The sequence below is a fragment of the Amblyomma maculatum genome, chromosome 10 (genome assembly GCF_055883805.1).
Source record: "Amblyomma maculatum isolate TAMU_Amacu chromosome 10, ASM5588380v1, whole genome shotgun sequence".
NCBI classification, from domain to species: domain Eukaryota; kingdom Metazoa; phylum Arthropoda; class Arachnida; order Ixodida; family Ixodidae; genus Amblyomma; species Amblyomma maculatum.
Genome location: NC_139353.1, coordinates 163343365 through 163415453, shown reverse-complemented (window position 1 = coordinate 163415453; position 72089 = coordinate 163343365). Strand labels below are relative to the sequence as shown.

General features: G+C 44.8%; 1 protein-coding gene across 1 annotated transcript; it reads left to right on the top strand.

Annotated features, from left to right (window-relative positions):
- Nucleotides 1-21730: 21730 nt before the first annotated feature.
- LOC146177828 (uncharacterized) lies at nucleotides 21731-63808 on the top strand. The gene is made up of 8 exons (XM_084581644.1): nucleotides 21731-21931; nucleotides 40446-40520; nucleotides 46375-46420; nucleotides 48114-48199; nucleotides 52217-52534; nucleotides 57049-57262; nucleotides 58786-58941; nucleotides 63642-63808. Exons 1-8 carry the CDS (start codon nucleotides 21731-21733, stop codon nucleotides 63806-63808), a joined length of 1263 nt encoding a protein of 420 aa, XP_084437770.1.
- The last annotated feature ends 8281 nt before the right edge of the window (nucleotides 63809-72089 follow it).

Sequence of the window (72089 nt, the reverse complement as noted above, 5' to 3'; positions counted from 1 at the left end):
GTACATGCCCATCCTTCAGTACAGTATATGCCTCATTCGGCCTCCTAATCTCACTAAGCCCTATGACATCCTATTTCATACCCTCTAGTTCCTGTAACAGCACTGCTAAACTAGCTTCACTAGCTAGAGTTCTAGCGTTACACGCTGCCAGGGTCAGTTTCCAATGGCGGCCTGTCCAGCGGAGCCAGAAGTTCTTAGCACCCCCTGCTACGTCACAGGTCTGACCGCCGCCGTGGTCAGTTGTTCCGCAGCCGCTGGTGACTGAGGACCGGGGTTTTATGGAACTAGGAAGTCCATTAGGAAGTCCATGCCTAAAATCACGCCTCGGGAGCTCCTGAGCAGAGAGGCTAACGGTCCACTGATGACTGAATAATCAGCTCCGGTGTCTACTAGGGCAGTGATTCTGCGGCCATCGACGTCAACTTCAAGGTCACTTATTCGCGTCCTCGCATTGCACGTGGTCCTTGGTGTCCGATCTCGGCTCCGTCGTTTCTTCAGGTCATGGCCGGGGCATACCGTTGTTATTTCGCTGGGCGGTGGTGTTGGCATGAACTCTGGTCGTGTTGTTCTCGATGTCGTGGGGAGTGGCAGTGAAATGGCTGCATCGTCGTTAGTAGTCGTCGGCGGCGGAGGATCTTCGTCTTTTCGCTGTTGAGCAACCTCACCTCCAAAGGTTGCTGCCTTTAGTTTCCCCTACGGGGGCTAGGAGACCGTCCTTGCAAGTAACCGCGGCCCGGGGACGCAAATCGGGCATTGTACGGCGATGGGGAGCGTGACAGACGCCTTGGCTACGAGTGCTCTCCACTGCGCAGGAAGTCGTTGATTTCCTGTGGTCGCTCGCCAGGACGGGGTCGTGGGGCGTCGACAGCGAAACCGCGGAGGCCGATCCGCCTGTACGGGCAGTGACGGAGGATGTGTCCTGCCTGACCACAATGGAAGCAGAGCGGTCGGTTGTTAGATGTCCTCTAGGCGTCGCATTTCCTGGGGTTTGGAGAACGTGGGTAGACTTGGCGGGCGGGGGCCAAGGGGCGCCTTTCGGGGGCAACATGGTAGCGACGAGGGCTTGGGAGGTCGCGTCGGGGTGCAGGACGACGTAATGCAGCAGCAAAGGTCATCGCTTCTGATTCATGCACTGGAGCCGTTGGAGTAGTCGCTTGAGGAACGCCCAGTGCCTGCTGGACTTCTTTCTTGACGTACGATGTCCGCGTGCGTCGCCACCTGGGGTTGTTGTGATGATGGCAGCAATCGGCGGAGCTCCTCTCGCACGATTTCCAGGATGAGGTCCCAAAGATTCTCTCCGCTTGCAGAAGCGCTGGGGTCGTGGCTTGAGTAGTCCGGTTGAAGTAGTCGCTCTTAGTGGCGCATCCGTGTGTCCAACGTTTTCTCGATGGTAGACGCTTCCGTTTCAAATTCCGCCACTGTTTTCGGCGGATTTCGGACGAGACCTACAAAAAGCGGTTTTTTAACGCCTCGCATTAAAAATTTGATTCTCTCACCTTCGGTAATGTTAGTGTAGGCGCACCGAAAGAGGCGCTTCATCTCCTCAACGTACTCCAGGACAGGTTCGTTAGGGAGTTGAAGTCTTGACGGAAGGAGGGCCTGTGCTCTTTCCTTTCGGACGACGCTTGAAAAGGCAGTCAAAAACGATTCCTTGAAAATCTCCCAATCCTTCATAGCTGCCTCAAGTTTTTTGAACCAAGCTTGGGCATGTCCTTGAAGAACAAAGTAGACTTGCCTGAGTTTCGCGGCGTCGTTCCAGCCGTTGAATTCTGCCACACGGTCGAAAAGGTCCATCCAGTCTTCTGCATCTTCGTCCGGTCGTCCATTGAAGCAGGGGGGCTCACGGGGTTGGGCGAAAACAACCGGTGCTGTAGGCTGGGCCATTTTCAGCGTCGATGCCTTCCGAGATCAAACGGGGTCCGGCAGCAGACCGTGTTCAGGTTGGAGCGCTTGAAGCCGGTGACTGGTCCGATGGCGTGGCCTGTTGGCTGTTCCTCCAGGGTAACAGGAACAAGGCTGGAGTCTTCGCTTGAAGGATCAAAGGCAGCACCTCCACCAGATGTCACGTAGTGGTGACAAGGCCGTTAACACAAAAAGAAGACACAGATTTGATGGTACTAAAATTAACTATTTATTGGGCTTACATTGCGCCCCCAAAAAAACTAAGCAACTCGGCGGCGGCGATAGTAACAAGCGCGCTCGTCGATCGTCGAACAAGGAATGCCCGTCACACTCGTCAACACTCAATTTAAAGGCTGCTCAGAAGAATCTAGATAACGTCGCAAACTGGTACTAGCACAACTCGGAACATTGTAGGAACATACGCATGTGATCGGAATCTTCGAGACAGATCTCGGCGCATCGGTCGCGACAAATAAAATGATAACACGTCGTATCGCGACAACGAGCATGAACAAACATGGGATACAGAATTGATACGCGTGCCAGGATCACAGTGATAAGTCCGCATGCCGGCGGCTGCTTAAAAACAACAAATACAGTTTAGAAGGTTTCGCGGCAGTATTTATTAAATTTTAGTACATTGTATTTAAGACCGGATTCTTAAAACCTACATTGCCAGTATTAACAAAGAACTCGTCCATTGGTATTGTTAAATCCGAGCCGGTGGTTATCCCATTGGTGGTGCTCATTTGTAAATGATCAGAGTGTGTTTTTCTGTTAAGTAAATAATTTGTTTTAAACCATGCTTTCTTTGAGCCATTACTTATCTATCATAAGCGGGTGACGTAATAAATGAATTTGGTATTTTTCACCTTATTGCTCGATTTATTCCTAGGTTTCTAGTATGCACTGAAAATATCAGCACTTTGAGTTGAAATAACCATATGATACATCTTACTTGTTTTCTTAATTTTCTCATGCTGACACCATCCGTTCGTCATCGTTGTTCTCGTGGAATGTCTACAGCGCGGAGTTCTCGAGCTCTGACCTGAAGTAAGCTCTTGCCAGGGGAGCGGATCCTCTCGCTTTAGACTGCTACTGACATTCGCTGCCATCGCCGTGCGGCTATCCTTCTCAGACGTACTAAATTACGCCTGACGTACTCAACCACGTTTGGCAATAAAGCGTTCTAGTTATCCATGAGTTTCTAAAGTTCTTACTCTTCACCTTTTTTTTCTCGTAACATAAATGCTTCGTCATAACATGCAAGAAATTTGTGAATGAAGCCTGCGTACATCTCGTTTACATCGTGCATCTCATGTATAGTATCCGAAGAACACTCTCAATCAGCGCTACCAATTTAGTGACTCTTTATTAATGTATCTAGCCTTATAAGATAGCGCGGGAAACATCGGCATATACATTCTAACGGGGCAAAAAACAATCAAACCCGTATATGGCCACGTTAGTCAGCACATCAGACATGGTCTCTGAAACTAAAGCATTTTTAATTCAGCTATTCAGTTGGAGTTATTTCGGGAATGAATTGGGTATTTAGAACACGCATATGTATGAATGACGTCTGTTATGTTCTTGTGCAATGTTATCATCAGAATTTAGATTTATGTTAACATCACCCATAAGAAAAAAAAACGGAAGCTTGGTAGGGCTCAGGAATCCCGTTAAATGTAATATGCCGAGTGCAGTGGACCAGCATTAATCACACTGAAACATTCTACCTACAGAGATTACATGTTATTTCACCCATGACCGAAACACAGTGCGTAGGTTTGCGGGAATTTCTCCTTGTCACTTCTTTGGCCTTACCATCCCAAAAAGCTCTGTCAGCGGCCATTTTTAGTTACATTCAACGAGGTAATGTTTGAGTGTTTTACTTAGAATTCTTAAATAATGCGTTAATGGACTTATCGGCTATCGGGTATGTGTTGCACTTAACGACAGTTATCTGCATCCCTATCTTCCTTATTGCTGCACACACTGCATGAGTCGAGCGCCTCCGCCAAGCTTGATGTTGGCTGTACTTTTGAATAAAGCATGAGTTTTTTTACTGTTTTACCTCGTACTTACTCCTCTTATTAACTAATGCTTCCTTCGTTTGCCTATGGCATAAGTTTTGTCACATTTAACAAGGTCGCCGCTTTTCTGTCTTCTTTCACCATGATCTTTCTAAATACATCCGTCGTGGCGTGCGTAGTTGGGAGTCTCGTACAATGCATGACTGAACAACCTCTAGCGCCTATGTTTCGGAACTATTTATAGGTGACGCCCCCAAACCGGAGCGCGTCTGGCTGCTACCGTGGAAAGCAAAAAAAAAAAAACAAAAACAAGACACTTTGGCATTTACGTCGTCGTGCGTATTGACCCAGCGGAAAGATACAAGACTGTCACGGCTAGCGCTCAGTCATGTTCTTCGTAATCGTCTTAGCCGGCCGGAAAATCCTCAGCACCTCCTCTCAAGCACGACTCGTATTAGGTCCTCTGTTTGCCATGTAAACTGCTTACGAAAAGAAGTGCGACATCCGTCCAGAGTCTGAGAAATTATTGCAGTAGTTGTGTGACTAAGCGCAAAGGAAATATATAAGTGGAGTAACAACTTTTTTTAATCATAAACTTGAGAAAGGACACAACGCTTTATTAGCGCCAAAAGGAGTATTTCTTAGTTCAGTGCCTACAAAAATTGTCTAAAATCTGCGTGGGCGGAAGTAGCATCCTTTAAAACATACGGATTGTTTTATTTATTTTTATTTATTTATTTATTTATTTATTTATTTATTTATTTATTTATTTATTTATTTATTTATTTATTTATTTATTTATTTATTTATTTATTTATTTATTTATTTATACTTTTAGCCTGTTTTAGAGGCTGTTACAGGATAGGGCAAGGCTCAACACAAAGCAATACAGAGAACCAAGAAACAGGCAAAGGGACTTCACACAAAATTAAAGACACTTCGCAATCTAGACTTTTCCTTTTTATGAAGAAGGCATCTTTTAACTCACGAGCTACATTGTCTAACAAAATAGAGAAACAATTCTTTCAACACACACACACGCTCTCCGTTCCGGTCTTTACAACTTCGAATACACCACTTCAAGATTTGCAAACGGGTAAAGCTTGCATCAGAAGAAAAAAGGTATAAACATGCCGTGTCACTGTCTGAACATTCTAACTCCACTGCTCATTGTCTGAGGAAATATACGGGTTCGAAGAAGCTGCTGACCAAACACCATTCGCGTTAGAAACCAATAAATATGTCAAAAAAGGCCACACAACCTTCGCGACTCGCTGTACGAACGAACGTTTCAGCGTTCGCCACGATTTGGTCAGGAACGTCGGCAAAAAATAATAACCTACTACGTGACTGTCCTACCTTTGTTTGACTTAATTACGAAGTTGATGCAACTGGCGTCAGCATCCTTGCAGAAACACAGCACTTGCTGGCACATTCGTTATCATCACGTAGAGCACGCTATGGCAATAGACCACTCGCGCATCTCACGAGAGTGGTCTGAAATTGAGAGAAAGAGAGAGAGAGCAAACTTTATATACTCTAGAAAAGTAATGTAGAGCTCCCGTAGTTGGGTCCTCATTCCAAGACTCCGGCGGCATTTGCAACCACGCTGGCCCGTTCAACCAGCCAAAGCAGGTCCTTCGATTCTGAACTGGACAGCGCAGCCTCCCACTGTTCCGACGGGGCGTTGTGGATCTATTTTCTGGCAGGCCCACGTAATGTGATACAGTGTCGGTTCTGTCCACACCAGGGACATGTGTGAGGGACGGCGCTTCGCATCAGTTCTAATTACCAAAAACGTTCTGGCTGGATCCAACTGCTCCATTCCCTATACTTTGTTGCATCCTGAAAGATCTCTCTGAGCACGATACGTGGAGTCATGTCTGGTGTACTTGAGCGCCTTCTTTGGATGCCAGGAAATGTTGAACTACCAAGCAGGTATCGCAAAGCTAACCCTAGCACCGACTGACACTTCTCGTTTATGTGTACTTTCTAGGATTTATTATGAGCCTTACGCCTCTTAGTCGTAGCCACGATGACCAAGCGTCTGATGAAGGGGAGCGTGGAGGTCGGCGTCAGTCATGCTGTCGCATCAGACGTCATGCCATGCTTCTTGGCAAGCACCTAGCGGAAGCCACTGACGAGAAAGGACAGTCCACAAGGAAGAATAAGGGCCCATCCACTCAAGATCGCGGCGGCAGTGACGAGGCGGAAGGTTATCGTGGTAAGACATCGTCCACTGTCGCCAGCAGAATGCCATCGGAGGATGATGCGAGCACCTGGGGATGAAGCTCGGCACGGGCGGAGAACAACATCAAATGGAGAAGGATGCTTCGGACGTCGATGACTTCTTGACCCCTGACGGGGTATTCGCCACCGACGCCGAAGAGGCAAAGGCCAACAAGAAAGCCGTCCATCGACGCCCTCGGAGTCCGAAGGACCGGTTCGACCACGCAACAATGACAACTGAAAGCTGGCTCTTTTTAAATGCCAGCGGTAGATTCAAATGAGAGGATCGCGAGTGGAAAGGTTGGCGGAAATGCGAGTGCGACTCTACGTTGCGAAGACAAGACACCACTGACCGCCGTCCCCAGGACCGGTCCACTCGGAAACAAGAAAGGACCTCAGGGGGGGGGGGGGGGGGTGGACAGCGGAGCAAACGGCTGCCACTCCCCAAAAGAGATTTCAAGATCATTATGCAACTAAAGAAAGGCCTCGCAGTGCGAAAACTTACCACTCACCAGGTGTCGGGCGCTATTATAGAGGCATGAGGCGACCACCCACAGTGCCGGGTAGATTTCATCCTATGCCTCCGAACTGGCTCAAAAATAATTATCGTGAGCACGCCGCATGAACATACTGCATAGCTAATTCGACATATCACGCGCATGAGCCTACGAGGCCAGTCCTACGACTTCAACACTTACGTAGCAGCCCCAAAAGGTGTCCCACATTGTCATGCATGGCATAGACCCAGGCTAGTCATCCGAAGAACTGAAGAACAACCTGTGCGGACAAACCCAAGGGGTCACTATTCTGCAGTCTAGAATGCTGGGTAAATCTAAGACTGCTGCCATCCTCTTCGAGGGGCCCGTCGTTCTCAGATACGGTCTCTACTATGGCTGTGAGGTAGCCTGCTACCCCTACCAACCCACTTTTCTACGTCTGCCTAGAACTAGGACATCGATCGGATGTGTGCCCCATGCCGAATGCCTGGGTGTGCCGGCAGTGCGGAACTCTGGACCCACCCCAAAAACACACCTGCTGGCTTACGTACGTGCTCAGCGATGAGGCGCACCTAACCGGTGCAAAGGAGTACCAGAAACGCCTCAAGAAGTTTCGCAAAGAGCCAGCAAGAAGCAATGCCGGATCCTTTTCTGGAGGGCGAGAAAGGAGCAGAAGCGCCAACGCGAACGACACCAAGGCCAGCACAAGTGGCTCACTTCTGAGGGATAAGCATCGCGGAGCTTCTTGCGGTACCGGTCGTAGTCCTTCTTCGCCCTTCCAGCATCGGGTGATACGAAACACCTCCAGCTTCAGCTCCAGGGTGGTGGCATCAAGCCTTCTTTTTCCTCCAAGTCGATGCAGAAGACCCAGCACGCCCAACAGAACCAAGCGAACAACGAGGACAATAGCGTGGGAGGAGCTGGGAGACGGTGGTTAAGCTCCGAGGGGGCGACCTCGCTGAGCCGTAGCCTTTTCCGGTCGGTGTCGGCACCGAGGCGTCAGCCAAACGACAAGAACCCGAGCCCGGCGAAGACAAATAACAAAGGCCGGCAATCTGAGCGGGCCAGTATAGCACTCAAGGCTCCAGCAAACACACAAAACACGAAGACTGAGCAATATAAGTGTAATGAGTGTGCAGGTTTTAGGCGGGAGCTGGAAATTATGCGAGAGAAGTGTAACGAGCTCACTCACAAGGTCAAAGAATTAATGAAAGTTTTTACAGTTATGGGAGCTACTGCAGTGTGCCAGGAAATGATGTACACCGGGGATAAAAGGGCCAAGGAAAGGGTACACCTTCGCCATTGCCGAAAGTCCCAAGCGTTGAACAGCAGTCCGCCGACTTCATGAAGATAGTCACCATTCAGAGAAAGAAAGTCAAGGAAAAGGCGTACATTGGGCCTTCGCTCACGGTGAGAGACAGCAAATTGACCCAAGGTGATCAGGTCCAAGCATAATGACCAGAAACGCTGGAGGAGTCATAGAAATACTAGAAATCTGGCAATGAAACTGTCGCGGCTTCCAGTGCAATCTAAAATATTACATTCAAACGGTTCTCGTCAAGCCAGACATTATAGCGCTGCAGGAAACTGGCTGCTCTCCTAGAATTTTCGGTATGTTGCGTATTCGAGTCAGACAGAGGGGAAAGCGGGAATCCTGGTGCCCAAAACGGTGACGGCAATTCAACACCCGGCGTTCAACACAGATATCGAGTGTGTGCTAACCAAGATCATACCGCACAAGAGAGGTAAGGAGAGCATACTCGTCATGAATATTGCCAGGGGGCGCTCCAGGCATTGCGACGACGTCGTGGCTGCCGGAAGTCATAGCCGATGGGAAAAGCTCAGGTGGTAGGCCTCGTTGCGTGCGGCTGGTGCGGTGAACAGGCGTTTCCTCGAATATATGACCAGCACTCCTGCTTAGCGGAGGGGTACGGGACATCAGACCTGACCTCCACCAGATTTGTCACGATATTGGCGACTAGGGCTAGGTTATCAGAGCCGATGCAGGTGGAATTACACGGTCCAAGCTTTAGGTACGTCCTTCTAGTCCGGAGCCGATTCACTTCGTTCTTTTTCCCCGAGCGCCACTTCAACGTCTTTCGCTCCGAGCGCCCCCTGGCAGGACAAGGATTCACGCCGGCACAACCTCCGCCACAAACAAGCTTCCTACAACACCGGGGACCAGGTGTGGGTGTGGACTCCTGTTCGACGCCGTGGCCTATCAGAAAAGCTGATTTGCCGTTACTTCGGACCATATAAAGTCTTGCGGCGCCTCAGCGACGTTAACTATGAGGTCCTCCCAGATGGCCCAGAGAGAGGCCGTCGGCTACTTCGTCCAGAGACAGTTCATGTCCTACGCATGAAGCCGTATTTTACGCGGTAGCTGAAAGACGGCATCTGTATTTTTTTTCGTTTGCTTTTGTCCACCTGTGTGCACTTGTGCCGTGTGCGTCACGCTTAAGGAGGGAGGAATGCCAGGGGGCGCTCGGAGCGAAAGACGTTGAAGTGGCGCTCGGGGAAAAAGAACGAAGTGAATCGGCTCCGGACTAGAAGGACGTACCTAAAGCTTGGACTGTGTAATTCCACCTGCATCGGCTCTGATAACCTAGCCCTAGTCGCCAATATCGTGACAATATATACAGCCGGCCCATGCAAAGGAATGCTGAATTTGAGCTACTGATCACAGACGCTAGAAAGGTAGCCAAAGATAACGGTCTGGTCGTCTTACGAGACTTAAACGCGCAACAAAAAAGCTGCTATGTGTAGGATAAGCCACCAAGGGCAAGAACCTAGCGCAAGCGGCTACATAAACGGGCCTGGATCTGGTAACGAATTTTACAAAACCGACTAGACAGGGCAACATCGTCAGCAAGGATACATATCCAGACCTCGCTTTTGCGCACAACACTAAAGACGTTTCCTTAAGAAAACACGAACGAGAACCTTGGCAGTGATCACTTCATCCTTGTGACGTCGTTGGCCCCTGCGAGGGTCAGATGACATTTAGGAGAAGTGAAAATAACGGACTGGAAGGCCTTTAAACCACTTTGCGACAAGGAACCAATTCAAGCTATCGAGACGTGGAGCAAGGAACTACTAAGGTGTATGAAAGAGCCACAATGGCCGTGAAAAGGACGAACGCAGTCCGTGAAATTGATAACCATCTACTGCAGTTATGGGAAGCTCGTAGGAGTAGGACTAAGAGGTGGAGGAGACAGAAGGGCAACCTGAAGCTCAAACTAAAGATTGCCGAGGTCACCGCTGAGGAAGAGTAGTATGCGTAATAGCTCTCTATACAAAACTGGGAACAATTGGGCTATTCACTCAAAGGACCACTAGGGACGGTAAAGACTTGGGCACTGCGGAGGAATCTCACCGACCCGGCCGAGTCTAAGGCTGAAACCAACAAGACGCTTCACCGAATCGCCCAGAAGTACCTGGGAAATGATGAGTAGTTGCTAGACAAGATCCGAACACGGCATGTGGGGGAGGTGGATTTCCCCGGCTGCGCAGAAGTGTATCGAGGAATTGAAAATGAGAAACTCGACCGTCCCATCACGAAGGACGAGGGGTACGTGGAGGCCAGAATGGCTGCCAAGAAAACGGCGGCGAGAGCATGCAAGATCGGCAACGCCATTATAAGAAATCTAGGGGCGGAACCGATTGCGGCCATAACGAAATTTTTTAATCACCACTGGGAGGCGGAAACTGTGCGGGAGGAGTGGCGGCACGTAGAAGTAGTCATCATCCTCAAACCAGGCAAGCAGCCATGTTTGGACAATCTGCGGCCTATCTCACTAACCTCATGCATAGGGAACTAAACTATTTGGAAGATAAAGATCTCATGCCACACACAATGCCTGGTTTTCGGCATACGCTATCGAAGCAAGACGTCCTTCTTCTCCTCAAAGAAGACAAGGTCATGGCTCTCGACCTCAAGGGGGCATTCGACAATGTTAGTCATGACATACTATCGGGTCCGAGCAACCTACATTGAGGGCAAAAGATTCATCGTTACGTCAAGGCCTTCCTTACAGATAGGACCGCGACTATAGTGATCGGAGACTTGCGATCGGACAAGATCAGGATGGCTAACAAGTGTATGCCTCAAGGATCTGTAATCTCGCCCCTTCTCCTTCAACATCGCTATGGTTAGTTTGGCGGAAACATTAAACGCCATAGACGGTATTCGGCACGCAATGTACGCTGATGACATAACGATTTGCACATAACTGAAATTGAAGATCTCGCACGCCGACGTTGATTTCACCAGTTGCCCTTTCTTGTTTCTTGGGCGGCGACGTCATGAAGAACAGGTATTTTGTTCTTAGACCATGCACCAAAAAACTTCTCCACTAATCGATTCTGCGCAGTTGGCAACAGGATACAAATGGATCGATATCTAGTTTTTCATATGCAGGTGGTAAAAGTACGCGCGCGTATTCGTTTTTAAAAAGCAGGCGTAACGAGGATGAAACAAGTAGTGTTGTGTTTAAACGCAAAAATATGCTTTGACGGCAGACTTTACAACGTTCATTACTACATTCTGCTTGAATTGTCTCTTTCGTCAATTGTTATTCAATCCAGATAGAACTCGCAGTGCCATTACAGTCCCCACCATTTCAGGGCATTCACGAAACGTGCCTAGCTTTACGCTGTGGCTTGTATTTGACCTAAGTTTTCAACCTGCTTGGAAAGCTCTTTTGCTTCACTGAACTGAGTAATGTAGGACTCTTTGGAAAATGTTGGAAAGGTGCCACTTTAGAGAACCGGCTGCTTCTCCCGCGGATATCAATATTTCAGGAACTGCGCTCTGCTTAGGTTCTTCTTAATAGTACGGAAACTGCACCGCGTCCTTTGACGTGCAAACACCCCTTAGAGAGGCTTTCTTCACTCACGCACAAAACGAGGGTAGCTTCACGGCAGTGGGAGAAAAGTGAAAGCTTGTAAGCAGAGCGCACACATATTTTGCAAAAAAATGTTGGTCGTGTTATGTGAAATCGCAGCTCCAGCGTTCGCAGCCCAGACGGCATGTCACAACACACTCTGAACAATGATCTTTGCTACAAGTATTTCATTATCAAATTTTCTGACGCAATTTTTCAGCGTTAGAGCAGTGGTAGAGGAGATACCTACTTCTTGTCCACTTTGTGCTCTAAGCCTTGACATTATACTGCTGCTGCATTGAAGTAGTCATAATGGGATAGACTAAGCAACTCGTCGGGGCGTTCTCCCGGCTTTGTGCTTTATTGTATCGCGGTCACACTTGGTGAGTACTTCTTTTATTCCAACAAAATTATTGTCTCATGCTTAATGGGGTAATTTTGGGAATCTTTCCAAGCAGTCTTTCCCGTCAACTGAAAAACCTCCTGCATGAGGTGCGCATTTCTGCTGAAAGGAGTCCGAAGCAGCCTCGTGCTTCCTGATGGAGAAAGGGTCGTCCATTTTAAGGTAAGAAAGGCACTTGTGCAAAACACCACTTCGCGCTGCCACGTACTTTTTTCAGACACGACTGTGCGGAACGGGCACTGATGTTTGTGCGTATTGACAAGAAGACTGACAAGCTGGTTTCTTTTGATGTCTTCACGGACGAGGCTACCCCAAGAGGTCTGCTTATTTACAGAGCTCAACCGCATTGTGTTACAGTTTCGCAGGCTTTGAGGGTTTCACTTCTTTGAAGTTTGCATGGACTGCTTCTTGAGCCTTTACCTTTTACAGGTCACTAGGCACGATGAGAAAGCCACCTTCCTTATCGGACCGAAGCAGCTTGACGTTTGCATCTCTGAGGCCTGCAGTGGCGTTGGTGGGAGGGCGTGTGCGTCGTTTTTCGACATCTTGTAGAAGAGACTACACTCCTTCCATGATGCTCCCGTTGTCGTCAATCGTGATTGCCTTTTTCGCAGCTCTCCATACAAGAGAATGTAGCTCCGCTTTGGCAAGACGTGAAAGGACTTAAGATGGCTGTTCACTTTCGTGGGGACGTTGGCTTTGCCCAGCACAACGACTTCCTGATGGACTGCAGCTGTATGTAGGTCATCTTTTCCGTGGAAGCCAAGGGTATATCTGACGTCACAGGAAATTTGCTGCAATTGGACACCAAGCGTAGGTTTTGCCAAATATTTTGCTGCCTACTTGCGACGGCACATAGCTTTACAGGCGATGCTCAGACACTCAGGGTATAACCTGGCTTGCCTCCAGGTCTTGTATCGCAGAATGCGGCACACTCCCTTTGCGTGACCGTATGAAGGGACGAGCCCACCGAGTCAAAGGAGGGCATACAGATGTAGATAGTTCTTGATTAGAATGTTAGAACACGGGCCCGGCATGTGGCTGCGGCCAAAATGTTCACATATAGAACAGAGGCGCGGAGGCACGAATAGGACAGACTAGTGCCCGATGTAAAAAAACAATAAAGAAGACGGCAGATACGAGCTGGTTGGTAAATGTCGAAGAAGGGAATTAACAGCGCTAGGTAAGACGGGACAAATGAAGCACGCATGGTTTTCGAATGAAACCACCGTTTTGCATAATTGATTTGACATCCCCGATACTTGCACACATCTACAATATTTTGTTTTTAGTTTTTCAGGAATATTCCGTGCGCAAATTCAAATTGCAAAAGTCGTCACCTTGCACAAAAGTTGAGCAGCCTCACATATACTGTATTAGAGGCCAATTTTTGTTCTACCTATAGTCTCTAAAGGTCTTGTAAAATATTTACGCAAGGGTAGATATGTGTCTCACGAAAATTGCCAATCTCTCGGACTGCCTGCCTGCCAGCTTTTGGTTTCAGGAAAAACGAATAAAGAGATGTGGTCCTAGGAATTATGTATTGGTTTATGGGGTGTAACGTCCCAAAACGACTTAAGCTATGACAGGTGCCGTAATGAAAGGCTCCGGAAATGTATACAGCCTGTGGTTCTTTAGTGCATTGACATCGCACAACCCACAGGACGCTTGCACTTTGCCTACATCGAAATATTGTGGTGGTTTAAGCATGGCTTGAACCTAGTGGTAGAGTTATTTAAGCAAAAAGTTCGGCGACCTCATCAAATGCCTAAACTTCTCAGGCTCTTTGGCCGATTAGTTATCTCAGTGCGGTTTCTCAGCGCCACAGTTGCCTTGTCACGGACCCTGCCAGTCGTTATCTACACCAACACGTCTTACCATCTGAATGAGCTATCGATTGTATGATTTGGAAGAGACCTATAAAGTATATCGCAGTGTTAAGTGATGTACCAATAACCAGAGTAACCTCAAAGCCTATTTTTTGCTTTATATTTTGCATCATGACACAGATGTCTGCACACTTTCTTGAAAACACTTTCCTCTAATTTGCGTTAACTATTTGCGCTTATTTTCATGCAGTTGCCAAAAACGTTTTACCCAATTCAAAAGCCTTGCCGAAACAAAATGTTACAATCCAAACCTCATTAGGTGGACATCCAGCTTTACTTCCAAACCGCGGCTATTAATGTCTTTTAGGCTTCCAACAGGGCTTTGCCGTTAATCCCGTTCTTTCCACACTATATAAGAATCCCCCCTCCCCCCCCCCCCCCCCCCCCCCAATTCGTGCTTTACTATGAACTAATCAAAGATCGGTACATCATTTCAAATACATATAATTTAAATTACGGGCTGAAATGCGCAACAGAAGCGGCTTAAGAGTCCCGCAAGACATAGGTACCCTTTAAACAAAAGGTTTTGATCACGGTATAGATCGTTTTCTTTAAAGAGTTTTCATGTAAAACAGTTGTACATTTTTTAAAAAATATCATAGGTACGTTTCTATGGTAGCCTCGTCCTTACTTTTCCGGCAAATGACCTTTCAAGAACTTCAAATCGTGCTTTCACAGCTTTGTTTAGCTAGAGTTCGAAGACGCGCTCGCAATACTATCGCACATATGTGTCCACTTCTCGATAAATTCGTAATTGTGGGATTATTTTACTTCTTTCTGCTAACCCAAGATGTGGATCATGCAATTGGCTGCTAGAATAATGAAAATAAGACAAGAAATTCTTTTAGGGGCGCTGGGAAACGTTGGGGAAGTTCTGCACTCTAGCCCTGAACAATGATTGGATAGCCGAACGAGTCTTCCAGGCTTCGAGACAATCGAGAAACAAAAATGCAGGGAAAGCCCAGGCAAGGATGAAGAAAGGTTTTCTAAAAAAAGGGGGAAAGATGAAGGCAAATAATATAGCCCAGGTGTATGGTCATAAAAAAAAGCAAAAACAATTCGAACGCAATTTTTCGAGAACGCTGTTTTGGACTTATTATTATTAATAATTGTTTCCCAGGGAAGGAAAGGCGCAGTCTCTAGCCAGGCTCGCTCTGTGAACACCTGACTTCTCCGGAACATTTTCTCCATAAACCGTTATAAGAAATAAAATAAAAATCTCAGGACACCTGAATGTATGCCTGCTGCATCTACTGAACTAGAGGAATCAGGACGTGCCCAAACGTTTTTTTTAAATACAGATATTTATATCACTGAAGAACTAGTGAAGTTAAACAAGGTGGTTAAAAATGAAGACGTTGTGATAAACCAAATTTAAAGGCTCAAAATTTATTTCATGAAAGAACCATGATTGCATAATTATTCTAGTTAATCAATACTACACATTATAAAGAGCATTGAACTTTGCTGTGAACCCTCCGCCTCAGTTGTTTTGTAAATGTACCACGAATTCTTTTTTTTTTTGTCAACCGCTTCAGCATTAATTTCTTGTGGCGAACGCGTCGTTCATATGACAGATAGCGATTTTTCCTCCGACTTTTCTGGACGACATCATCCCCTCATTGCCGCAGCTGATACTGCTTTGCCTCATCAATGCGAAAAACTAGTTACCGTTATTTCCGACCGCATCACTGACGGGGACGTCCTCATCACCTTCCTGACAAGTTTTGTCCGTTTCCTCAACGGTTCAGCGATAGTAGTGGCAACTAACACTTCACGTGAATCCCTCGTGCTGCCAAAAGGACATTCTCTCACTTGCACAGTGAAAGTTCAACCTTTGTCCCTGATTGTGCTCACCGCCCCTTTGTCTCAGCAACGCGTTTCGCCCGACGTCTCTCTTCTATTCTGTCGAAGCTGACGCCGAACCAAAGCTAAAAATTGCTGACATTGCTTCAACACCACCGAGCCATTTTTGATGCCCCATCACAACCACTGGGGCGGAATAGTGTTGCGCACCATCGCATCATTACTGAAGGTAACTTTATCGTCCGCCGTCGGCCTTATCGGGTTTCTCTCCCTGAACGAAAAGTAATTGAAGAAAATGTAAATGACATGCTACTTAGTGATACTATTCGCCCCACAAAGAGGCAATGGTCATACCCAGTAGTGTTAGTTAAAAAAAAAAGAATGGATCGATGCGCGTTTGCACTGACTATCGCGCACTCAACAAAGTTACCCGCAAATATGTCGACCCGATGCCGCGAATTGATGATACACTTGACTTTAACCAAGACGCCGAATGTTTCTCGACCCTGGACATCCGCTCTTGTTATTGACAGATACTAACAAAGAAAAAAACGCTTTCGCAACTTCCGATGGACTTTATGAATGCAATGTTATGCCCTTCGGCCTGTGTAATCCACCAGCGACATTTGAAAGAATGATCGATACTGTAGGTTGCGGCCTAAAGCGAATAACCTGTTTATGTTACTTTGACGACATTGTTAACTTTTCGGCAACATTTAACGACCATCTCACGCGCCTGAATGAAGTTCTCACGTGTCTTGCTTCAGCGGGCCGTCAGCTCAGCACCAAGAAGTGCCACTTAGCACAGAAGGAAATTAAAATATTGGGCAACTGGTTAGCCATGACGGCATTCGTCCAGACCCTGAAAAAATGGTTGCGGTCCTGAACTTTGCTCGCCGTCAACGAACTGTACGTTTACAGTTTCCTCGGCCTGGCATTCTTTTTTCGGCGTTTTATAAGACATTTTGCAACTATTGCTACTCCACTTCATGAACTATCTAAAGCGCGCAGCCCTTTCGTGTGGACTGCACAGTGCGGCACTACTTTTAACAACCTCAAACACGCCCTCACATCGGATTCTGTTCTTGGCCACTTCAGCGGCACCACTCCAACCATCCTGCCCACTGATACCCGTGGTCGCGGTCTCGGCGCGGTTACTCTACAGCGCGACGCAACTTCCCGTGAGAAAAAGATTGATTTCGCCAGCCGGACCATGACTCCAGCTGAGCAGAATTATATCATTACCGACAGGAATGCCTTGCGTCGTCTGGGAGGTTCAGAAATTTCGTCCTTATCTATATGGTCGCCACTTCACAGTTATGACCGATCACCATGCTCTCTGCTGGTTGTCTTCGCTGAAATATTTGACAGGTCGACTTGGGCGTTGAATTCTACGCCTACAAGAGTACCATTTCGACGTCGCTTATAAGTCGGATCGCCACCACCAAGATGCCGACGCGCTTTCTCGCTGCCCACTTTCGCCATCGACCTGCAGTTTTTCTACGCAATGCATTTCATCCTCTAACCACAGCCGATTCTCTCTGCCTCCGACGCATATCACAGCAGTTTCGTCTGACGCCTAGCTCCGACAACAAAACGCTCTCCGCTCGTAGCAACTAGCCGATGCCTACTGCCATCCCATCATCCACCGCCTTAATGGCACTTGGACCCACCGAATGTTAGGCTCGGCCGGCAGTTACGCAACTTCAAGCTCGGAGATGGCTTCCTACTCCGCTACGTGTATTGCCCTGAGGGAATCCGCTGGATCCCAGTCGTCCCGCGTGTGCTTCGCCCAAGTATCTTAGCGGCTCTATACGATGATGCTACGGCAGGTCATCTAGGTTTTCGCAAAACCTACAACCGCGTGAAGAGAAGGTTCTTCTGGCCTGCCTGTCCTCCAGTGTAGCTAAATACGTAGCTTCCTGCCCCCTGTGCCAACGTCGCAAATGGCCAAGTTCTCCACCTGCTGGCCTCCTACAACCCTTTCCCTGTCCCAAAGTAGTCGGCATCGACTTAAATAGTCCCCGGCCTCTCTCCGATCGGGGCAACCATTGGATCATCATGGCTGCAGATCACCTTACGCACTACGCGGAGACAGCACTCGTGCCCACTAGCTCGGCTCAAGAGGTTGCAAATTTCTTTTTGCGATATATTGTATTGAGGCATGGCGCTCCACGGGTGCTCCTAAGTGACCACGGGACGACCTTCTTATCAACAGTCGCTGCCGAAATTCTTCACGCATCATCCAACTTCAAGCTACCATCCCTAGACTAACGGTCTGACTGAACGATTTCATCCGCCCTATCGGATACAATCGTCATGTACGTCACAGCGGACCATCGAAGTTGGAACTCCGTTCGACCGTTCATCACATTCGCCTATAATACAGCAGTACAGAGGACTACCGGTTACTCTCCATTTTCCTCGTTTATGGCTTCCCTCCCACTACCATTCTCGGCAGTTCATCCTACTTTGTGTCCGACTATTCATCCACATCAGTACCTGCCCTATCCGTATCCCGTGTGACCAGGTGCCGCCACCTTGCTAAACTCAACACAGAAGCTTGCCAGGCTGGTCACAAGAGTCGCTTCGATTCCACTCATCGTGTGGACTGTTTCCGTCTTAGCGACGAAGTTCTACTGCGCACCCCTGGCCTTAGTAACAAATTTCGCCACCGCTACATTGGTCCATACAAGGTCATCCACCAAACTTCCCCAGTGAACTACATAGTCACACCTATTGATCCCCCTGCCGATCGACGTCACCATGGTACTGAAATTGTTCATGCCTATCGTTTGAAGCCATTTGTGCGCCGTGGTGCATAGGTTGCTCAAGAGCAGCCAGGCTGGCCACTTCTAACTCCCGGGAAGATTTTGAGCCTTCAATGGATCTGCTTTCACTTGTAAATGCTGTCGTCATTATAGCGAGATGCCACCTGTTGCACGCGCCTCGGCTCTCTGCTCAATAAACTTTTTTCACTAACTCAGTCGCCATCATAATGAACGCCAAACATGGCATCCCTTGCCTTGCCGTCTCGACCTGGCCTTCTTCCACATTTACTAAGTGCGTTGGTTTGCAAATTTTATTGTTTTTTTCACCTGCAATCTGTTCATTGGTTCTCAACAAAGCTTTCTGGGCTTTACGCCAACACAGACAAAAATAGCACAGCCAAGTTTCAAGGTTTAAATCCTAACACCAATTGAGAAACGTTGAATAACCTTTACCCAACCTTACTGGGTATATCATTCTTGCTGAAATGCCATCATTTGATCTGTTTAACCACCCTTCCCTTGTTTTTGAAGTAGCGTGCTGTAGTATAAGTGATGATGAGCTTTTTCATTAACTTAAATAGGTACGCTGAGTTGAGCGCACTTTCGGCACTCCCTAGGCTCCATCTTCCAAAGGAACTGTGGTGTTATTTTACAATCGCTGTTCCATGTCGAGAGGCTGATGGTGATGCGCTTAGCGTCTAGAGTACACTCAGTTCAAGCTGCAGAAGGTTGGTTCCCGGCACCACCGGACCAGTCGATAACCTCGGAGGCTTCCATCTTTAGACGCAACTGGGCAGCAAAACGTTGCTTTCGCGGTTCGTCTGTATCTTCAACGCAATCGAAGTGTCGAGTATTTGGCCAGACTTATGTTCTTGTGGCTTGGTTGCCGCTATTTTATCTTGTTTTAAAATGAACGGAAAGGAAATCTGGAAGAAAAACAATAGATTGTGGGAGTCACGTCTAGCGTGGGGCTGGTGTTCCGTTTACTTTTTATATGCATATTTTAGTTTGCTTCACAGCATTCCACGTCCCAAAGCGACATCGGCTTATTCGACTACGACTGGCGCTGTAATGGAAGCCTCGGAAAATCTCGACAGTGATGAATTCATTAAGGTGGGCTTATGTGGCATAGTTCACTGGCGCCACTCGTTTCGCCTCTGTCAAAGCAGGGCCGTGATCCAAACTGTGTGGTTGTAATTAAGCGTGCATTGTTTGCATTACAACCACAATCTAATATAAGAATAATTGCACTACTCTTGCTTCCTACTATGTTTATTACGGCTCCATATTATCACTAAATTTCAGGAAGGAGTAGTTGATGTATTTTAATTACGCTTGCGCGGTTTTTTGGAAATAAAATAATTTGCTCCATCTTGAAAAGGTGATTTGCCATGTACGATACAGCACCATGCTGAATATCATATGAAAGGCAAATTATGTGCTGCCAGTGTGACAAAATATGCAACAAAATTAGTTATATGCTCAACTATGTGGTCTCTGTGAACATTTGAATTATGGTGGTAAATAAGTTAGTAATCTTGTTAGAAATCCACGGAACAACATAAAACGAGCACGATGTTCACATTATCAAGCGCTTCTAATAACTGTCTTCTTTGTCTGCTGCATCGTTTGCTAGCCCATTTTCCTTAGTGCGCTTAGTCGTTAGCTGTTTAGATAACGTCTAAGAAAAGCCTAAAGTTATCTACCAACGAACTTTTGCACGAAATGACCTCCGTACAACATTTCCTGTTATACTTTTAATTCCTTTATAGGTACCGGCTTGAGAGGTCCCATATGTTGGGAACAAACTGCTCAAGTATCATCTTTTCTCAAACATTACAAATTGCATCTTTTCTCATATTCGCGAAAAGGAGCGAATGTGAATATGTTTTTATCGTAGTAATTATCCACATCAGCTGGATATATAAAGCAGGCACATAACTTTGGGCTTTTCTTAGACTGAGCAGTGGTTAAATATTCAAACGCTTAACACAGTTAGCTTTGCAAGTGATAGCTTTTCAGTGAATAACAACAGTCTACATTGAGGAAGACTTCAACACCGGGCATCGCACAACACCTCAGTCTTATCCACGTCAAGCGTTGGTTGGTTTTCTTTAGGGTTTAACGTTTCAAAGCAACTCAGGCTATGGCCGTAGTGGAGGACTCCAGAACTTTTGACCACCTGGAATTGTTTAACGCTCACTGACACCGCACAGCGTACGCACGCCGCTCCGTTTCGTCTCCATCGAAACGCAGCAGCCGGTAGTCTGGTTCGAACCTGGGTACTCCAGCACAGTAGTCGGGCGTCTTACCACTGCACCACCATGGCGGGTCCCACTTCAGACGGGGCGCAGTAAAGTGCCTTTTGTTTTCTTGAAGTTATCCGTACCAATATCGAGAAAGAAGTTTTTCATTTATTACTGAAGAAACATTATTAGCGCTGGATACTCTATTACTGACGTAAAAGCAAATATGCAATCTTGTCAACCGCCAGAATTCTACCACAATCAAAGTTCGGCCGACGACTCACGTGCGTTTCCGCCGAAGCGAAACGACTGCGAAGCCAATCGAAGTACCGCTTCTCAAAATTTCGTGACGACTCCCTCGCGTTTATACCTGGCTCGTTCCAGGAAATATTTCCCTTCGTAAGCACACTCAACCGCGCCAAAGTAACCGGCGCCCGCTTTCCAGGAGCCAATTGAAGGAGCCGCTGCGGGAACTAGGCCGGCGATCGTTCTCCGGGTAAACGCCACGCGAACGGCGAGAGGTACTTTGCCCGTCCCCGCTCTGTAGGGCACAAAACACGAGCGGCATAAAGTGGGGGGAGAGAGATGAACGAGAAGGGAGAGAAATGGAGCGAAAGAGACGAAAGAGCATTGATTTTCGAATCGGCGTCGCTCTGGCGCCCAACGGTTGGCGTCGTGGAGAGGAGTTGGTCGGCACTCGCTCTCCTACTGGGAGCAGAGGAGAGTGCCGGGCAGAGAAGGGTCGTTCGCTCCCGAATAGAGATGACGGGACGAAGTTCGGAGTCGCTAGCGTAGACACCCAGCAGCGCACGAAGCGCGATGGTGTAGAAGTGGGGGAAGGGGGACCTGAAAGGGGATGCGCGAGCAGAGGGATCTGCGGACTACCAACTTTAGGGAAATGAACTTCCCTCAGCAGGAGAGCTCCCGTTACTTGAACGGCGCTGCTCCAGACCGGTGGGCGAAGATGTAAGGGTCCCGTTGGAGAATGCTGCCAGTATTGGAGAAAGGCCCTGCTGTAACCCAAACGGAATCCCGGCTCCGATCAGTGTTGGTGCGCTGCTGCCGATGAGCGCGGCGCCGACGTGTCCGCGCGCCTTTCAGGCGTGCGCTTTATTGCTGTTGGTGCTTGAGGCGGCGGTGACCGTGCGGGCGCTCCGTGATGCGTCCGGCGCCGTCGGGCCCAGAATCGACGAGGAGGATGCGGAGCCACTGCTCGACGCCGCCCGCCTGGATACAGCGCGGTGCAGGGCCGAATGTCTTCTCCAGGCGAGTGACTTTACCTGCCTGTGCGTGTAGTATACTTTGTCGGACAGTTGTTGGGCTCATCTCGCACAATGGGAGAAAGGCTGCAAGCATGGGTTTTAGATTGCGGGCTGCGCACGAGTCGCGGACGAACCAATTTTTCACCTGTTCACAACATAACGCCTACGGTCGTGACGTGTAGTCGGCATGATGGTGAAGAGCTTTTATAAAGATCTCATATATGTAGCATGTAAGACACTCTACTGTGCCATTTTTGTTGTTCGCCCATCTTTTGCTTAAAGCTGATTGCAAGGAAGCCACTGAAGTGCTGCTTATGTACAAACGACAGGCTATGCCTCGATTATACCTTTTTGACAAGATATACGGTTCTGTTGCACGTTTATGGGCTCCTAGTAATAAATTCGTACCTACGATAGTCATACATAACTGCCACGCCGTTTGCTGATCTCCGATTTGATTAGCCCCAGCAACAATCATGAAGCATAAAATGACGCTCTTATAATACACCCGGTTGGAAAGAAATAATATGAGCACTGGGAAGTTTCATTTATCAAGTGTCGGCTCTGGTAGATTTATTAGCAGACATGAACGAGCTCATATAAAATCAGGTAGCCGTGACTTAATCTCCAGCAGCACTGTGCCGCCAAAGGAACCAAATAACGCACAGGTCTGCACTCTTCAACCGCCCTTTTCCTTCGGTAGGTATAGGTTCGTGGTATTGTAGTTGAATGAAGCCACCTGTAGCTGCTGGTCACCGCGCTGTCATTTCAAGCCAGACAACCATTGAATGCACAGCCTGCGAATTAAGCGATGAGTAGCGAAAGGACTTGAGCCAATGGGAAGTGAACTTTTTTAACTTAGGGAAATTTGTGCCATAGTGGGCAGCATTCAGCATAGCCTGCCGTGGGTACTATTGTAAAATGGTCTACAGTTGAGGAATCCTCGTGGGGTGTGGGCACAGATGCACAATCAACATCTAAGAGATATCCTAATGCAGGCTGGGCTGGCCAAGGAGCCGACAGTAACCGCATGTGCCTGGTGTAGAGCCTACAAGCATTTATTTAGAAACTGTTAGCAGTGCCGCAAGTGACTTCATCTTCAGACTTAATCAGCTTCAACTTCCCTTCGTCTAACTATTTGCGTTCTTCAATGACGTCCTGTCAGAACAGGACGATCACTGAACTTGAGAAGGTGCCTTTTTCTTCAAATTAACACAAAAAAATTACAAGGGTTCAGCGCTGCTGAACCAAATATTGAGCGAAAGTATTAGCTGTGAGTGACCGAGCGTTGTTCTTCTATTTTTCTTCTTACTCAGCCCACATATGAAGCCCCTCTTTAACCAAGCCGTATGAACGTGCCTTAGTGGCCTATAGGGGTACCGTGAATATCAGGGTCCTAGCAGGCTGATTCTGGCATAACCGTCCCACGTGAAACGAGAGACCCAAGTTGGCAGCTACTGCCAGCCCATCTCTCGCTTTTTGTCAGGTGGGGTGTGACGTCACAACATCACGTGGGTGCGGCCGTGCTACGCCGACCGCTTGAGTTGATAGCCCAGCTGTCACCCTACTGTCGCGTGGAGTGTGACGTCACAGCGTCACCTGAGTACTGCCGCGCCACGCTGAAGGCTCGAAACAGAGTAGTATTGCTTTCGCAATAAAAGTGTCTTCAATTTCCTGTCCTCGACCTTAATTGCTACTTTAATCTTTTTCCTCTCAGAAACTGGACCATCAATGAGCGCGAGAAAGTGACTTCATCTTCACAGTTAAAGAAACTAGCTTCAACTTCCCTTCGTCTAAGTTATCTGCATGTTTCAAATTTTGTTGTCAGAAACAGCACAATGACCGTCAGAAAGGATGGCAACCTTGCTGATACAAAGAAAAATTTCATAAAAGTAGATTCGGAGAATTCAACTCGATAGCCTTAAAGAACCCTTGTTCCGCAAAATGCGGCAGGGTTATAGCTGGCCTTGAATGAAAAATCTCGATTCGCCATGACGGAGAGGAAGTCATAGCGTAATGACGTCAGCCAACCGAAAGTGATGACGCGAAGCTGTTATCACATAGCCCGGAATTTTGAAGGGAACGACAATGTTCACATTAAATCTGAGGTCACGCGTCGGAGGCAAGTGAATAAAGTGTGGCCTATTTACACCATTTTAACGCGAGTCTTTTTTTAGAAATAACATTATTGAGAGCGCAATCCGCGTTATATTCGGAACCAGGGTGCGATTATAACGCTTTTTTTTCGCTGCTGGTCAAGACAGTGTTGCCAGTGGCGAGGAGAAACCAACTATTTAGTAATTTTATGACATTTAAAACGAGGCGAAGTAAGGGGAAAAAAACGCCGTCAGGAAGGCGAGCAGGTGGCACTGCACTGAACCGGAGAACGGTCCAGTGGGGCAGCTGGCTTCATAGTGACAACGGCTTCGGGCGCGTCAGGCCTACGTGACGCTAGAAGTTTCCCTAGATCAGATAATGCATTGCTAAGGTGACAACTCTTTTTTTTTTTTGGAAACGCGAGCCGGCCTTGTAAACGTAATCAAATATTTATATTTTTCTTTCGGGCGCAAACCTTCCTCCTCTCATTATATACGTGTAGATGCGGTGCTCACAGATAGTTATGAACCCCAGCACACTAAATATATATTTAGTTAAAGAAGACATTGATCTGGCTTAGAAGTTTGTAAGGTTTTTAGGAAGGATTCGAATCCACCGCCCCCGTTTTGGAAGCCAGAACAAAAAGATGCTTGTGCAGATTGACAACAAGCGAAAATGTGTAGATAAATCGTGTGATTGTTCACGTAACGGGGTATTTGTGATATTCTGCTAATTAAGGAGTGTATCCTAATAAAAATAGCTCGTACTGATCTACAGTAATTAAGGGAGTAGAGAAGTCCAAGTTTCCGTCTCCTACTCTCTTTGCTGTACGTTGCCTAGTGGTAGTACCTTGGTGCAGCCATCTGAACCGCCGGAAACTGATGGACGCCGCCCGAGCATATGGCGCGTGAGGAGCATAAATTGTGCGTTTATTGCTATTCTTAAAAACCACTACGGCTCAAATAAGACAAGATGAGAAAGGGACCCCACATGCGCCCACTACCGACGGTTTTTTGGAGAAAAGAGACATATTTTTTCGGGACACTGAATACAAAAGTGAAGTGGGCTTGTATCAATATAATACCAGTTCCTGATTGCAAAGACACCTACTGAAAACAAAGTTTAGTAAAGTAGGAAAGAGTAAGAATAGAGATACAGGTATCGCCGCCACGACCAAAAGGACCAAAGCTCGCAACTGCGAGTCACTTGACGCGAAAAAAGTCTCGGATGCTGACGAAGTTTAATTACGCTGCATGTTTTAATCGAGTCGTAGGTTTTGCCTCCAACATAATACCATGCTTTTATCGCGTGGAGAAGACAGCGAAAAGGCAACCTAAATGAGGCAAGGCAAGGAGAAACATACTTGGCGGTGCCACAGGCGGCCACGTTTTTAGTTTCGGTGATGTGCCGGCGCAGGCGTGTTCGTTTTGTTTTCGGCATGCAGCTGAAACGGCTAAGTGCTCTTCGGAAGATCATGCTTCGCCGCGCACCTGCGACGTATTTTCGTTGACTTTACCTCAGTCTACCTTACGCAGACCACTGTGCGCTGCTTCGTGCCTCTGTGCGCGCCGCTCGCAGTGTTGACGACGGCAGGACGCAAAGGCCGGCGGTAGCTTTCATGCTTTCACTCGGCCGCTGCTAGACCACACCGCTCGCAGCGGGCCAGCAATCACGGAGTCTGCATCACGTCATGGACTGCGTCATTTTATCCAAATGCGCAGCTGGGTTGAACTGTTTGAATTCAACCGGCGGGAAGAAAAAGCAGCTCAACTCCTTATCGCAATATCTCGTCAATTAATGCATATTTTGCTGCCGGAAAAGTGACCACAATGTCGCGAAATGTCGTACTATCAGGCTCTGCTGACATAAAAATTGTCGCCAGTGTCCCTTTAAACCCTCGACCACGCATGCGCTCAACGCTTAATCACTCTCAGTCCTCAAAGAAGGGTGAATGGGTATCACTGATAACTTTGTGGCTGTTTGAAAAAAAAATGAAATTTGCTTTCTGGAAACGTTTTTATGAAGCTCTGCTTCGCCGCGCTTTATCTTTATTCAATGTCTGACGACCTGTCTTGGGTGGTACTGTGTAATGTTCGCTTTCTTATTTCAAGTTGTTTTTGGTTTGTTTTTAAGTTTTAGGTTTTGATTGATTTTTCTTCCAACGGTGAAGTCCTAACGGGGAGACAAAATGAATTTACTTCATAATGTGTTCAACCCTCGCCATTATGCAAGATGTAGAGGTAATCGGGAAAGTGCGATGCAGTGACCACAGGATGGTGAGCTCCCGCGAATTAGCCTAAATCTGAAGAAGGAACGCAGCAAATTAGTAAGAAAGAAACCCATCAACGAATTAGCGGTGAGGGGGAGGGCAGAAGAGTTCAGGATCTCGCTACAGAATAGGTTTTCAGCTGTAACTGAGGATGGCGACATTACCCTAGAAACAATGAACAATAATTTCAGAGATATCATTACTGAATGTGCTGTAGATGTAAGCGGTAGGATAGTTAGAGAGGATACCGGTAAGCTGTCTAAAGAGACGAAAGATTTGATTAAGAAGCGCCAGAGTATGAAAGCTTCAGATCCAACAGACCAGATTGAATTGGCCGAAATATCAAAGTTAATCAATAAGCACAAGGTGGCCGATATAAGGAAGTATAACATGGAGAAAATTGAGCATGCTGTAAAGAACGGGGGAAGCCTTAAAGCGGTAAAGAAGAAATTGGGCATAGGCAAAAACCAGATGTACGCGATGAAGGACAAGGCGGGCAACGTCATCACGAATATGGACAAGATAGTCAAAGTAGCCGAGGAGTTCTATACAGATCTCTACAGTGGCAAAAGTGGTCAGGACCGTAAGGAGATTGGCGGTAGGGAAAAACAGTCAGACGTTCCACCAGTTACGAAGTACGAGGTCAAGAAAGCAGTAGAAACTATGAAAAGGGGAAACCAGCTGGAGAGGATCAGATAACTGCAGATTTGCTGAAGGACGGGGGGTAGGGGGGCGGGGGGAATCGTGTTAGAAAAGCTTGCCACCCTGTATACGCAGTGCCTGATGTCATCGACGGTACCGGAGCCATGGAAGAATGCAAACATTATCCTCATTCATAAGAAAGAGGACTCTAAGGACCTTAAAAATTACAGACCAAACAGCTTACTGTCTGTTACGTATAAGGTATTTACTAAGGTAATCGCTAATAGAATCAAGACAACCTTAAACTGCAATCAAGCAAAGGATCAAGCAGGTTTTCGGAAACGGTACTCTACTAACTATCGATCATATCCATACCATCAATCAGGTGATAGAAAAATGCTCAGAATATAACCAGCCCTTATGCATAGCATTCATTGATTACGAAAAAGCATTTGACTCAGATGAAACCTCGGCGGTGATGCAGGCATTGCGAAATCAGGGGGTAGACGAGCCGTACGTGAAAGTGCTGGAAGATATATATAGTGGCTGCACAGCAACCATAGGTCTGCATTAAGAAAGTAACAAAATTCTCATAAAGAAAGGTGTTAGGCAAGGAGACACTATCTCCCCAGTACTATTCACAGCTTGCTTAGAAGAAGTATTCAGAGACTTGGAATGGGAGCAGTTAGGGATAAGGGTAGATGGAGAATACCTCAGTAATGTGCGATTTGCTGATGACATTGCCTTGCTTAGCAACTCGGGGGATAAACTGCAAATAATGATTGGTGACCTAAACAGGAAACGTAGAAATGTAGGCTTGAAAATCAATATGCAGAAGACTAAGGTAATGTCCAACAGCCTCGGAAAGGAACAGCAGTTTACATTAGGTAGCGAAGTACTGGAAGTAGTAGGCGAATATATCTACTTAGGACAGGTAGTAACCGCAGATCCGGACCATCAAAAGGAAATAACAAGAAGAATAAGATTGGGATGGAGCGCATTTGGAAAGCACTCACAGATTATGACTAGACTAGCAGCTTACCGGTATTGCTAAAGAGGAAAGTATATAACAGTTGCATCTTACCTGTACTCACCTATGGGGCTGAAACGTGGAATCTAACCAAGAGAGTTCTGCTTAAGTTGAGGACAACTCAGAGGGCTATGAAACGAAAAATGGTAGGGGTAACATTAAGAGATAGGAAGCGTTCAGAGTGGGACAGAGAAATAACTCAGGTTACCGACATTCTAGTGGAAATTAAGAAGAAGAAATGGGCATGGGCAGGACATGTAGTGCGAAGAGAGGATAACCGATGGTCGCTTAGGGTAACAAACTGGATTCCAAGGGAAGGAAAGCGTAGCAGGGGGCGGCAGAAAGTTAGGTGGGCGGATAAGGTTAAGTTCGCAGGGCTCAAGTGGATGCAGCTAGCACAGAACCAGGTTAAGGGAAGAAATATGGGAGAGGCCTTCGCCCTGCAGTGGGTATAGTGAGGCTGATGATGATGATGATTTTTCTTCCAATACATGACACTGCTTTTGCTACGATTGAGTGACTCTGCTTCTGCTACGTGTTCTGTTATTTATCTGTTTTTGTTATTTCATTTTGTGTTTTGCTTTGTTTTTACATTTTAAGTTTTGACTGCTATTGCTTAGAATACATGACACTTCTATTTCTACGAGTGACTGACTCTGCTATGGCTAAGATTTGTTGGTTTATATTTTGCTGCGTTTTTTATGTGTTTATTCTTGTCATTTGCGGATTTTTGATACCCGCGTGATTGAGCACATACGTGGTCGAGTGTTTGAATATGTCCATTTTCTTCCAATAAACCGTTGGTAATGTGCGCATATGGCGTCCTTCTCCTTCTTGTTATGTCATCTTTGCACCGTTGTGGTTTTCAATTCATGAACCAGTTCGGCCCTCAAACCTGTAATTCTACTTTATTTCCATTTATTTCTGAGTGCTGAACCTGCATCCACGTGCAACTTTATTTTCAGGCTTCAGCGTTCTCCTTTCGGAGCTGGCTTCGTAACATCAACAACGCGCTACGTCGACTCCTCGGCTACAAGCCGTTACTGCGTCACACTGTTATGTTTGAAAATGTCAAGCTTACGTTAGTGCTTAATATAGTAAACAGATGTGGTCATACGTTCAGTGAACTTATTCTAGTCTTACTCTTATCGGGCTTCTGATCTTTTAAAGATGTCTTCCCCCCCCCCCTCCCCTCCCCATCGTGGCCCTTCCCGATCGGCGTGACATGCCTGTACTAACCTCCCTTAAAATGATGAACGTGTTTCCCTGTAGTAGTCCCCTTGCCGATACGTTGGTTGGGGCATGAAGTGAGGCTTCCCATATACCCCGCTAATTTTGCGCGGTGTACCAGTACGATCAAAGAAGACGTGTATTCAAGGCGCAAACAAAGGTGATACGAACGCAGGAAGGACAACGTCTTTTTATCTAGCTTCAAATGGCTATCATGTAGCCGGTAACGCTCATACGCAGGAAAGGTGGATGCTTGGGCATGTCGGTTCTCCATTATCGTTGAAGCGGATAGGATGAGGGCCAGATAAATACACACAGCGCTGCATTAAATAGGGGGAGCGGGGAAGGAGGGCTAAGTAGGCTGCTGCCCAGGGCCTCGTCTCTGAAAGCCTCGTCTCGCCTAGGCTCAAGAGGGTGGCAAAAAAGGCAAATGTGAGATTGGTTTTCTCTACGCAAGGAAGCTGTCGGCATTATCAAGTATCACAAACTCGGTTCCTAACCGCTCAAAGGGATGCATCAAAGGTTAAAAAAAAATAAGTTTCTAGAGTGTGTACAAGGAGTAGTACACCGTATTCCTTTAACTTGTGTTCGAGTATACATAGGGCAAACTGGCAGGTGCTTAAATGAAAGACTTGCAGAACACAAGCGTAATGTAGCCCAACCAAGGAATGGTAACCTGACCGAACATTGTCAAGGTTGCCCTAGTAAACCTTGCAAGCCATTGTTCGGCCAGTGCACTGTGGAGGCAAAGAGCAAAGATAAATACACGCGTGAAATAATCGAGGCACAAATGATTTGCAAGAAAGCAGCTAAGTGGGTTAGCACTCCATCGATTAGTCTGTCAGATAAAGAAATCATGTTTCTTGATGGTAATGACATGCGCGTGCGATGAGTATCTTCTCTTTCTTTGTTTTTTTTTATGCACTATCTTCTGTATATATGTATTCTTCGGCCCTGTCAATAAAATGTAGTTACAAGTGTCACCCGTTAATAATTAGAGGGTATTATTAACGATGCGCCCTTAACGGTGCGCACACACCCAGACACCCTTAGAGTGAGGGGGGGTAGCTGTTCCGGTCGCAAAGGAGATGCCCTCGACCTGCGTGGCAAGCTCAGCCGGATTTCAACTACCTTGTAGTGACAGAAAGGGGTGCCCGTTTGGTGTCCAGCTGTCTCCGGTTCAAGCCAGAGTAAGGGTTGGAGTCAGAAGTGACAAACAAACAAACTTTATATACAGCAAGAGACGATCCAGAGGAATACACAAACATTAAAATTGCACAGACGAGAGGTTCACAAAATACAAACGCAAAGCATGGAACTACAGAGGGATTCAATAATACAGAGGCTTCACAACACAGGTCAAACACGAGAGAGTCACAAATACAAACACCAAATTTTTCACCAGGCACTGTTGCAGTCCGATGCCTCGAGAGTCACGATGTGGCCGCCATACAAGACGAGCGCCGCTCCCTCGCAGGTCCGTGGGCTTGCCAGCAGCAGGTGATCCCCAGGAGTCCAGTCGAAGCACTGGCGAACACACCGCAACCACTAACCCACTGACTGACTGACTGACTGACTGACTGACTGACTGACTGACTGACTGACTGACTGACTGACCGACCGACCGACCGACCGACCGACCGACCGACCGACCGACCGACCGACCGACCGACCGACCGACCGACCGACCGACCGACCGACCGACCGATCGACCGACCGACCGACCGACCGACCGACCGACCGACCGACCGACCGACCGACCGACCGACCGACCGACTGACCGACCGACCGACCGACCGACCGACCGACCGACCGACCGACCGACCGACCGACCGACCGACCGACCGACCGACCGACCGACCGACCGACCGACCGACCGACCGACCGACTGACCGACTGACCGACTGACTGACTGACTGACTGACTGACTGACTGACTGACTGACTGACTGACTGACTGACTGACTGACTGACTGACTGACTGACTGACTGACTGCACAAGCTGTGCGGTCTCTTTAAATAGGGCGTGCCGCGTCTGTCAACACGCGCCAAAGCTAGCGCGCACACATACTTAGCTTCGCTGGTTAGAACGCTCTCTCTAACTCCCATCGAGCCGCGCGTCGTCATTGGCTAGGTCCCATAGAATGTCCTAGAGACGCCTGGCGTTTTCCAAACTGGTGAGTCACCTTCATCGCCGGGTGGTGAAAAAGAGGGCGAAGGCGACGCGTACAAAGCTACGCGCTCTCTCGCGCGGGGATGGAGATTTTTCTCGAATCTTGTGGAATTTATCATGCGGCGACGAGCGGGCCTCGCGCCGCGTCGGCTTAACAAAAATGTGCGCCGATTTCGTGACAAGTTAGCGCTGTGTCCTGTGTGCCTGTCACGTCTTTGTCTTCTTTTTTTTGCACTTCAGGCTAGGCCGAAAATGAGGAGAAAGAGGGGGACATATTTATTCTAACCTGCTTCATATATGAAGCCACAATTAACGCAGCTTCGAGCAACACGTATGAAAAGAGAAAACTATAACGAGGAAAGGACGCCCACCTAATCTGACTTTGTTTAGCTTTTAGGAGGACCTTGCCGAGTTGCGATTACGGTTTCCCGCCACTCTGGAAGATCCCTTCTTGTGAGGTAATTTGCACGTGCTTGGAGATTGAGGAGATTTTGCTGGTTTGCTCTCAACACCCTCGTTCTGTGGCGATGGGAAACATATAAATATTATGATTGGAACAATAGACGAGATGAGAAGTAAAATCTATTCACGCCAACGACACACCGTTGTCCTACTTATCTCTCTAAAATAGTTGCATCAATCCCTTTCTGCCGTTTTGGGAGAGGGAAACAGGCCATGTCAGAGTGGGTCCCAGACTTGTCCATTAATTGTTATCACTTTGTCTGCGCGTTAATGGCTGCGATTGTGTTCTGTGTGCTGCGAAACTGATGCATCATTCCCGCATGAGAGTGATCACATCTTGCTCTTTTAGTTTGGTGTGGGTAAAATGAAACAGAGTACAGTATAGAACTATAGTACGGAAGGGAGGAGGGACCGCCGAAGTTATAGGGGGGTTACATGCGCTTTCGCCCAGGGCGATTAATCCTGCCCTGGCTACACCGCGCCTCTTGTGTACACATATCCCGCCCTCCTCTTGTGCGCAGTACTGATGATGATAACCTGATAGGCACCACTGCGTATGCAGCCCATACTAACTTCGTGCAAGGTGACAGGCGTATATATGGAGGCCGAGCAAATTATACGTGACCAGAGGTAATGTCTGATTTGTGTAATATGAAGGACTGAAGATGAAGGCCGTGTGTTATTCTAGCAATACACAGTCAGCGTCTGAGCAGGAATGAAGCCATGCAATAGCAGCTGCAGCCTGTTTTACAAGCCTTTTGTACCGCTACGTAAGGCGAAGAGCACCCCGGCAAATCACTATCATGCACAGTAAAAACCTGTGTTCCTGCCATATTCTTCCAAAGCGGTCTTGATTCGTGCATGGTCCTTCATTCGCCTTAGATCACAATAACCTAATGCGCGCATTCCTGTTTCGCCCAGGTCATCCTTGTGCTCTGTAGTGCTGCACAAAGCTTCTTAAACGAAGTGCACGATAATGTTTTAATATCAAAGCTTGAACAGTATATTTTTCTTCACGTCGCCATGCTGTGCATCATGCGAAAATTGACTCCGGCAGTGTTTTGCAGTATAATGACCAGTTCAGACCATGCAGTGCGGAGCACATGAGATGCACTTATTCCACTGAAAAAGAAACAAGAGCAACCGTACAAGCAAAACAACAAGCGAACAAAATGTGACACTTTGAAATAAACTTTCTCTAAGACCACAGCGACAGCAAAAGGCGAAGAACGACATCTTATCTGCGCCTTGCATGACATGCTGTGCCGGCTTCCATCAGGTCCACAAAAATTAAAAAGAAAATCAAAAGCTGCTGTGCCATTAACACTTGCGCGGTGCGCGTTAGACAGTACAACATAAACAGTATAGTTTTTATTTGGGCCCACTAAAACAGTTCACCGTTTAAGGATGTCGTTTTCGACACACAATGAGCAAGAGTAAAAAGAGCTGCCAGAGAACTAAGTGCTCCTGCTTTGAACAAGCTTAACAACGCAACGCATGCGCAGGATGCCACAGAGATCAACAAACAGCAGCAGACGTTTCAAGATTTCTAATGCAACAGGTTCCAGTTATGATTGACTGCGTTCAAGTCTGCAAAAGTAGTCTGCGAAATATTCGTGGATAGAATAGGTAAGGCGTCATGACATGGCGTAATAAAAAGGGTACTTCGTGGCTTAAACTAAGATTTAAAGCTTCGATGAATATTGACGTCATCAATGCTATTTTTTTTTTTTTTTTTTGCAATGCCCGCAGGGCAACATTTCGTGAGAAAGGGCCCAGAAGACAATTACTTTTTGCAGTATTCTGACAGCAGCAGCCCCACTCTGAAATCAGAATGAGCTGTTGTGGTTGGGCTTATTTTCACCCATAAAAGAATTGAACGACTCGGCGGTGGCGGCAGCAGCAAGCGGGCTCATAGGTCGTCGAACTACGGATGCCCGCTAAATTCGTCGGCGCTCAGGTTTAAGTCGGCAAAGAAACTTCTAGATAAACCGCAAAAGGAAACTACAAACTAACTTGTATTGCAGCACGAACCACAAGAAGGGACAACGACAGACAGAGTGAAAAGAGCGCTGACTTCCAACTATTTATTTCTCTGATATGCCACGCATTTATACACATTTAAAGCTTCAGCAGGAAAGAGCAGGAAAAACAATCAGCATGAAAGGAATTTTTCGGCGAATTTCGCGCTACAAACTCTGATTAAGACTCGTCTCGGCGACACTCGGCATGAACAAAAAGCGGAAGGTTGTACTGCGTCTAAGAAGCAAACTGAGAAGGACGAGTACCAATAGTTTTTGGAGGCCCCAAATAGCTTCAAATGTGTATAAATGTGTGGCATATCAGAGAAATAAATAGTTGGAAGTCAGCGCTCTTTTCACTCTGTCTGTCGTCGTCCCTTCTTGTGGTTTGCGCTGCAATACAAGTTAGATATGAACCAACTAGCCCGCCAAGCAACCGTTCTGAAACTACAAAGCCTTTGAGCAACGTGGAAGCGGCCGTCCTGGCTGAAGTCATTCGACATTAATCTATCTCGGCAAATTTCGCGCTACAAAATCTGATTAAGGCTCGTCTCGGCGACACTCGGCATGAACAAAAAGCAGAAGGTTGCACTGCGTCCAAGAAGCAAACTGAGAAGGACGCGTACCAATAGTTTTTGGAGGCCACAAATAAAAGTCACATTCTTTCGGGGTGATAGTGACCATTCAACAACGGTAATCTAATCCGGCAAAACTGTGGTGAGGGCTGATTGTTGGCAATTGCGTTGAATAGTTAGATATGTATTAAAAATGAACATCATCTGGAAAATAAATGTTCTATATTGGCCAATTCCCTGTTATTCATACTAAAGAATTGGTAAAGATGATATAGCTTAACTCAACCCGCAAGATTGACAACTTCTCAGTCCAATTGCATTGTGGTGTCTCGATGTCGGCATTCACTAATGGGCCCCGGGGTTTCCAATTCTTTCACTCTTAAGCCACGCTGAGTACAGAATCCACTGCCTACAGCTACACCTCGGCGATAAGAGCTGCAATTCTTCAAAGTTGTGATACTTGATGCGTCTAGAGTTTGGACTATGTTTAAAAGTGAAACTTTGGCGCCACCATGATGCAAAAAGAGACCGCGTAGTTGTGCTCATCCTGTAGCCTCCTGAATCGAACAAAATCAAATATCTACGCACACTGGGAAAGTATCGGTGTGATCGCCGGCTTCAGTAACTGTACACATAGGTGTGCGAAAAGCGGCAACAGCTTTTTATTTTTTTTAACATACTGGACATATTCCTGCTTTGTCCGTTTAATGACTGTGGCTTTAGGCGAATAAAATTCTTAAAAATGGCTGGCATTTGATGACGCTAATGTCGCAATGCAGACTGCTAGCCACATGAATAAAATTTGAATCTCGCGGCCTGAAGAATCAAGTTTAAGAAACACCGTAATTTGAAATATCTAAGCTGAAAAGGGTGCCCTGAGGTTAATAACGAACAGAGAGATTATATTTCTTGCTGTCAAATCCTATGCATTACAACTTTATATAGAGAGCCACAATATCTTTGTATATTCCTCTAATAATTTGGTCTTTTTTCAAAGTTTGGAAATCTACCACTGTTTAACTAAACTCCTCTGCATGAATTATCAACACAAAACTGCATCTCTGGTACTGGCCACAAATTATTTTACAAGATAAAATTCAAGAAGTGGACGCACTCTTCGCTTTGCGACCGTGTCTTTCCAGCGCATACAGTGCGTAAGGTTGTTTCCTTAGGTAAATTCTGTCATTACATGTCTCACAAAAAGGACACACCATGTTGTTGATATGCTTTCAATAGCTATCAAAGTCTGTCATTACATGTCTCAAAAAAAGGACGCACCATGTTGTTATGTTTTCAATACTTATCGAATAGAGGCAGAACAAACTGTTGTCTGGATGTACTGGTGTTGTTGACTGAGGAGATGTACTAAAGTTGTTGACTTAGCACAGATTGTCAACACAGCACTAATTCTGCTATCAACATTCAGTTTTTTGAATGAGTGTGCTGCAATTGTTGAGTTTACAGGATGTATCATAGCTGTTTACTGCACACAAAATGTCAACCTTGCTGTATAAGCATGCAGGTTGTTGACTGCTACGCAAGCTGTTGTGCAGTAGTAACCAAGCGACATTGCAGCACACGATTCAATTTATATGAGACAGGGCAGATAAGTCATCTGTTTTATTTACAAGAAATTATTTAAACAATGTGCCATTATTCGAACATAGACACAAAGTTGTCATTACAGAGTTACGAAACCACAGACTTACGAGATACGAGTTACCACAGAGTTACGAATACAGAAGAGGCAACGGGTTGCTTCGGGACGCGGTGAACCACAGGGAGTATGCAGTCCTCAAACATCGCTCAATGCGTTCCCTGCATCAGGAGCTACGGCTCGAGGCTTGTTGTTGCGACTGTATGAAGAAGGAAGAGAAAATAGACGGCCTGCTACTGGCTCTGTAACTTAGCCACTTCCGCTTACTCGCGCGAAGAAAGAGAGAGAGAGAGAAATACGCCCGTCGCAAGAACCACACAGGCTTCTGGTTCAGCCTAACTCCCACCACACGAGCTACATTACCCAGAACAGTTGTAAAATGAATTTGATTTTAAAATATAACCCTACGATTTGTGGTATATAAACGACGCTACATTTAAATAAAAGGTAAACATTGAATGCTTCCAATTACTAATTAAAACGTAAACATATCGAATCGCACCACCACCCCCGAAGCCGCTCAAATAAACCTGAATTTGATTTGAGACGTTTATCGAGAAGTACATAACTCGGTAACGGGAGTGGTACCTGACATACCAATATCTATCGGAAATGCCGCATCGTATATGCCCATCACGTGATCGCAGTTTCTCTACTAAGCAGTGCTAGACGGCGTATTCGTACTCTACAGAGCCGTTTTCACGGGAGCTCGATTTTGTCCTTAACATAATATAAAAAATGATTACTTGTTAGCAGTTTATCAAATTAGAACTGATTCTACTGTTTTTTGCGCAATGCGAGAAACCTCAAACATCTGTTCTTACTTGCAATGCGCCTTTGGTATTTTTTTGTGCCAGAAAGGTAATATGAAATAAACATGAAACCAAACTGTCATCAGCAGACAGAAAAACATTAAAGGGAGCAAAAGCAAAGCCAGTAACAAGAAAAAAAAATCAGAATGGAGTCAAGCTATGAGCTGAGGTCTCCTTGAGAATTTTTGGATCTACATCATCCGTATATATTTCAGCCAGTCAATCCATAGTTAACAGAATTTACTCAAATGGTAGTTAACAACAATAGGTATTTAGTTAGGTCAATCCATGGTTAACAAACTTTACGAAAATATTAGTTAACAACTCGCTGCTGCCGAAAGGTAAATATCCCTTTTGTTTACACTTGCTGACCGCAGTCAATAACAGCTACAACAACTTGTATTGTAGCTGTTGACTCAATAATACTTGCTGGGTGGCTAGTTCTGTTAACTCCACAAGTTGTCCACAGTCTATGAACTCTTTGTCAATCACCATTCTTGTAAAGGTTGCTCTATCTTTTACAGTTTACCACTGTGCTTGGGCCAGGCCACTTCAGTGATTGTCAAGAATCTTCGGAATGTAACTTGGTACGTAGGAATCTGACTATTACGCGATAGCCTATACAGTTCGTTCGGTGGAAAAGAGAAACGGCGTAGTCGGTACCGCGTGTAGAAAATAATCGAGAGTTGCGTGAAGAAAATCGCATCATGGTAATTGTTGGTTCTAGTTATTCATACCTGATTGGTATCTCATAGGTGATGACGAATTAAAGAAAAGCTCCTAGTTAATTGTAATTAAATAAATAGAAGAAAAATTAGAAAAATGTGTTCAAAAGTGTCAAAATGCTCAGAATGGAAAGCCAATGCTTGCTAATAAGTATCGGTGTAAAAAAGTTAAAAATAGATAATAAAAATTAAAAAAGTGAAAAACATCATTCAACGCTATCGCGTCACACCTTTAATGGCAGAGCGCAAGCGTCCCTTTAATTTTTTGCTATCTCTGCCACGAGGCAGTGCTTGTTCTGAGCTCTCCTTTCTGGAACTGTTTTCTTAGCCGCTTGATCAGTTAACAGTTTCACGCCAGAATATCTTTCAGAATTTTTGAAATTATTATGGTCTGTACATACCAGAGAACAGCTATGACACATAGCGGGACAGTAAAGGGTGGAAGAACGGGCTAGTTTGTAGTTCATCTTAAGAAAACAAAACAGCGCACTCCTGACACACGTCGAGCTCTTATCTCGCGTCTGTTATGTCCAGCTTTGTTATCTCGCGTCTTTTCAACTTTTGGTACGTTATCTTTCTGTCGCGTGCAAACCCAGCAGCTGTTACCTATGTTTTCCCGCCCCATTTTCGAACTTATATATTGTGTTACTCTACTATAAAATAACCAGTTGAAGTAAAAAAAAACAGCGCTGTGTTGTCTGTTTGTCCGTGTGTCAGGAGTGTGCTGTTTTGTTTTCCTAAGAAAAGCGGAACAGTGCAGCGTACGTCCAACATGGCTCCACCTTTCTGCGCAACCCGCGTCACTGATTCCTGTCCTGCGTCGCCATCTTCGTCGGGATGCGTGAATCGACTTTCGCGCCGGCCATTGGTGGATGCTTTGGTTCCCTGGCAAGCAGTGGTCATCCACTCGCCGCAGAGCCAAAGTCACGGTTGATGGTGGCCGTACACTTTAAACCCAGGAGAGCAGAAAGTTGGACGAGTTGGTTGACATGAATCCTGAAAAGTTTGCGCGTTGACACAAGGACAAGGCTCTTCCTTGCTTTTCTCGGCTTGTCCTTGTGTCAACGCGCGAACTTTACAGTACACTTAAGGCTCAGTCTACTCTATAAGAAATGCTAAATTGCAGAAAGCTTATTGCATAACCTGCGTGTTTGTTGCTCTATCGTAGGCCGCCTCTCTTATTCTAGGATTAGTTACTCTCGCACAGGAAACCAATATTTATTCTACTTGACGTACGCCAACGCGACCATCTTAATATTTAGTTCTTGCTGTACCTCTGGATGAGAATGACTATCCGTAAATGGACCATCTTTTGAGATGCTGCTCTTATCCACCTCCGTAGAGAGGGAAGAAGGAGAGCAGTACCATTCGCACGGTGTACGGCGGTATCACGGGTTGTTGTTTTTTTTTATTGTTTTTCGCGGTTAAATTCCGCAGGAGAGATCATGATGACAGCCCTTTCTGCTGAACAATGTTATGAACGTTCATGCTGAGTGATGACCCAAAGGTCTGTGCCCCGAAGCCCAGGCAAATCTCCCGTTGTTTTTACAGCACTCGTTACAGAATCGAAAAATGTGTAGTCATCCGAGAGAGTGAAGTTCAAGGTGCCACGAAGACTTTCCTCAGGCAGTTGCCGGAGTTCGGTTGCAATAGTTGACTGCGTAATGCAGGAGTGTTATAATAGGGTAACGTTATTGTTCTGGGGCCAAGAGAATAGCAGGAAGCAACAGCGAAAGTGCACACTGGTGGCACAATTCGAGAATTAGGGTAAAGAGGTGGCCAGATCTGAAAAGCCAAGAGAAAATGGAAAGGTCGTTTGGGTGAACTTAATTTTTGCCTGGCTAGACGTGACGGCTTTAATGGCTCTCGTTTACTGGCGCTTCTTGTGGATCCTCGTTCACGTGCGTGCAAATTACTACTCTCCTAATTACTACAGTCCCTTAATTTCTTCTCTAATGTTTCCACTGAATGCAGACAGAGCACTACATAACCAAACCGTCAGAACGTATCTCAAGGGCCTAGCGGCAGTATGTCTTACTCGCACCTCAAGGGTCCTGGAAGGCTTATTGTCGTCTCACTATATTATTTGAAAGCAGAGATCCAATTAGGCAGCTCCTACTAATGGGTCATGGCATGTGGTCGCCGGACGTCAGGGAAGCCAGTGAGTGCCAGCTACAAAGATGCCTGAAGTCAAATGATTTGCGTCTCAGCCCCAAAATGATGCCTTCACCGCCATCTTTAAAGGCTACTGTGAAATGCTATCAGACAGTTTCTTGCTATGATAAGAAATTATTTCCGAGCATTTAAATGCAAATAGGCCTTTAATAATGGTGTACGGCTACATTTTACGGCTGATACAAAAATCGTTTGGCTTCAGAACTTTTCATCAAGATTGTACCTCAACTAAGTGTGTTTGCTGTAACCGGACAATGGTGTCGCGAATTGCTACGCGCGCGCACTCACGCGCACTCACGCGCGTGTGTGCACACAGGCAGATGCACACACGCGCGCACACAGTGTGCTTGTATTCCTCAGTCCCCCGTCTGTAACTTTATAAGCTACAGCCAAGAACCATAAACCAATATGCCCAAATTTCAATCTTACGGGCCGACATTTCTACATAAATGGTTCGAAGCGCAAGTTGCTCTTTAAGTGTGAAATCAATAGAAAGCTTACATTCAAATTTAAGTAGCTCGTTTGGAACTGTGCAAGGCTACAACCGTTAGGCACTTTAATGTAAGCAGCAATAAAACGTTTAGATAATATTTGACCTTATAATTGAACAATTCAGTTGAAATGAAAGAAAATTATGTTCTTCCTTTGCAGTGTTGGCAAACGTGCAAGCTCATCATGGCGGATTTTCTAACTTGGGGTCCCATGTGTCAAGAAGAAGGCATCTGTGTGAGTAACCGCTTTCTAGCGCCGTGTCAAATTCTCGGTAAAGCACCGGACTCAAAATTCGGAGTCAGAACATTGGGATCCCACCTTCGGCGCAAGATTGCTTTTTTTTTATTCTATTTTTTACAGTGATAGCAACGATTTGTTATTTCATACCTGTAAACAAAAATATCCCCCATGCTTTCCTCTGTGTCAGTGCCTGCTGCTTTTATTCGTAGGCCGGCTTCCTTGTACGTTTAATAAGGCGCAAAGGCTTCGCCCCCTCACACTTTGCAGTGAATCCGCCAGTTATCCAGTAACAATTGCAATAAAATTTTTAAAAGGGTAGGCAGGATTTACAAGGTAACTTTGAGATTTCCACAGCTTCTGTTGTCAGGGCCTGGAGAGATGCGCTTGGTTTGATGTGCCGCGAGTTGATGTCATTGCTTCGCTAGTGAAGAGTGTACCCAACATAGGTAGTGCCACCTGCCGTAATGTCTGAATGACCGACTGACTGCGCAGGATGACTGCAGAGAATTCAACTGAAAGGGCGGCTAATAAGTAACCCTCATAACTCATCTTTTCTAGTGCTTCTTTAACACACAAGGGACATTAGATGAAGGAGGAACACATAAGAACAGGATGGACGCTAGCATCCGTCCTGTCCTTATGTGTTCCTCCTTCATCTAATGTCCCTTGTGTGTTAAAGAAGCGCTAGAAAAGATGAGTTCAAATGCTTTCCAACTCGCCCAAGTTTCCGCCTTATTAACCCTCATAAGTTTTGCAGCTCAATTCTACCCTTAAACTCGTCATCTACCTCATTTGTTATTGTGTTATTGATGACGAAATTGTAACTGACTCCGCTCGAACATCTGACGCATTTAATACTTACTTTCCCTTTGTGTTTGCATGTGACACGATTCCTTTTTTAAGTTTTCCTAATTACGATCGTTCACTCCCAGATATCAAGGTTAGTACTGAGGGCATTTTAAATCTCATTGTGAGCCTTCACGCAAACAAATGCGCTGGACCGGATGATATTCCAAGCACTGTCCTTGTACGTCATTCCCTTTGCTCATCTCAATATCTCTTAATAATTTTCCAGAAATCTCGACCGGCATCGTCCCCTCCTCATGGAAGCTCGCTAGTGTACTTGCACACTATAAATCCGGCAAGAAGCATTCTTTCTAAATTCTTTCTAAATATAGGCCGATCTCTTTAACAGCTCATTCATGTACGAGTTTAGAACACATAATTTATAGGCATATCATGGAGTTTCTTGAAAAAGTAATCTTTTGTCCAGGACTCAACACGGGTTTCCCGGGGATTTTAGTACAGTGACTCAGTTAAATGAAATTTACACATGACATTCTTCTTAACATCAATACCGGCCATCAAATTGACGCCATATTCATCGACATCTCAAAAGCCTTTGATACGGTCCTCCACTGTAAATTGTTGTGCAAACTGAAAGTCATTGTCAATAACTCTCAACTGGTTAATTGGATTGCTTGTTTCCGCTCACATCGATTCCAGACTGTTCGCTTCGATTCCGTTGACTCTTCTGCAGCTTAGGTAACCTCGGGAGTTCCCCAAGGCTCCGTGCTCGGCCCTTTGTTATTTTTGCTGTATATTAATGATTTGTCTACTAATATAGCCTCAAAGATCCATTATTACGGAAAGGATTGTGTATTGTAACACACTATTAACATTGCCGGTTATCACCCCCTCCTTAATGAGTCTTTTGGTATGTTCTGTGACTGGTGCAATGCCTGGCAGAGGAATATCAACTTCAGCAAAACAGTTGTCTTGTATTTCACTAATCGCCTAACCTTCGTATTGCGATTATTATTCACTGCATAGAGTACACGAATACAAATACCTTGTTGCGTTTTTACTCATATTAGGTCATGGTCAAAGTAGTACATTGATTGCATCACTTCTAAAGCTCTTAAGAAGGTTCGTTATCTGAGGCGCAAAACAAGAGCAGCTCCTAAGGAGGGCAAACTGCCAAACTTTAATCCGGCCTATACTTGAATATCCGTCAAATGTCTGGAACCCATATAAAAACCGTGAAGTTGATCAAATCGAATGTTTCCAACGGAAAGCAGTAAGATATGTCACCGCTACTACTTCCATTTCTCACATTCATCTGCGATCTCTTCTCTAAAACTAATTCTGCTCTCGTCCCGTTGTAAAACTGACTTCCTTAAACTTTTTCATTCTATAGTGCATTTTTTCAATTGCCTTTCAGAGCGTACCTTGTTTTCAGAACTATCTGCAACTAGAAGCCATCATAATCTAATATACAACATTTTTTTGCCCGTACCAACGCTTTCAAATACAGTTTCTTTCCTCACACTGTGTAAAGTTGCTGCTCCTTACGTGGAAACATGCGGTAATTATCAATTTCTGAATTTGCGTCGGCAATTGAGTCGTAGCATCAGAAGGTATTATGTGTTGTGATAATATTTTTTATTGTTGTTATATATCTTTGATGTGTTGAGTTGTATGAAATTTCGCACACCAACTCTTGCTATAGCCCTGAATTGGGCTGCAGTACGTTCAAAGAAAAAGGTCTTGATTCCGCTGTCAGTACCCTTCAGTACTGTTCGGAAGCATCTTTAAACATTAGCCAAGAAAGTTCGGCAAATGCTGGCAGTTATAAGGTGAGGCGGGCATACGTTGAAGTGTCTGCCAAATTTTAGTTACGGATTCGCGCACATTCAGTGTAGAACAAAAGTGTCGCTATCATTGCTAACTAAGTTCTATCGGGTAGTTGCGAATCAGTCCTTAAGCACGCCGAATCGCGAATGTCTTCGATGCTTTTCCTGCGCAGAACATTTCTTTTCTTCTTGTGTGCAAACATCGGGAATACATATGTATCTCCCGTACTTTGATGAAGCAGCTGATTTGAATCAATATTTATTGACTTGCTTCCAGCAGGTGATATAACGACGATAGTGAATTCCATATCCGTGTCATAGCACTAATTCCGCTGTTTTCAGCGTTCTCTCTGCATTCACGTTGGTGGGTTTTGTAAGAACTTTTTAGTACCACCTGCGGTACGAACAGGCCCTGTAAGTTTTGGGTAATAATCATTTTCACGTGTTTTGAAGTCAGCGCACCACGCAAAGTTCGCGCTTTAGAGTGAACTTGTACCAAAGGTCAGGTCAATATAGCTGGCAGGTAGGCCTCAGAGGAAGGTTAAACTGCCATTTAAAGGCAATGGCTTTAGAGAAGCCGTCAATTCAGGTAGAACATGTGCAAGCAGGAACGTTATTTTATCTTTAATATGGTCATAGCCGTTTTTTTCTCTCCATTTCTTCTCATGCAGCCGTGTTCAGAGATTTGACAGAATGTTCCCGGAAGTAACTGAAAGCTTGGCACCTTAAGCACGTTTGTATGAGGTTGATTGAAGTCTAAGGCTTCGGTGATTCTCTTTGTGGTTACCTACTAAATACCGTGTACGCCGCAGATAGTAAGCTGCATAGTCAGAAATATTTAAGCCCCCCCTTTTTATGAAATGAGATAACGTTCTCGTTCTTTCAAGATTCTGGTGTCCTCGATGTCGTCAGGCATTGCGTATACAGGGTGGCTAGTTTCTATAGTACGATATTCCTGTCGTCCTTCAACAAGTCTGTAGAGACCTTATCCTCGCCAGCTGCTCTCCTCTTTTCTTAGCTTCTAAACTTTTCTAACCTCGTCTTTTGTCACGGGCGGAACGTCTGATTGCACGTCACTAACACATATCTCATTATTCTCATAACCACAGTGGCTACCCAGTCGGAAAAAACTACAGAAAATTTTCTGATGTTACGACAGAATCTCTGTGCGGTTTTTGACGGGAAATCTGTTGTGACAACAGATCATTCTGTAGTAACATCAGACATTTCTGTAGCTACAACAGAAAAGTGCTACAGAACTACAGAAATATCTGATGGTTACGACAGAACTACAGGATATTTTGTCGTATTTTTGACACAGATCTGTAGTTTTTTTCGACTGGGTACTGCATGGGTCAGTATGAACTCTTCCCCTTCTTTGATTACCTTGTACATATTAGCAATGATATCATACGCGTTGTCTCTAAGCACATACAACAAATTTTTGCCTGTAACTAATTACCTCTTCATTTTGAAGGTAGCGCGAAAAACGAGGACCAAGAGTAGAAGGACACAACACGAGCGCTTTTTCACAACTAAACTTTTTATTGAAAAACACGGAATAAATACCCATCTCGCGAAACTAAAACACAAGAAACAAAAGGGATAGCATCAAGTACAGGAAAAGTGTAGGGCATGATACGAGGGTGGTATACGGGGGTGGTATACGAGCTGCCAGTTTCGTGTGGAAAGATCTACATAGGTCAGACAGGACGTTGTGTAAATGTACGGCTAAAGGACCACGAAAATTCGCTATCAGGGTCAAAGTCCTCGCATTTGGTTGACCATTGCAAGGGATGTCAAGATTGTAAGCCGTACTGTAAGCCGGAGTGTAAGCCGTCGTGCAAGAAAAAATGTGAGCCCCTTTACGAGGAAGCAGAAATATTGTCATCTCATAAGGAACGACTTCAGCGTGAAATCACGGAGGCTTTTTACATATCAAGACAAGGGAGTACATGCATAAGCGCACCGTCGATTGCTCTAACACAAAAAGAACTCTCATATCTAGACCACACATGGAACTAATATCTCCCGTCGCTTCCTTCATCTTTTTTGGTAAGTCTTGTTTGCTTTCGTGACTATGAGGCTTTTGTGCTTTCGTTTATACATCTTATCTTAGTCAGTAAGCACCCCCCCCCAGCTGTATCATGCCCTACACTTTTCCTGTACTTGATGCTATCCCTTTTGTTTCTTGTGTTTTAGTTTCGCGAGATGGGTATTTATTCCGTGTTTTTCAATAAAAAGTTTAGTTGTGAAAAAGCGCTCGTGTTGTGTCCTTCTACTCTTGGTCCTCGTTTTTCGCGCTACCTTCAAAATGAAGCAGATTCAACTCGCCCAACTTTCAACCTTACTACTAATTACCTCTTCACCACTCAATTTTCTCCATATTATACTTTTTATGTCGGGCATTTTACGCCTATTGATTACTTTTGATAGCTCAAACAGTTGTATCCGGTCTGTTACGAGGCGTTTATACTTAGGCGTTTCTTAATCAAATCGTAAATAATTTACTGGTATCCTTCGTAGCCATTCTGCCGCCTACTCCTACCCCGCAGTCTGTAATAATATCTCTGAAGTTAACGTTCATTGCTTCTACACTAAGGTCGTATTTTTTGGTTCAAGCTGTTTATCTTTTCTATGTCCTGAATTCTTCTACATTCCTTTTCACCGCTGATTGTTGGATGGGCTTCATCTTTACTGCTCTATTCCGTTCCCTCTTAAATTCTAGATTAATTTGATGCCATTGTTTTACAACACCATGCTCACGACCTTACCTTGTTGTGGTCACTTCACCGCAGCTTTCCCATTGCCACTACATCCTGCACAGATCTAGGGTTAGAAATGTCTCCTTCATAACTGATTTCGCATATATCTGTCTGATTGTTAGTTGATCTTGCAAACCAAGGCTCAGCTGAAACCGGACTTAAACCCTGCGCGCTTGCTCACTTAATTAGCATTTGACTTAAATCGTTCAAAATTACTTTATCACTGTGCCCCTCATAGGTGTGAGCTGTGAACGGGGTATTGCATAAGCGGGAAAATAGTATACTCACTTATATTACCATCTTTTTGTCGGGAAAATGTGATATGGTACATTCTGCTGCTTAGCCTTCTTGCAAATAATCATCTTTCGTAAATATGCAATCCAAATGCTCTATTTGATAATATCTGTACGCTGAAGAAATAAATGATTGGTATCGTTTTATTTTCAGTACCCTGGCTGTCAAGTTGCATGTACATTTCGCAATAAGTCAAAAGGTAAGCCTTTTGTTTTCAGCGCCGAGTGTTCTTCGCTTGCAGTAGAATGTCAGAATTTGAAAGAAGCCCCGTTGCGACTAGCATGACGAAAAAAAAAAAACGAAGCCAACTCCATAATAAAAGTATTTTTTCTGCTTTTACGAAACGATTTTCTATGCGCATGCGGGGAACGTAACGTATGACGCGCTCTTGAGAAATATCAAAGAAAATATAAAGGGCGAAATAAAAAGGCGAGACGACGCAATGGTTTTCACAACGAGTGAATAACGCATAAAATTAACAGAATAACGTCGAAACACGGCCAATATGTGGTTAATGTAACTTGGACTCTTTTTTATTTATATTTTTTTTTTTTTGCTGCGAATGTTCCTTATAGTCAAAAACACAAAAGGGAAATTCTGAACGCTTCTTTTGAAAGACATTTTTGAAAATAATTTCATGAAAACTATATCAATATCCAGTTCGAACTAAGAATCATTACACATTAATAAACCGTTACGAAAAGTTTTGAATTTCACATATTGGCGTGTGTGTATCTTGCATATTGTTTGTTTTTTCCTTGCGAATAACGGGTAATGTAGGGTTTCCCTTAACACGCTTTGTAGTAGTGAGGGTGCTCAGCTTGATGCCTCTAAATACATACATACTGGAGGAGTTGCATTAAAAGCCCTATTGTGGTTCTCTCCGCGAAAAGATTAGTTTTACCTGAAACTTCCGCTCATCATTAGGATAATGCACGTCTTCAGCTCCTAAATGGAATTTTGATATATGCTGCAAATAGCTGCAGTGTAAACTTTAGAGTGTTTTGCAAAAGAACTTCCTAAAATCATAGTGCGCCGCACAATTATGTAGTCAATGCAACCTTCTATGTCGCTGCCTTTGTATTGGGCTCTTCCGACAAGCTCGTCGACCGACGTCATTAGCAGCTGTGCCCGCCTACAGACATCGGATGACTCTGCCGTTGGCATGGTCTTGAGAATTGGCCTTAACCTTATCGGTAAATGGCTACATAAATATTAAGATATTTTTATGGTTCATGGAGCGATGGGATTAGGCAACTAAGTGTAGAACTTGGTTAGTACTCTGTGACGCGAACTTAACAGAGAGCTTTATTTTTCATAGCTACAATGCATTTCATTATACAAAAAAAAAAGACGATTCAAAACTCTCAGGTTCATTGTCTTTAGAATCTCATATTAACCGTCATTGACTGTTTTATATTTGATATTGATGCGAAACCGTTTATCCAGCCACATCTCTCCTCAAGGTCATTCAGTTTTTGATCGACACTCGACCGCTGGAGCTGTTGCGAGAACAGCTGTCACAACACAGCCTTTGTGAAACCATATCGAAGCGCCCATTTCTCCTGCGCACCATTGCTCGCACGACATCACTAATTGACGTCTTTACTGACGTGATATGCAGAAGAACATTCGAGCGCCTGAGACACCAGGAGTACAGGCCGAGCGGCTGGAAGCCGAATGTAATCAGAAGCGTGTAAAACACGTTGTTTAATACAGCTTTCGCGCGGTCATTGACATAAGAATACTGAAACACGAGGATATATTTTTATTCTCAGGGGATTTGCTTCCATCTTCGAGAGGTAGGCCAACACCGGGGACGTTCAGCGCTTCGCCTCGAATAGATGCAGTGAAAAAGGAATTCCTGGTCACCTGGCCAATACCTCGTGCAGCGGACAGCACAGATGGGATACCTCCTCTCGTCTATACCTTAGCAGGCAAAGAGTACAAGAGCGCATCGTGGGAAGAAGTTCATCAAGTAAGCAGCATTTGTGTCGCACTGTGTGGGCTGAAATCTCTCAGTGGCCTTAATGACAACGGTGCGAATCAGCTATGCTCCTTCGGCACACAAGAGAAGACTCAGTTCATTTTACTAAAAGGTTTCTTTGGAAACTTTGTATGCCATGGAGGTTAGCATATCGCACGCAAATGTATGCTTTAGAGCAGTGGTAGTTCCGTGGTTTATCTCCTTCACGAACACACCAGGGCACTTCAGAATAGCAGCTTGTGGTGCATGATACCCGGAACAGCGGCGCAACAATGGCAACACGAAGCGGGTGCGTCTGTCTTTTGTTTTCTCTCTTCGTGCTGTCCTCGTTGCGCCGCTACTCCGGGTAGTTTAGGGTCATACACTCGAAATATCCCACAAGTCATTCTACTTGATTAGGTTCTGTGTCTGATATTAACTATCAGTGTTCAACGTTTATAATCCTTGCATCGCCGGTTATGAAAAGCTGATCGCATCCGTACTCTGGATGCACATATATTTGTCCAGATTTCAGGCTCCCAACTATGTACATTTCATCCGAGTCGTTGGTGTCCTGAGCGCGTGCTGTCAAAGACTTGGCATTTTGTGATCGGGCCGTTTGATCGTTAGATCCCCGTTAAGAGCGCAGTTTAACTATTACATATATGCAAGTATGTTTCTATTCTTAAACTTCACACAAACAACTACCTTTTAGCGTGGAGAACTTACACCAAAAGTGATGTTGAAAGGCTGTGTGCTCAATAGGACTGCTGCACATTTATTTTAGCCTGCAGAATCTGATCTTATGATTTGACAAAACTTTCCGTCTTTTCTGAATTCATATCTCTTGCATTTGCGGGATACATACACAAACGTTAACAAGATGACACACGTTTCGGCCTTTGTTAAGGCCGGACCCCGGCCTTACTTAGGCTCGTCTTCTTTCACAACTGCTACCACAGTCATTCTTCAACATTAACCGTGCGTTGGTGCTACACTACAATTACCCCCGGGAGAAAATTACTCTTACAATATATATGTTAAGATAAGAGTAAATTTTCCGCAATTTTTCAATCAATACTTTAACAAATATGTTGCCTATTCATTGTGCTGTACAACCTTTCTAGCAGAAACGCCAAGAAGGAATTGTGGAACGCAATATATCGGACACCAAATCACAACATTTTGTAATGTCAAGCCCGATATAATCATTCTTGAAAAATACCACATTGGTAATAATATTTAGCCGAGAAGAATACAAGCGCCCTGCTTATTCAAGAACGCCAGCATTGATGTGTTGACTTTACTTACCTGTTCTTATTATATCTTGCCACTAAGTGAACTGGCATTTATGTTTCGCAGTCTCTGGATACGTATCAAGTCCTGCACCCTGTTTTGTGGACAAAGGCGACGGGCAGTTTTGTATTCCTGGGTGTTTCTGGTTATGTCATTTTTTTTTTTCTTCACGGTAGCCATAAATGTATACTACTTCAGTTTTTTTTTTCACAATTAGGCTGTATATATGAGGTGGGGAAGTAACGAAAAATGACACTACTTCTGCTCTGCTCAGCGAGGTCCATGATCCAGTCACATCAGCAGCCTCTTTTAGTTTTGACGCAGTGCCAATATTGTATTGACTAAAAACGCATACGAATAAGAAGTATTGTTCAAGACGCGCTGTTTGATTTATGGGCGTTGATAGTGAAAAGAAATTTGGATTTTTTGCAGCTGAAGATGCCAATGTTAGAATTTCGCGGCATATAACACCGTAGTCAGTTAATAAATAATGAGGAGGCACGGTAGAATGACGCACTTGAGTATAGTTTGGAAACACCGGCACCTATTAGCGAGCATAATGGTACACGACATTGCGGACGGACTAAGACAGCGCCCAATCTACGTTATAACTTTTTGCTGGTCAGGCATTCAAACCTGGATATTGAAATACCAAGAAAAAACGTTACCTATTTCTGCTCGAAATTAATGCAGTCAGCTATAGAGTGGTAGTCAAAAATTTAGTGCAAAGATTGTGGAAACGATAGTAACTATCTGGCAAGATAATGATTATTTTCAGCCTTGCAGAGCAGAATCGAAGAAAGACTTGGATCTATAATAATTTTGTAGTCGGGAAAAATGACGCATTTGAGTAAACGATATGGCGCGCTTGTGAACGAGATGTGTTTATGATTCATTTGAGAGCGCCTGTGACCGAATGTATCACTTAGAACCATCTTTTACCGTTTTTCAGCCGACAGGCAATAGAGGCATCTCAGGCGTCTGCTGCATCTGTTGCGTGAGTTAGTAAAGGGGTGCAGTGTAGGTAGTGGTAGCACACGCTGCACAGAGACATCCACCTAGAATGTAAGAGGACTATAGCTCCAAGAAGTAAACAAATTTTCCATGGGATATACAAAATTCACGTTTTTGTAGACTCGTATACATTAAGACCTGAGATTCTGCCTGGCACTGGTGAACAACGCTGACAATGCATTCCTTCACTAGAATTTGAACGCTCCGGTGTAAAATATGCTGCCATGCCCTGTATGCGTACCCGCGGCCCTCAGCCCGAGCGCCTGATGAACAACTGACTACGGCGGCCGCCAGAACTGTAGGGGAGCAGTGACGACCAAGGATCTAGGACTCTGGCGAGGACACCATCAAAACCTGAACCTAGCAACGGTTACCACTAGAAGCCTGTCTAATGACGCCAGTCGAACAGTGTTGCTCGAGAAACTCGAGGGCACTAAATTTGATAGAATGCGGTTTATTGAAGTTAGGACGAAAAGTGAAGCATAAAGAGAAATAGGTGCAGCATTCCTGATCAATAATTGTATAGCACTAAGAAAGCTGAAAAAGATTAATTCTAAAGCAATAAAGAGAGTGCGGCAGGCACCGCAAACCAATGTAATAGGTGGTGCAAATTGAAGGTGTACGGGCCTACACATTCACTTCTAGACGGGAAATCAAAGTAGTCGAAAGAATGTATATTGGGTAGTATCGACAATATCTAAATTAAAATCACTGCGTACTGTATTTGTGGGGAGGCTCTTGGCTGTGGAATATACTCTAGAAATGCTAGCTGAGTTATTAGCAGTGCTTTCAGAACGCGGTAACTTACGAATCACGAATAGTTCATTCAGCAAACGTACGGGGCTGCAGTGGACTTGGAGAAAACCAAAGTAAAAATGATTTCATGTTGTGCTCCGACCCCGAAATTATACAGAATGTCATCGGCAATGGGTGTTGCAATGACGTTATAATCGTAATCTCACGATTAGTTCAAATTTCAAAAAGGAAATGGAATAGTATTTTAAAGAAGGCAAATGAAAAAAATGTGTAGCAAGAGGGAAAGTAGAGGAGCTTAGAATGTCGCTACTCTACAGGCATTCAGCTTTAACCGGGGCAAAGGCTTCACTGTACAACCAACGATAATTTATGTATGGGGTAATCCTGTCTGAAAGAAAATAGGGATTGCTACTCAAGAGACATTGGGCTGAAGTTAAAAACATCCCGCATCTCGGTGCTCCAGGCTTTTTTTTTTTTTCTTTTATAAATTTTTTTTAAAGAAGCTCTGCAGGTACGAAGTGGCTGTGGTCGAACTTGGGTTCATTTAGTATTGACGAATTGTCTGATAACACAATGGCTTGGTCATGCAATGGGTATGCTGATGAATACTGTTGGGTTAAGGGGGCTACAAACAGGATAAAGTAAAGTCTCTTGTATATAGTGAAAATCTTGCTTCTCATGGACTACGTCGTTCGCACTATAATCTTCATGTGTTATTTGTATTCTTTGGCGCTCAAGCAGCGGTTGTCACCCTACAAAAGACGTGTTTCTTTGTCGTCACATGGATTTCTTATTATGTTTCCTAACTAGATGAGGGCGTGTACTCAAAAATAATAAAAAAACCTTGGCAGACACCGCTGTATTTAATAGATGCCATTTTTAAAGAACCGTCAGTCCGCTGCCTATAGCTGGACCCGTGTGCCTCGGTCTAATCAGGTTCTTCCTTTTTTTTTCTGCTCTCAGACTCAGCGTCGCAGAGCTAGTGTGTCCCAGTATCGGCTCGTCAACTCTCTGGAGCTTCGCGTTCTCGCCGTGTCGCCCAGCGGAGTATGGGCTGTGAGCCCGGAGGTGCGACTACCGCGGTTGACCTCCGTCAGCAGCACCATGGCTGACGTAGGGGAGCGGCTCAAGTCTGGTGGCATGCCAGAAGCGAGAGTCCTACTTCCTTGGCCGCCTCCACGGCTTCTTGCGTTCCGCCGGAGCGCCGATCGAGGACTGGAAGCTCACATTGCCTGGCAAGCGAATTTGCACCAGGATGCCGTGGCCGGCAGTGCATTTGAGGTGAGGTCTATTATTATTAAGGACAAAAACTAGAAGAGCGTGTCAAGGTAGATTTTTTTTAATAACGTTGTTTATTGTCTCAGGGCCTAATGGAATATGTAAAAAAACCTTTAAAGGGGTATTAAATGAAAGAAAAAAGGTTATCGCTCTGCTTGCCCTAGCCTTAAATTGCATGCACTTTCTAGCGTGCAGAAGATATCTTTCTTTTTTTTATATATAGTCGTGATGTGCCAAGAATTTCTGAAGAATATTTCTTTTTTTTTTTCAGAAGTACGGATATTTAGTTGTCCTCATGTGCAAGAGGTTTGAGGTTACTTTATGTATACGCATATCACTTGCCAGATGAGTTTGCCAGATGGCGCCACTTGCCGAGCTCGGGCCTCGCAGAGCCTAATTCGGCAGAGCGCAATATGATGATAGTAGCCGCAGGGCTAAACGATGTCCGAAATGGTGAGGCTGCAGGAGTGGCGGAAAGTTTAGCTAAGGGAGTTGACAATATCAGGCAGATAACACAGCAAGCGCAGATAGTTGTATGCACAGTACTGGAGGTGCTAGGATCGAACGGAAAGCTGGAAAAGGACGGGGTGACAGTTAATCGGGACATGAAGTTAAGCTTGGTGAAGCGCTTCGAAGTGGTTGAGGTAAACAGGGAGGGGCATAAAGCAGGTTCTGGTAGGGCTTTTCACCGAGAAGGCATCCATTTTAACAAAAGGTTGGGAGCAGAGACAGCCTGGCGCCTAGCAGGCAGGGCTGTAGTTTTTTTAGGTGGTCCGCGAGGACTCCGTGCACAGAGGTAGTTAGAAGTAAAGCAGAACAAAGCGTAATAACGGAGGCTGAACCAAAAAAAATGGCAAGGAGGAGGTCGGGAAAGAAAAGTACAAAAAAGAAATTCAACACTAGTATCAGCTACATAAACATGCAAGGATGTAGAAAAAGAGCGAAATGGCTCGAGATAGAACAGCAGTTGAATGATGACAAAATAGGTGTGTACACTCTATGCAAGACTCATCTCAGGGATCTAGAATATCTGCCGTTTATAGAAGGCTCCGTCTGGGAAGGGTGCAACAGAACAACAAAGGAAAATAGAGTGGAGAGGTAGGTGTGTTGATACACCAAGGAACAAATTGGCAAATAGTAAAATCATCTTGTAAACAACACATCTTGGTATCAGGAACTATTACCGGCATAAAGACATGGCTAGGGGTACTTTATTTAGGAATAGGACACCAATGCAGACAAGAAAACAAGGATCTCGCTGAAAATCTCAGTAACTATATAACCTGCTTTGGAGACTGGACCGATATTATTCTGCTGGGGAACATGAAGGGCCATATCGACGATCTGGATGGATACACGGATTGTAACGGGAAGCTAATGTTAGATTTCTGTGAGCGACACGACCTAGTTATATCAAAAGAGAGAAACAAAATGCGAAGGACGAATCACGTGGGAATTCCGCAACAGGCAGACGACCATTGACTATTGTCTAATGTCGCAGGGAATTTATAGCAAGATCACAAAAATGGAAATAGACGGAGAAGAGGAGTGCAGTCTGGGAAGTGATCATAAACGTATTAGTCTGCAGATGGGGCCTTAGATGAAAGGAGAAATGGAACTCAGACAAAAAGTTAGCGCAAAATTAAACGACGATCAAATAGCGCAGATAGCAGCAGACTTGGAGGAAGCAATAGAGAAAAGCCCCATGGAAGACTGGGATTATGAACAGGTAGAACTACTCATAAGGAGGAAAATTAAGGAGGCTAAAGTAGCAAACCGCTTGAATGGAAAGAGGAAGCCATGGAGCTGGTGGAATAAGAAAATCAGGGAAGCCATTGAAAAATGACGGGCTGCTTCAAAGGAACACCGAGAGGCAAAGAAAGCACAGGTATCTCAGGAGGAAATCGACCAAAAATGGGAATCATATTGACAAAAGAAACTTGATGTACAGGCCCTCGTCCAAAGTAAAATAAAGCAGTCCACCGATCGCAAGAAGGCTGACATACACGATGCCTCTAGAGGCGGACCAAGATTATTCTGGAACCATATAAGCTGGCTAGGTAAAAAGAATCAAAGAAAGCAGGACCGGATTCAAGATAACGAGGGAAATTGTTTAAAGTGAGACAACGCAGTGAACATTACATCAGTTATAGCCGAGTAATTTAAGAACGACGATAGGGTAATCTCCGCAAATCAGGAAGCAACACAAGATAGCAGAATACAAAGCAGCTTAGAACTGACCAATCTAAACTGGAAAAACGCAGACAAAAAAAAATTCCTAAAAACATATCTACAGGAATAGATGGAATTCCGATCAAGCTGAATAATGAACTTGGTCCAAAAAGTAAGGAAACATTGTTAAAAGATTTGGAAACAGTCATAACTAATAAGCAAATTCCGGACAGCTGGCGGCAGAGTAAAATGAATTTGATTAATAAAGGGAAAGGAGAAAGGATGCCCATAAAATCCTTCAGGCCGATTACCATAACATCTGTTATATACAGGTTAGCCATGCAGGCGGTGAAATTATATGTGCAAGCATGGGTAGAAAGTAACAAGATACTCGGAGAACTTCAGAACGGCTTTAGAAATGGTAGACGCTTAGATGATAGCCTGTTCGTGCTTACCCAATGCATCGAAATATCTACAGCGGAAAATAGACCTTCGTATTTGGCCTTCCTGGATATAAATAGGCGTACGATAACATAAGAAGGGAACTCCTGTGGAACATATCAAAAGAAGAAGGTATCGGTTATGAGGTAAAAGAGTTCCTACAGGAAATATACCGGGATAACAAAGTAGAAATTACGTGGGAAGGGATAAGAAGTACGGAGGATGTCAAAGTATGCAAAGGATTAAGACAAGGCTTTCCTCTATCACCGGTGCTGTTCATTCTTTATATGATAAACCTGGAACGGGGGGTATAAGACAGTAACCTAGGTTTTAACCTGTCATATAGATTAGGTGGAAAGGCGGTAGAGCAGTGCCTCCCCGGTTTAAAGTATGTAGACAATATTGTGCTGCTAGCTGAGAGTCTGGAAGAATTCCAAACTCGAGTTAAGTATTGCGGAGACTTGTTTTAGCGCAGTTACGTCGGGTCTGATGATTTTCAACGGTTCAACTGATCAGGGTCTTAAAATACAAGGCCATGAAATACCGTGCGTAGCAGAATATAAATATCTCGGGGTATGGGTAAACGAAGGATTGGCATACATTAAAAAACATGACCAATCACTGACCAAGCATGACCAAGCCAAAAGGGTGAAGAAATGCCGGGATAATGAAGCGTAGGGCATTGTGGGAATACAACAGGTATGAAGTTTTGAGGGGTATTTAGAAAGGAGTTATGGTGTCCGGGCTTACTTCCGGAAATGTGGTTTTGCGCCTACAATCAGTGGTACAGTCGACATTAGAAATAAATCAGAGAGCCGTCGAACGATCAGCAATAGGTGCCCACGGCAAAACCCCAAATGAGGCGGTACAGGTAGATATGGGCTGGGCATCTTTCGAAGTACGGGAAGCTCAGAGTAAAATATTATATGAGGAACGCCTGAGGAAATTGGACTGTAGCAGATGGGCAGCTAAAGTATTTAAGTACCTGTGCCTAAAAAGCGTTGACTCTCAATAGAGGAAAAGAACTAGGAAACTAACCAGTAAGTATGGTGGTCACAAGGACGAAGAAATAAAGAACGTTAGGCAACAGGTGAAAAACACAGAATGTAAAAATTGAATAAATTCGATGCAAAAAAAAACAGAGCGTGGAATTATACCGAAAGTGGAAAAAGCAGATCAGGAAGGAAACTTTCTTTGATAACTCAAGAGGCAGTGCCCTACCTTTTGAAGCTAGATCAGGGTGCCTTAGAACACGCAGCTACAAAAAGAAATTTAACAATGAAGATGACGCATATGCTGCATGTGGTAACTCCACTGAAACAATTGACCATAATATAATCGAATGTAATGGTATCCATCCTGAAGTTGATGCAGGCGCAGTCACTCTTCCTGAAGCTCTGGGGTTTAGAGAAACCAGTGGCCGGGTGAATAAACCTGAGGTAGAAGCTAGTAAAAAACGACTGGAAGATTGGTGGCTTAAAAGCAGAAATGTGGCAATAATGTTAGTAATGTAGAAAAAAATTCAATAAATAGAATGATGATATAGTTACCCATCTAAAGCAATAATTAAGCTATAGGGGGAAAATGAACATGATAGCAATTGCTACCACCCCGTTTCAAAGGGGACGCTTCTATATTCCATCCATCCGGGGCGTAAGCCTGTTGCGTAATGACCGATCAGTGCTCAGTAGCAGATCGGAGACTGCTCTATATGATAACTGTGGGTTAGTAAGAATTTTAGGAATTGTCATTAATAGTTGGATTAGTTTGCGAAAAAAATCCTAGCTTGTGGGCAGTGAAATATGAAATAGTGTGATGCTGAGAACACGTATGTGCGCTCTATAAACTGCGGTTTCTTCAGAACTCCAGAATTTCGTGTTGAGTGGAGGTGACATGCTGCGCAGGTGACATGGAGGCTTATGGACGCTGCTATGGAGTTGACAGGTCGCCTCTACACGTCGCAGACCGAAGCAGCGCTTCCTGTCCTGCCGGTGTCGTCATACACCATCTTTGTTCGGCGACTCGACCCGGAAGGGCAGCCTGTGCGGACAAGCGGGAGCCTCGTCATCGACACCGGGGCAGCTGACACAGAAACTAGGCTACTGCCTCGAATGACAGGTTCGAACCGACTGTACGCAACCAATTGGGGAGGAGTGAGCAGTATTCATTAGATAACTATAAAGTGCGGCCGACTTGTGACATGATGAGCTGCTTAGGAAATACAGAGAGCATACATTTCGACAAGGGAACTTTTTTTCGCTGGTCCCAGACGAACACATGTCCCCTTGTCGAAACTTTGGCTCAGCTTGTGAACTGGTGCTCCCCCTCCCTCTATTCTTGTTCAGTGCCCTTCGTACTCTGAAGCCATCTTGTTCCTCTCATCCTATCCAGAAGGGATACATCTAATTTCACGTTTCGATTCGCATTGCGAGTCTTGCTAATGATACTTTGTTGTTGGAGTCATTAGAATTTTCAAAAATCCTTTCACACGCTTCTCTTACATCAGACGCCCATGTTTGTTCGTGTGGACGCGATCAATATCCTTTTCAATAAAACAAAAATGAGCGGCACTCTTTAAAGAAAAAGGTCATTAAGTTTACATTTAAAGAATTCCAACCCTCACCTTGGGGGAGAGAAATCGCAAAGAAGAATAGAGTGAGAGAAAGGCTTGGAAAACGGTAAACAAAATAATTGTGAAGAAAATAAGTCAGCTAACCTATCGCTAAATGCGAAATATCCAGAAAGCAATTGTTCCCGCTCAGATTTCCCGATGCTGTCGGACTTCCCTAGCCCGATCGATTTTCATCCTTTAGCTTTCTTTTAGCGAGCGGCCGATGACTCAGTGCAATGAACTGTCCTTGTGTCTCATCCCTCAGTATACTGATCAAGCGGGTCTATTAACATCAGCTCTGGAGTCAACCAGCGGTGGCAAGTCGATTGCAAATAGGCCACTCGCGGACCCAGGACAATGCGGTGTGTTTCCTCCTATTCGACGCGTCTTCCTCTTCCTACCGAATGTATCAGTGCGTATAGGCACCGAGCAGGGTAGGGGGGTCGTCCTGCGGGGGGAGAAAAGGGGCACCAAAACACGACGCAATTTTACACTCACGGTAAGTCCGCATGGTCACATTACTCATTTCCGTAACGGTTCTTCTACCTAATTATAGAATTGTTTTCCGACCTTCCTAACTGTGTATGCGACATTTCTAGCATATAATTTATTAGGAGACATCAGAACTTCCAGCAGCATTTTTATAGCTGCAGGTAGGAAAGGAAAGTACCTGACCCTGCAATCGCCTCTAATTTTCCCGCAAACGCTCATAACGCAGTTCAATTCATTCCCACTATCGATTTTACGCTAACATTATTTCCCAAGAGCTCTTTGTTTCCCAGCTTTGTTTACGAGCGGTAGCCGCATACTTGAGAGCACCATCTCTTCAACAGTTCCTTTCATGTTCGTAGGCGCTTTCTTTTTACATAAATAAGCAACCACGCTCCTTAGACTATTCTAGAATTTCTGCGGCATGGCTTGTAGTGTACCTTGTACAAAAAAGTGCCTCCAGCGTCGTCCTTTCACGAGCGTTTCATGCAACTGGCAAACAGAAGGCAGTATGTTCAAACGGAATTCAACTCATGTGCAGGACGCTGTGTTCGAGTGGAGGGCATCGCAGCCTGCATGGCCTCCGTTTCCGTCCTGGCCATCGTCTTCGTAGCCTGCCTAATCTGCAGAAAAAGCCGCCACTCCTCGAGATCACAAACGGGATCGAAGAAGCTTTCGTCCACGCACGAATTCAAAGGTACCATGCTTGGGTTTAATAGTTAGACTATAGCATAATTCAAGCCGATGAGCAGAGTTGATGAAGCATCAGTGACCCTGAAAAACTCTCCTTCTGTACGCATACAGGTCTGGCTGAGTGCAACCAGCATTGAAAAGCAACCCCCCCCCCCCCCCCTTTCAAGTTATCTATAAAAGATAGGGGCATCTCTACCCTCTGAAAAATTGTATGAGTCATTTGATTCTCGCAACGACGAACCATTCATCTCCAGCGTAAAGACAGTACGTCTTGGCGAACCGACCCCGTTTTGAAGTTTACGTGAGAGCGTATGTCCTCACGCCCCCTCTCGGCAGCCCCGCGTGACGCACTGAGTGGGATACCACGCGTTGAACTGCTGCTGTGCAATCTTTTCCTAAGCAGTTCACATGCGCGCTAATGCTACATTCACATATGTATTTATTTACGCTTAGACTTGCGCCTGTTTAAGCTCAATTTGAGGTATTAGGTCCACTCAGCAAGACAGCAGTTCATTGAGTCAGCAAGCTGTCGAAGCGTGGGCCCGGCCGCCATGTTTACTTGGACAAGGACGTGGACCCGCCAGTGCTGTTGCCATTATGAAAGAAACTGAAGCTTTCGCAGTGCTAGTCAGCGGTAAGTTGCAATTAAATTCTCAATTACAAGAATTCTCTGGTAGAGGAAGCAGAGCTGCTAGGCGCCTGAAAAATGCTGACCGCCTCGTATAGCGTCGGTGTAAGTGGTACCGTTCACCTGATCCTTTGAACGTAGTAGAGCAGGCAAGATTGAAAGTGGGAAAGACGTGGATTAATCTTTATAGAAAGTGGGAAGAAGTGCGTTACACGCAGCGAACCCTTGCGCACTGACTACCATCATTGCCACTCTTGGTTCGAGGAAGCGTATTTGTTTCCCTCGCACAAAGTAGTTTTCTTGGCACATGCATATCACAACATGTAATGCCCAATCTTCCATTTATTCATGTACTCTGTCATTTGAAATTACTACTGCACTGCAGACGCTGCCTGAGACAACTTATCATGGATACCGCTGCCGGTGGCTGCAGAATCTTTAGTTCACTTCAGTGCAACTTCGGTGTCCACGACTTCATTACGAAGAATGAGTCTCTCTGGCTTTCGCAAGATCCTTCCTTGTTCTGGGAGCGTACCGGTGCGTGAAGAGGGCAGCATCTTTTTTACCTTGACAGCAATAGCTCTCTGTTAGCTTCACAAGTGATAAGCGCAAACTAAAACGCGCGCGCCGTTCCTTCTGCCGCTGTATTCACCGAAATGATTAGTGCGAACTTCGTGTACCAAATATTGCTCACTGAAATATAGGATATACCTATAAGAACAACTACTCGCTCCTTTCCCGATTCAGATCTTGAATAAGGAAGATTCCATGAGCTGATGTTTTGGGTAGCAATGGAAGATTGCGTCTGGTACCGTCGCGTATGTCCGGATACAGAGCAGTAACGCAGTGTGAAAACAGCTTAAATAAACTTTAGCGACTTCAACAACGATGTAAGATCAAAACGTGCAATGCTAGCACTCGTTATCAAGCAAATCAACAGAAATAAACGCGACTATCAGCTTTAAAACAAACAAATCAAATGGAGCTGGTGCACCACTTGTAATAGGAGTCACGTGACCCCAATTGCTGCCCTAGGCCGACGCTAGCGCCATTCGCTCCAGTGGCGGCGCTCTCACCCATTGTAACTTGTTCGGTCGAAAAGCAGTCCCCGTGCCCGAGTTTTGGCTCGGGCTTTGGTAGCAGCATTCGGGACGTGGCAGGAAAAATGAACGCTGGCAGGCGATGCTCTTTCCTTACCGCTGGGCTCAGACGCCCACTGAGAACTGTGGCAAATACTGCATCTTGATTACGCAAAAGACCTACATAAAGATATATACAATAAGAAGAGTCGGGCTGGTTGGTTTATGTTGGAAGGGAATGACGAAAATAGTGCTAACAGGCGGGACGGAAAAGAAGGGACAAATAAATGCACTAACAACCAAATGGTGTACTGGGAAAAAAAGACTTGCAATTTAAAACGGCTAAGCAAGCAACAGCAGAGAAAAATTATAGGATTTCGCCTATTTAAGTCTGCGTAAGAACGGAAATGGCGAAACTCGCTTTAAAGTAGTAGTAGTAGCTGTCGGCCCCGTTGGTCTGGAATGCTCGGGGACTGCGGTAAAGAATCGTATAATGGCAATTTGTAGTTATGGTGATTGATGATTGATTGGTGTGTGTGATAGGCGATGAGGAGATAATGAAATTATGGTAATTAACTGCTGGAGTAAAGAAACGAAAATATTAGAAAAACGGGATTCAAAGGTGTCATAATGTTCATAATGAATTGTCAATGCTTGATGAATACAATTACAAATTTAGGGTGTGTAATTGATGATTAAATTAAATAACTGAAAAATGAAAAATAGAAAAGTGGCTTTAAAGCTTCAGATGGCTCGGAATAAGAAGACAATGTTTGCTGATGGTAACAAATATGGAGTGTGTAATTGGTAAGTATTTAAGGAAATAATTGAGACAAATAAGGTGATGTCAGTTCACGGTAAAGAACCCCAGGTGGTCGAAATTTCCGGAGTCCTCTACTACGGCGTCTCTCATAGCCTTTGGGATGCTTTGGGACGTTAAACCTCAAAATTAAATCAAACGAAAAATCAGACAAGGGGGTTGGAAGACGTCAAATGATCATAATGAAAAGCCAAATATTTAATGATAAGAAATTTACAATCTGTAATTTTTTGGTTGGTTTGTGAGATTCCTTCAACGCATCCAGTCGAACAACCAGTCACTTTGCTTTGCAGTTCTTCTGGTTCTTTCACTCATCTTTGAAGTTAGGTTGCAAACTCCCTCTGCCACTATGAGCGTCAAGGGCGGATAGCATACTTTGCCTAATCGGTGCGAGCTGAATCAAAACGTTTGGTATCAAGCTCTCTCAACCTCCCCCCCCTCCCCCCTACCGAAAAAAAGAAACGGATGGTCGCTCAATATTTTTTCTGTAAGACGTGTTCGCTGTGTGTTCGGGGAGTCTGGGTAGAGCATACGATCCTTCGAAACAGTATGTCCTTTATTTTACATCCTTTGCGAAGAAACAAAAGGGAGCAAAATGAAAATTGAGGCTGGGAAACCTACTAACATATAAATTAAATCAGTGTATTATAACGGACCATGGTCTGATGCTGTCAAAAGTGGAATATTTATAAAAATTAATTTAAAGAAAGCTTGGAACAGCGTAGGTCAGGTTCGTAATATGATGTGAACAATGTAAGAATGCCCTCATTGGGTCGATTCTGTGTTAAGGGAATCGGAGAATGTGACCGGGTATCAGTAGCTGCCTGGCGTCAACAAAAAAAGACAGTGTTGTCGAGACAATTGTGGGCCAATTTCAAAATTTTATAAAAATGCAGGCAAGACGCAAGATAAGAAAATAGCGGTAAATAAGGCTCGGTCAAGTACGCGCAGTGACTGACCACAAAATGAGGAAAACAAATAAATAGGATTAAAGAAAACTGAGCCGAGGTAAAGCCCAGAGAATAAACGATTGGTAAACAAACACGCTGGTCTACAGCAAGGACGTGTTCTGCAGGTAAGCGTGTTTAAAGGGTCTGCATCTACGCGCCTGTCTTGCTAAAAACAACACAGTAGACGTGTGAAAAAATTTTCACGCCCCGACCCATCCGTTTGCATTTTCCGGCAGGTATTCTATTCTTCATGCAGATAATTTGTAAAGAAGAAAGAAAAAAAAGCAAATAAATAGAAGAAGAACAAGAAAAGAAGAAAAAAAAGAAGTAAAATAGTAATATGAAGAAGACAGATAACTCGGTAGTTGGTAGAGGCGAACGACAACAGTGAGTTGTCAGGACAGAAGGTTTGTTCGAACGTTGTGACGGCGGTGTACCCCGGAATTCGATGTAGAGACGATGTCATAACACTATACTTCATCTCAAAAGATATCTGCAGCACTGCGAAAGACAGAAGCACCCTGATCCAATCAGGATCACGTACACTAAAATAGGCAATTGTGCTCCTACACGCCTTTCGGTCCCCAAATTGGCGGGGGTGACAGTAGGCGCACAATTCTCTATTTTAGTGCGCAGGGGCCAGAGACACTTAGGAGCACAATTGCAAGGGCTCCTCTGCATTTCGCAGTGCTGTAGATATCTTGTTACACGAAGTACTCTGTTATGACATCGTCTCTACGTCGAACTCAGGGGCACACCGCCATCACAACGTTCGAACGAACCTTCTGTCCTGACAACTCGCTGTTGTCGTTTGCCTGTACCAACTAGCGAGCTATCTGTGTTCTTCTTCTACTTCTTCTTTCCCTTCTTCTTCTTCGTCTTTTCTTCATTTTCTTCTTCTATTTATTTTTCTTTTTATTCAACTTCTTTTTCTTCTTCGTTTATTTCTTCTTCTTCGTCTTTTCTTCTTTTATTTTTCTTCTTCTATTCATATTTCTGCTTTTTCTTCATCTTCTTTTTTCATCTTCTTTTCTTTCCTCTTCATTTTCTTTTCCTTCTTCATATTCTTGTGCTTCTTCTTCGTCTCCTCCTTTTTCTTCTTCGTTCTTAGTCATCCACGATGCAATGGTAACACGGTGCCACGATGTCAGGCCGACGGCTTGAAAACCTAGCGCAGTGTAGCTTTCGCTACAAAAAATGCATGTTTTGTTTTATATTCCTATGCAGACTTCCGGCAGAGCTGCGTTCCTGCTACCAGCTGCGGCCATGAGAAAACCAGCGGATTCCCTTCTGGCTGCAACGCAACGGTTCTCGTCGCCAGTGCTGGCTCGTCAAAAGAAGCTGGCAGTCCAGATGACGGCACCTATTTTGTGTTTGACCTTCGTTCTTCGTGAAAACGTGTGGAGAATCAGGCTTGCTTAAATAGCAGATTGAGTGCCAATCGATAGGGTCTGGAGCCTAATCCGCGAAATCACCGCCAGCCAACAAGAGCTACAAACCCCTGCTTATATTTGCCTCTGCACGAAGTACACGCTCTCCGTGTTACACGTATGTTTAAAACAACCTTGGCTTCGAATTACTGCCCAGAACTGGGACTTTGCAAACAATATAATGCCCAAAAAGCACCTTTGTGCGCAACGTGGAGAGCCCTCTCGTGGAATAGAGATTTTCACCAAGTATAAAACTTTGCTACTGTTTAAATTACGAAATACATTTCGCAGGAAGAATAACGACCCTGCATTTCTTACGCGTTTTATTTCGTGACTTACTACGCAAACTACTGAACCTTTTTTTTTCATATCCGTGCTTTCAAGGAACAAAGTGCGGGACCGCTGCTCAATATTGTTACCGTACGACTGACCACATTACCAACTGCATGGCAGCATTTTAAGGCTCTCCGTGCAGCGTTATTGCTAGCGGGTATTTCTTAATAAGCAACTACCTCTGCACTAGACTTAACAAGTCTGAAGAAATTTCCGCAAGGGCACTGGGCTCATTTACGTCTTATGCTTGGGCACGTCACAAAAACGTACTTCCCAGTGTTCGAATGAGAAGCATGCCACCTTTTCTTGCGCTAAAAATTAGTTAGAATAATTCTGAAAAATGTGATTTAAATTTCTGGCGTGGTGTCGTCAGACCATCGACTAAGACGGATGTCATACAGATGGGGAGAGGGGTCGCTTTCAAAGTGAAATCAGCACTTATGAGTCAAAAATTAGTGACTCAATAGCTAAATGCATCGAACAAAACGCACTATAGCGTAAAAGATGGCGTTGTTTACAGATCAAGTTTTATTTATAATTCATGGTTCCGCATTTAATGAAAGCATGTTCATTTCTGTGTGTTTCCCTAATCTCACAGGGACATTCGTTGTGCCATATTCGTTCAAGAGATTTAAGTCATAAGTGGGATGAACTCTACTGTTGTCAACACTAAATATAGATTTTACATTTCAAAGAGGGGAAAGACAAGCGAATAATACTCGCGCGGAACCACAATGAATTTATTAGGCGAAATTTATGAAGCCAAGAAGGGCTTTGCCATTTTATCTGTTTAAGTAGCTTTACAGTTTCCTCCAAGCAACTTACTAGGCGCCTAAGCTACTAAACGCCAAGAAACGAACAGGTGTCTCGTTGTGTACAAGCTTGGTATATGTGCCACTATTGTGTGGTCGAACCTCTTTTCGTGGCCTCAGAGCCAACCATCCTTCATGTACTGACACCTGTGCGCACTCGTATCCGCTTAGGCCGGTTATTGTGAACTATACAGTGCACTGGACGACGAAGCGTAATATTTTCGCTTTCAAGGAAGAACGTATGACTTCTAGCCTCCTTTTGCACGCATGCTGCTGTTGTTTCAGTGCTCCGCAGGCACTGCCAAGTAGCCCATTAATGCTTCAATTTCTACATATATTTTCTTACAACTTTCGCACCCTTTCTTACGGTACAGCTGAATATGCACTTTTCTTATTATAGCGCATATATATTTTTTTTATAGTTCAGCCAGTGCTCTTAGAATGGACATCTTTTGTGACGACTGCCACATGCTCAATGGCTGAAGCCCATATATTAATAAACTTGAAAATGAAAGAAATGTGCCTCGTGTCCATCTTTATTGAATATACCTGAAGCTCCCGAATAGGCGTTATTGTAGGGTAAGTGCATTAGGTGAGAAAACAAAGCCGAAAGAATTTATCGAAGCTGCCAGACTGGAACTAAAAAAAATGCTGTACTGCCAGCACAGTTGTCATGCATAAATTAAATACAGCAACCGGTTTGAAGAGCAATATGGATCCTCATACAGATAGAAGTTGTCTAGCTATTAACACCACTGCTGAAAGGTAAGTGTCCTCTCATTTATTTACTCATAAATAGAGAGAGGAAAGGTGATGCCTTTGGTAACGCAACGCCATTATCCAGTAAGCACGGAAGGTCGCGGATATAGGCAGAATATTTGCTAATTATTTCTTCGGTTCTCTTTATATCCAGCCTGAAAGATAAAATACGAGGTGTTCTTCATGGTAGCTGAAGAGGTGGTCACTTTTCTTAAATCGCAAGGCCCGCCGCTTTAAGAAGAAAAGAGAAAGCATTGTGTGAGAAAGCTTCTCTCGCGATATGGCATTCAGTATCTGTACATGGCATTCTTCGCTCTTCTTGGCGTCTCAGGTGCCGATAATAGGCTGAGCGCCATCGTCCGCGAAATGAAGCGTCGGACACAATGGACAATGCGACTTGGGCGTCGCCAGCTGCGACTGCTCTTTTTGGCCAGGCGGGGCGGACCTCATTACCCGGATTTTCGGACACGGTGCGATGGGCCTGTCTACTACGAACGTCTGACCACAAGTGCCCTGATATCCTGTTCTTTTCACCTCTGCGGCGTCCAATATTGCTGGGGCTGGTCGTTTGTCATTTGCATATTTTTTCTGCTCTCTGTGTCGGCAGAAAAAAACTGCCATTATGGCCATGTTCAAGCATATCTTCAGAAATACTTTTAGGGCACTGCTGTGCAAAGGTGATTTGTAAGGACATATAAACCTGCCATTGCAAAATCGGTCTGCACGAGCCATACCTGAAAGGGCTGGTAGATATATCTACATTGGCTGCACAGCAACCATCTGTTCAGCTCAGTTCAGTCGTTCAGTCGTGTCCGACTCTTCGTGACCGTACGGACCATATTACGCCACGCTTTGCGGTCTCTCACTATCTTCCTAACATCGCATAACTTCATCTGCCGCGCCTCAAGGATCCCATCTAACCATCGCATTTGCTGCCTACCCCTTCTCCGGTGACCCTCAACCTTTTCCAACATCAAATCTCTCTCCAGCAACTCCTCACTTCTCATCAGATGATCAAAGTAGCTGAGCTTTAACTTTAGAATTTGACCCTCCAATGAGCAGTCAGGGTTTATGGTCGACAATATCGACTGATTTGATCTTCTGGCCGTCCAAGGAACTCTCAAGAGTCTCCGCCAGCACCACAATTCAAACGCGTCAATTTTTCGGCGGTCAGCCTTCTTCATAGTCCAACTCTCGCATCCATACATCCCAAATGGAAAGACCATAGCACGAGTTATACGGATCTTTGTTGGCAATGTAATGTCTCTGCTCTTTACTAGGCGGTCAAGGCTAGCCATGGCTTTCTTTCCCAGAAGCAGGCGTCTCCTAAATTCATGGCTGCACTCTCATTCCGGGGTAATCTTGGAGCCCAAGAAGAAAAAATCTGTCACAGCTTCCACTTCTTGTCCCTTGATGCTCCAGGACTTGATAGGGCAAGAAGACATTATCTTTGTCTTTTTAATGTTCAGCTTATGTCCAAACTTCTCACTCTCTTCTTGTACGCGCGTCAGAATTCTCTTGAGTTCCACTTCACTTTCTGCCATTAAAGTGGTATCATCCGCATATCTAAGGTTGTTGATACGTTTCCCAGCAATCTTCACTCCAGCTGAAGACTCGTCCAGGCCGGCCTTCCTCATGATGCACTCAACATATAGGTTAAATAGAAAGGGCGACAGTATGCAGCCTTGTCTCACTCTTTTCTAAATCGGAAACCAATCAGTATGACCATGCCCAGTTCTGACTGTGATCTCTTGCCCTTCATACAGGTTCCTGAGGAGACAGATGAGGTGAATTGGAGCTCCCATCTCTTGGAGAGCTTGCCACAATCTGCTGTAATCTATGCAGTCAAGCGATTTTGCATAATCAATAAAGCAGAAGTAAATGGGTTTCTGGAACTCTCTTCCTTTTGCCATGATCCAGTGAAGGTTGGCAGTCTGATCCCTAGTTCCTCTGTCCTTGCGAAACCCAGCTCGCACGTCCGGAAGCTCCCGGCTGCAGCCTAGCTTGGGGGGGTTTTCAACATCACCTTGCTAGCATGCGAAATAAGCGCGATCGTGCGGTAGTTGGAACAATCTTTGGCACTGCCTTTCTTTGGAATGGGGATGTAAACTGACCTCCTCCAATCATCTGGCCATTAGAAAGGAAAGTATACAACAGTTGCATCTTACCTGTACTCACCTATGAGGCTAAAACTTGCAGGCTAACAAAGAGTAGTCTACTTAAACTGGAGACAATGCATGGTAGGGGTAAGATTAAGAGATAGGAAGCGTGCAGAGAGAGATTAACTGGAGAAAGTAATGACCACCAACTCCAGTATTTCCAGTCAAGAAAACCCTATGGCCAGTCACAATAGCATTAATGATATGGGGCCGGAAGATGAGCCCCCCTGGTTGGAAGGCGTCCCACATGCTACTGGGGATGAACAAAAGGCGATTCCTAGTAGCTCCAGGGCGAATGAAGCGGCTGGGCTAAAGCCAAAAGGACGCTCAGTTGTGGATGCGCCGGTAAGCGATCGGAAAGCCCGATGTTGCAAGGAGATATATCACATAGCAACATGGAATGTAAGCTCTATGACGCAAGGTAAACTGGATGTCGTCAAGCGTGAAATGGACAGATTGAACATTGATATCTTGGGTATCAGCGAGCTGAAGTAGACCGGAATGGCAGAATTTAATTCCTGTGACCATTATGTCTTTTATTGTGGGCATGAATCCAGAAGGAATGGGGTCGCTCTCATAGTAAACAGAAGAATGGGCAAAGCAGTGCTAGGATACAACCCCAAAAACGAACAACCATAGTTCTGCATAAATAAAGTAACAAAATTTCATAAACGAAGGTGTTAGGCAAGGAGACACGATATCCCCAGCCCTATTTACAGCTTACATAGAGGAAGTATTCAGAGACTTGGGATGAGAGCCGGTAGAGATAAGGGTAGATGGAGAATACCTCAGTAATCTGCGATTGCTAATGACATCGCCTTGCTGCATAGCTCACGGGATGAACTGCCATGAAGGATTTGTGACCTAGACAGGAAAAGTAGAAAGGTACGCTTGAAAAACAATATGGAGTAGACAAAGGCAATGTTCAACAGTCTCGGGAGGAAACAGAAATTTATGTTATGTAGCGAAGCACTGGAAGTAGTAGGCGGATATGTCTACTTACCACAGGTCTGGGCCATGAAAGGGAAATACAAGGGGAATCAGATTGGGATGGAGCGCATTTGGCAAGCACTCGCAGATTATGACTAGCAGCTTACCGGTATCGCTCAAGAGGAAAGTATACAACAGTTGCATCTTACCTGTACTTACCTATGGGGCTGAAACGTGGAGGCTAACCAAGAGAGTTCTACTTAAGTTGAGGACAACCCAGAGGGCTATGGAACGAAAAATGGTAGGGGTAACATTAATAGATAGGAAGCGTGCAGAGTGGGTCAGAGAAATAACTCAAGTTGCTAACATTCCAGTAGAAATCAAGAAGAAATGGGCATGGGCAGCACCTGTAGTGCGAAGAGAGGATAGCCAATGGTCGCTTAGGGTAAGAAACGGGATTCCAAGGGAATGAACGTGTAACAGGGGGCGGAAGAAAGTTCGATGGGCGGATGAGGTTAAGAAGTTCGCAGGGGTCAATTGGACGCAGCTAGCACAGGACGGGGTTAATTGGAGGAATATGGGAGAGGCCTTCACCCTGCACTGCGTATAGTAAGGATGATGATTATGATGATGATGATGATGAACCTGTACGTGTAGGTTTACGGGATAGATGAAAACGAGTATTTCACACAATTCTTAGTAACATATGATCAACATGAGTCCAAGGGGATATTTGAGATCTTCCAAGTGCACTTATACTTATCAGGATTGATTCGTGACCGACCGACTGACTTATTAATCATCGGTCGTCTGTAATATCGTCTCCGCAAATTGTGTGCCAAACGCACGTTTACGTTACCTCAAGTGTGAGCTTAAATGATAGGAGGTGCTCTTCAATGATGCCGTCCCGTTTTGCATCTGTCGTCACCTATTCTTAAATTTCCATTGAGCCATGTCTCATGGCTGCCACATTTTGAAAGGAAGTCTAACAGACATTCAAGGTTGCATATTCAGATTCAGGTTTATTTTGATTAAAAAACAAGCCTTCGGTGGTTTCTTTTTTGACAGACTTTTTGATTAGCAGATAATCCCAGGGATGTTTCACGCGAAAGCTTCGTTTTCGCCACATTTGTTTTTGACTGGGCTTTGGACTTCAGGCTGAGGATGGAAGTGGTAGGACGAATATGCCTACTTGGGACAAGTAGTAACCGCAAATCTGGACTACACTCTAAACACGGTAACATTTGGATAACCTTTGTAAAGGTGCACATTTTGACATTGAAGTATACCTATAATTTAAAGGTTACACTATGTAACCTTTTCACTTTTAGTATTTGCAAAAGTTACAAATGGTAAAGGTTACTTCTTTTTATGCATAGGTTACGCAGCTTTCTAGCTCTGTAACCTTTACAAAGGTATACATCATGGAGTTAGGCATAGGTTACATACTCCAAAGTGTGTAACCTTTGTACGCCATAATGGCTGACCTGAATATGGCAAAACGTTTTTTCAACTTGCTGAAGGTGATAAAAAAACAGAGGTTTGCTGCATTTTTATTTGAATGAAAGAAAAGTTGGCCAAACAAGATTGGATTAAAAAAGGAAGCAAATGACAATCATAGGTTTGAGGGTGAAATTGTTAATCGACTCCAACATTTTCAAGAATAGAGGAAATACATAAGAAACTTCCCAAATATTGTATACATTACAGAAAAACTAAGAAATGTAACAGATGCAGGTAAGTTCAAGGCACCATTTTGCAAAAACATATATATCCCAATAAATGGACATGCAAGGCACGGAAATATGGGCCCATATTATAGTATTACTGTTGACATTCCAAACAGAACAACACTGAACAAGCAATTCAATAAAACAAGCTCAGATGAAGTCCTGCTTCGAAAAGAGCTTGTCTACAACATATCACTCTTATTGCAATGTAAAAAAGAAGGCGCTGTAATTGTAGTACTAAAATGAACAAAATAAAAGCCCAATTATTCAAGACTAAGGGCAATGTCAACTTGACATTGTGTAAGGGATACAATAGACAAAAAATATAAATGGTAAAAATGTCAGAAGAGTTAAAATGGCTACAATAAAAGATCCACAAAGGGTATAAAAGTAGTGCAGATAACATGAGTTCTTTTAAAACTTTCGGCCACATACAAGCCAAAACAACAATAAATCGATTTAAACATCTTGACTAAACAGCACACAGACATACGTGTACCAAAGAACATTTTCAGAGGTGCGTAACATCAACGAATTCAGCACAACCTCTTTAGATTATGTAAACCGAAGCCTTTCGTGACTCCTCCAGTCACTTTATTAATATGCATAATGACATGAGCAATAACTTGTAACTTTACTAGTACTCTAAGCTTGACAACACTCGCACAGTACATGAACTTGTGTTAACATAAATAAACATATTAGAAGGTGAGCAATTGAAAAAAATTTCTTTCTACAAAATTAGAACACATTATTTTTATCAACAGGCTTTTAGGTCGGTTAGTCAATAGTCCACGTGACACTACAGTGTCGGGCAAAGCAATGTTCTGTAGCAGGATTAGTATGGCGGAAAATTCCGCGGATAGGCGAGGTTTTTTACGCAATACGTCACCAAGCAGAAGTTGAGGTTACGAGGTTGCCGTTGCTGATCGAGATCCCTTCTTTACTATTCTTCCTGCGTAAACGCGTGTTCAGCACAGGTATATACATGAGGTGCAATCAGTTGAAACTCTTCAGGCTGTAAGATATGTGGAATGCTAGAGTAAGTGAGCAACAATTCGTACTTAAAGCATGGCTGATATCATCACCAGAAGGAAACATATATGGTACACAGAGAACACGAGACGAACTGGCGGGCATTCCCAGAGGCCTTAGCTTTCATTTTTTCATTCCAACCTAAAACTAGCGAGAATGCAACAGTTAAGCAAGCAAAGGTCAGAAAGTAGCTATAGTCGCACAACTTGAAGCTCGCCGAGCTCGTGTATAAGGCTATTCGGGCAACTGAGGCGACAGGTGTGAAATACAAACCTGGTGCAAAAAGTCTGTCTCGAAGCGATCAGATTCTAGCCACTTCTCCCGTGGTTTTCACCAGGCTTCAAATTTCCATTCGAAACCGGTTACACGAATCCGAACACCAAATCGTCCGACCGCGTATATGCATGTGCATCACCCAAGAAAAAGACGACGACATGCAGTGATGGTCGTTTGTGTTTTCCTTTTAGCTTTTCTGTATTTGAACGGT

What these genes read in the sequence shown, in the direction of transcription:
- LOC146177828 (XM_084581644.1), top strand. Translation starts at nt 21,731, where the DNA reads ATGAGCGCGGCGCCGACGTGTCCGCGCGCCTTTCAGGCGTGCGCTTTA. An exon ending in CGTGGGAAGAAGTTCATCAA is followed by an intron (nt 48,200 to 52,216) that starts GTAAGCAGCATT and finishes TTCTGCTCTCAG; the next exon opens with ACTCAGCGTCGCAGAGCTAG. An exon ending in GCTACTGCCTCGAATGACAG is followed by an intron (nt 57,263 to 58,785) that starts GTTCGAACCGAC and finishes ACTCATGTGCAG; the next exon opens with GACGCTGTGTTCGAGTGGAG.